We start from the raw sequence: 72,089 nt of genomic DNA on the forward strand, positions 1-72,089 counted from the left end.
AAAACTGTACAAAATGTAAAAAGGAGAAGAACAAGAAAGGCAGCTGAGATTGAACGCCTGGGTGAGAATTGCGTCAGTATAGCCTCAATTGCACTCACGAAAAAGGAGATAGAATATCTTAACACTACACGTGCCGATAATGGTTGACTGGGTGGTTGGCTATATGCTTTTTCATGCCGGTTTTTTATGTGTTTTTTATGTTTTGTTTTATTCAATTTTGTTTATATTTGGCGCCATTGGAGAAAATAAAATCCAGCTGTAAGTCAGCGCTTCGTGTGTCCTCTAGCTATCGTCCTTTGTCTCGTCGTTTGGGCTGTGCTCCAACATTCAACAAAATAGTACCATACGCTATACTTGACAACCTAGTTCGGCAAAAAGAACACATCCAGTATATTTCAGGCAAAAAATAAACGCACAACTAACAGTACAGCATTGTTCTTTTAAATAAAGACGGGGGTGTAATTTTCGCTGCAGCGAATAACGCGTTAATAACAATATTTTAAACACCAATACCAAAAGCGCTCGAGCTACAACACCGCCTGTAACAAAAAGTCCCATTTGATGGCGGGACAGCAGTGCTAATTCGAGGGAGAATTGACTTGAACCTCCAACTTCCGCAACAAGGGAGGTCTGATAGAGAAGGAGTACATCGTGAGAGGAGGACAGAAGCGAGGAGGGGAGGTTCCAAGGCAGGGGGCACAAGGCTATCGTATTTTCATAGCGTTGGCATGGAAGGAAGCAGATACGTTGAAATTTTTTATACTCGCTGTTTTAGCAATTTTCATGGTTATCTAACCTTTCTATTATTTATTACGCCCATACTCAAGCAGAAGGTTCTTTATTATTTGTGATGTTGCATATTCTCGCTTTACGCTGCTTGAAACTTCAACGTGTCGTGTTGTATTTTATTCCTGGCGGGTGGGGGCAGTAGCACGTCAAGGTGTTCGCGCAGCTTTTTTTCATTCCTTCCATCATCTCATAGTACAGGAAATAAAGTAATTACGGTTGTTGAGTCACATTGCCAGGCCATGCTGGGCAACGGAAAATTATGGTTCTCACCAGAAAGATGATGACGTAGAGATCGGATGTATTTCGCGTTTACCATAAGGACCATGGTGTTGTAGCGGTGTTTTTAAAGATGATAGTCTTTCGCGCGCTACTTAAATCTCAAAATTTGGGTCTGTGTGTCTGTCTGCCACTCGGCTAAAGCTTAACGGAATCCTGTAAAAAGAAGTTTCTATAGGCGCAACATTGTCAAACCACTAAAGTTGGAAGCGCACTGCGTACTTGTCAACATTGTAAAGCAAAAGAAAGCATTACAAATGGCATACCTGGGGGAAAATATCCATACATCAGTGACACTTGCGCTGTTTTAATTAAGAATACATGGCCGCTTCATTCTTGCGATAGAATAATGCACGCATTGAAGACATTGTTGTGACCAAAAATTCTAGCCTTCATAAAAATGAGCCTCCCTTTGCGTTTTCGTCGTGTTTACTTTGTGTTTTCTGTGTTTCCCTTCTGTTCACCTTCCACCCGCCGCGGTGGCTCAGTGGCTAAGGCGTTGCGCTGCTGAGCACGAGGTCGCGGGTTCGATTCCCGGCCGTGGCGGCCGCTTTTCTGATGGAGGCGAAAAGCGAAAACGCCCGTGTGTACGAGATTTCGGCGCACGATGAAGATCCCCAGGTGGTCAAAATTAATCCGGAGCCCTCCACTACGGCGCGCCTCATCGCCTGCGTTGCGTCGGCGCGTTAAGCCCCACAATCAATCAATCAATCTGTTCACCTTCCCTTTCAATTGACTACAGGAAATAAAATTGTATGTATAGACTGCGAGAAAAGGGAATGCAGAAATTACCTATTCCACTTCATTAGCAGGCGTGCTGTAAAAAGTTAAACTAGCACCAACATTCCGCCTGTTTTTTGTGAGATGCTGAACTTGAAATCCCTGTAAATTGAGAAAGGAAAAGGAGCTTTTCAATATTGTAAATAGATCATTATTCATTCTTAACCATGGCTCATCTCAACTCTTCTGCTAACACTTAACAGTATTTTAGAGCTTTTTCCCTTGGAATAAACTTTTCCAGGGTACAGTACTAATCACTTTTGTTCTGCTTTATTCAAGAGTCGTTTTCATTGAATAGAAAGGTTGCTCCAAGACGACGTAAAGCATATAAAATATTTCTAGGTGCAATTACAGACACCAGGGCCATTCAACCAACAACGGGCGACGTCTAATCGTGAAGCCTACATTCTGCACCGCAGAACATAGTTATAAAAAACGCCGTGAACAAATCTTCAAAAATATCGGATATAAAATGTCACTAAAATAATTCTTAAATACTTCAAACAATATCGGTGCCCAAAAATTATTGAATTTTCTATTATGCCTTCATAAAATGTGTGTAACCTACGTCGAATAGGTTTGAACTGTTTCGAATGTTCTTTTTTTTTACACATTGGTTTCTCATTGGCATGTTTCAATCCGTTTTTTACCGTTCAGTGTACGCACAAAACATTAGCATGTCGAAAACCCTGTGTACGAAAGCGGACGTGCCCAGAAAGGTCCGTGCGCCGAGAAGACGAGGCTATTTAGTCAGCGAAAAAAAAGCATTTCCGTGGCTGTTCTCTTTACCAGACTATTTAAATGATTTGAGCAGGGTTAGGATGACTTTGACTATAGAACTGGTTTCGGCACCAGAGCGGTAGACGTAGGACTTCGGAAGCGCAGAGGCTAAACAAAGGGAACACCCATAACAAGAGTTGCCACCCTGGATAACTTCACTTGCAAGTAGAAACATGCAAAAACATTAACCGAAAACTTTGAACCTGCATGAATATAACAGAGAGAAACCTCGATGAACGAACGTTTACGTAACGAGTTCCTGGATTGAACGAAGTTTTTCTATTCCCCATTACCAGCCCCATTGAAATCCATGTTTTTGCGACCTCTACGCAACGAAGGCGCTGCAAAGGTAAACCATGATGTAGCGAATTTTCCACGTTGATGCGCCATTGTTTTTTTTTACCCTGTATCTAAAAAATTGACCGGATGAATGCATTAATTTAGCGAACTTCGCCCGCACCGCAAACTCCCGAGCGTTTCCAGTGTAAGTGCGGTGTCAATTGAGTTCCAGTCCTGCCTGTCGGCGTGTAGTCGCGCCTCTCCAGTGCATTCTATGGTGTCAGTTCGTCGATGACGAGTTCTGCTGCCTGAAAACTAAAAGTTTTGTCTTTCCGAGACAAGCTCGCAAATTTGAATGCTGTCTACGCTGGCGAGAAAGAAGAACATCCCGCCCTCTAGAGTACCACAGATTGCACTTTGTCACCAATTTTAGTGCGGAAAAGAGCCCCACGTTCGCGAAGAGATGTCCTTTCAGCATACGTTTGGTTTTTTTAAGCGCGTTAAGGCACCGAAAAGTGTCAAAAGCAAAATTGCGGCTCAGTTGCGTTTGTGAATAGAGGTGTAAGTCACCTTAGTTACTACACGGAACTTTGGAGTGCGCCCAAGTGACTAACCTCGTGGGAAAGCAGCCGGCGGAAATCACGCAGTTTATCAAAGCGCAGAAAATCCTTGAATGGTGAATTCACCGCCACTGATACATGGCGTTTTGGTTTCGTTTCTTCTTAGTTCACGGGATCCTTAACTCGAAACCTGCATGTAACGAAAAAGTTTTAATTTTTCTCAACTTTGTTATATCCAGGTTTACTGTACTTCCCATTTTTTATTGTTCTCTGTAATAGGTGCCAACACCAATTTCCTGTCCCCCTTGTGTTTACAATCAACCTGAGCTCTGTAGCCGAATAGGTTAGTGCATTGGCCTGTGCTCCGCCTCCGTGGAGCGGCCATGCCGCCAGGTAGGAAAGCAAAGCAGAAACATTTGAATAACTGAACTATACGTAACCTCAAACGCAAAGCACCCCCGTCATTACTGCCGATTTCGAGAACTCCGCTACCAACCAATCCTATAACGGCTACGTGCAGTAGAAGTGTGGTATTCAATGATTCTAAGTTTGTGCAAAATAACAAACAAAATGTTGCTGTCTTCTTTTTTCTTTTACTGCAGTTGAAATTCCGTGCCATTGTTTTATTCATATTCCGCGTACGTGAGCCCGTCCGTCATCGCCAGCTGTGACGACAGCGCCCGCTATCCTGCCCTCGCCGAGTTACGTAATTAGGCGCCTGGGCGCCGCTCACACAGAGCGTTCAAGCTTGCTCTGAGCCTTCACACGGCGAGCGCAGGAAATTTAAGAATCCACGCGAAGGTTCCATTTAGTAGTTGAAACCGGTGCAGTGTGGCATTAAACGCAGTTACCTTGTTTTCCCTCGCAATCTTCAGTCCTTAAACAGTGTCCATGGCATACATGGCTTACACGTTCTCCTTTCCCGAGCTTTCTGCTAGTGCCCAGGAGCGGAAGACTAGAATAGTCGAGGCGGAGACAAGACGGGCGAAGGGCCGCTCCTGCTGCTTCTAAACCCGAAACAGGTCTGTCGCATCCGTTAAGCCCCGTATTATTAACTGCTCCCAAATGTCAGCGAAAAGGAAATGAGCACAAACAATGCCCTCGAGGGGAATCGCGACTGCATTGAGGAAATGGGCAAAAGTAAACAGGAGGTTGCCTGACAGGCGGGTGCATCGGCTTTTGTTGCTTTTACACTCTCTGTTGGCCTCTCGTGTTTAAAATCCTCTTGATCTCGAGAGAATGGCTAGCGCGTGAGTAGGTTGTCGCGCTCCCACACGTGAAGTACGAACAAATACGGATTTAAAAAAATGAAATCATCATAACGTAAAGAATGTACGTATTAACCAAAATGCAAGCGACTAGTTGAAGAGTGACTAGATTAAAGTAGTAGGGAAGACACCCATCAACATCGGTGGTGACTTTAGTACAATGCTCTGCTTTTAAAAGGGATTGTTTCATCTGTTTTATTTCACGAATTTTTCGGCGAATGATCCTAAAGCAAAGACCATGTAGAGTACTGCATTTCACAAAAAAAGCATATTCGGCGAAAAAAACACCATCAATATTATAACCGCGTACATGGAGATAGCGGCCGAACAAAATTTAGAACCAATACATTTTAAAAATATACAAAATTGATGTCCCAAAATAAAAAAATATGTTTTTATACAAATCTACCTAAAACAAAATAATGAACGGTAATTAGAAAAAACGACGTTCAAAATACGAATAAAAAGTAGCGAGAATGAGGGAACCGTGCAACATCCTGCATTTTTTTTAAATGCAGATTTGCGGAACTAACACATTTAATACTTACGATAGCGTAAATGAAGATAATTGGCTAGAACAGATTCCCGAGAAACAAAAATACAGGAATAAAAAAACTAAAATGTACCCCCCAAAAGTGGGGGGCACTGCTCGTCGACGAGGATCCGGAGAGCTAGAAGAATCTGGTGAATCGGGTGAAGACGGCAGCCACTTGTAGGGGTTTCATGAACTGAGGAGACATACCCTCGTCCAAAGGCGAGGACTAAGTCCTATGTAGTCGTTTGAGGACATAAACGTTTATTTCTATCGCACGCACCGAAATGATGTGAGAAAATAAAAATCGGCATCTAATACCTGTTTCCCAAAAAGCGATGACTAAACAAAAAAAGTCTGTCAAAGAACGTAGGAAATGCGAATAAAAATAGCGAAAACGGTTCAACTGTGCACTACGTCTTGCATCTTCGAAATAAACAAAATCAGTGAAGTAAAAATATTTCTCCGCTATTCTGGTATATATTTACATCATTACCGAAGAGAAACAAAAGAAAGCATAAAAGAATGATACAATCCAACGTCTTTCGCTTCTTATACCCATATTTTGCACTAATGACCTCACGCTCTGGACATGCGGCGCACGAATTTACCGTATTACTAGATAATTCCCTGAATTTCTGCAGATTTTTTCCGAGGGGGTCCACAAATCTTCAGAATATTATGCGGCCAGGGCAGAGGCATGAAGTACGGCGTATTTATTCGCCGACCGGCTACCAAGTTCGACAGGACATTTGTCGCAGGATTCGACGTAGGATTTGGTTGCATGCCATGGTGCTTGGCTTTCAAACGTCAGAAATGTGACTTAGTTAATTATCTGTATACACTGGTCAGGAGAGCATGGTGCCTTGCTGCATGAGTTGTTTCTATCTATTTCGGATGGCCGTGGCCACTTACGTCCTCCTACAAACGTTGTGATACACCAAAAACCACTAAACCTTTCTCCGCGTACATTCGGGGAATGCAGATTAGCTACATGCATAATATTGACAATTGCAGTTCGTGCTTCATTGTGCGTTTTATATGCGGAACGTAAGATCTCTAATAACAGAAGCATGAAATCTCTTGGCTCATATTTACTAGATTAAGGTGGAATTGTAGTGACCCTGCTTACAGGAATATTTGCCTGAAAAGTAATTCGTTCGCCTGAATGACGACTGCTGGCTACGTAGGGTGCACCGCAGTGAAAGATTTTGAGGCACCGGATTGTAAAATGCTTGCAGACGGTCATTTGCGGTGCTCTTTGCTTTTACGGAGATGCTGTAATGAATACTCTAAAAGTGCAAATGTGCACAGGCTCTTTACAGGACTTAAGCAACACGTAACCGGTAAAGGAATGGAAGTGTTATAAAACAAAAACAATTTGCAAAGACCACTCAATACCACCGCAAATATTGGGAAAAACTCTATGGGCAAAATAAATTTAGAGATACGAGGCTAAAACAGTATCAAGTAACGTGAAAGAAGCTATTATGCAAATTATTTAAAACATTCAAAATCTCAGGAACCACGCGTCGCTGTTCAAGCCTTAAGCCTCAATAAAAACCTCAAAATTCAAACCCATATACTTTTGTCCAACTAGTCATTAAGAACAAGTATGTAAAGCCAGCAGTTTTTTAGTGATTCCGTATTCGAGCAAATGCATAAAACGCGAGTGCTTTTTTATCCCTTCAAACTATTGTAGCTATAGTAGAGTTTAATTTATATTCCGCTTACGTCATATTGAACAAGACCACTTTTATCTCCAACTGGCCAACTTATGGCATTAAACACCCAGTGAAGGCTTCTTCACTGTGCGTTCGACCTTGCCGTGCGGGTTCAACCTTGAAAGTGAAGGAAACTCGAGGCGTCAAGCCAAGGTTTCCTGCACTTGTCGAAAACGTTGCAAAGTAGCATTTAGCGCAGTTATGTTGATTTCCCTCGCAATCTTTCGGCCCTAAACAGTATGGCCTCAATCTACGTGGGTTCACGCATTCTTCCCGAGCATAATGTGAACGCCCAGAAGCGGAACACCACAATTGTAAGGGCGGAGAAGAAGATGCCGACGGACCGGTCTTTCTTCCTCTAAAGCAAAAACAGGTCATTCGTTTCCGTATTTGGCTTGAAAGTTGCGCAATGAACCACGCCGATACGACTTGGGCAAAGTGTCCTTGGCCGGCTTCGTAAGCGAAAGCGAGCGCGGTTTCTTTGCTCGGCTTGAGGATAAGCGTATAATATCGGGTCATTATAGCACCGGCGACTTCTTGTTCGTGCAGTCACTTGACACACCGCACGGTTTCGTTTGTCTTAGATTCCTCACCATTATTTCAAAGACTATAGTCTCTCCTGAGTTACCTAAAATGCAAAAAGGTCTGTCTGTCTGTCTGTCTGTCTCTATGTCTGTCTGTCTGTCTGTCCGTCTCTCTGTGTCTGTCTACCCGTCCGTCTATTTGTGTCTGTCTGCCTATCCGTCTCTCTTTCGTTCTTTCTCTCTGTCCCTCCGTCTCTCTGGGTCTGTTTTTGTGCGCATCCGTGTTTTTCTGTCTGTCTGTCCGTCTGTTTGTCCGCCCGCCCTTCTCTGTGTCGGTCTCTTCCTGTACTTTAGTCCGTGCGGCCGTCTCTCTGTGTCTTTCGGTCTGCCCGTCCATTTCTCTCTGTCTGTCTGTCTGTCTGTCTGTCTGTCTGTCTGTCTGTCTGTCTGTCTGTCTGTCATTTGATATAAGCATTTTGATCCCTCCCCCGAAAATTGGCCGCCCATCTGTTTGTTTCTCTGCAAATCTACAAATTTACCGCGCTGCTGAGCACGAGGTCGCGGGTTCAATTCCCGGCCGCGGCGGCCGCTTTTCTGATTGAGACGAAAAGCAAAAACGCCCGTGTGTACGAGATTTCGGCGCACGTTAAAGATCCCCAGGTGGTCAAAATTAATCCGGAGTCCTCCACTACGGCGCGCCTCATCGCCTGCGTTGCGTCGGCGCGTTAAACCCTACAATCAATCAATCAACTGTTCATCACAAAGGAAACGTCACGGATATCTGAAATGAAATATTTGGTGCATAAATTAGAGTACCAGCATTAGTTCAATTTAAAATCACACCTTGGATTAGGTTTAACGATGTCTAAAAGAACATATTTGTTAAACCGGTGTCCATCAAAGGGAGATAAAGGCACTCTGTACAAACAGATGGCGCGTGTGCCGTGCGAAAGCGGGAAAACCTAATTATTGCAGAGAACCTTTTCTGCAATCATCAAGACAAGAGCGAGATGGGAGGAGAAAGGCCTGGGTGGTCCGATGTGAAGACAAGACACGGAATCGCCCATCCCAGGCGACCGGCATAAATGGTTTTTCATCGACATCCGCAGTGAATCTAGCATATATACGCGGTCATATACCAATATGGCCCCCTCCTTTTCCTCCTTGCAATACTTAGAGGCCTCACCGCCAGTCCATTTTTTTAGGTTACATCTATCTATATATGTGTTATTCAACGAGCTCCTGATCCTCAATAATAATTTGCTATGTGAAAAAAAGGGAATCTGTTCTGGAAGTCTTGTTCCCAAAGGGAACATAAGATGTGGTATTACCTGGAGTCGACCGTGCTTCACAATCGAAAGGCCTCATGCAACGGAGACGGGAAAGGTAGCACGCTACTTAATCTTGCATGTTAAGAGTTGCACTCGCGACCACTGGTGACTCTGAGTATAGGATAGGTTAGCATAAACTAAATACACTCGAGAGTGGATATTAGTACAGCCACCCTGTAGCTCATTTGGCGAAGCATAGGACTGCTATCCAGCTATAATAGCTTGAATACAACCCGCCACACTTGCTTTTCTCTAGTTTTTTTTTTAGTGGACGCATTGCACAATTTATATTTACACTTATTTATACCCAAAAGACAAGTCGCTTATTCATGCAATCTTTGGCGTTCTTGATTGTGGGCTTTCCGGTTTGCGATCATTGAACAAGTGCATCAACCCCAACTGTTATGCCGGGTGTATTGGGCAAGGCTAAGTAATTTTGAAAAGTCAGCCGTCAGAGGTAATGTTGTTTTTCTTCCGCGAAGTGATCACAGGCGGGGGAGGGGGGGGGGGGGAACAAACAATTTTCAATTGCTATTTAAGGTAACAATTAATTAGACCTTGTCGATAAATTATTTTTTATTCACCATAGTATCCACAGTGTTTTTCAAATAACTTACAGAGGGGTGGGGGGTGGAGTAGAATTTCGTACATAGAAAACAGTAACAGGAACTATAATTGAAAGCATAATGTCAAGACAAATCTTAGCAGTGTCGACGAAAATACATCACAAAGAAGACGAAAACCCATCATTAGACAAAATTGATACAACACCAGTCGGCAGCTTATTCCATTCGCTAATGGTTTTAGGAAAAAAAATTCCCCCGCATTTCCCCGAAGGGGAGTATCAGGAAGTGCGAGGCACGGGGTGATGCTATGAGTGGGAGTTTGTTGAAGTATGGTGGCATTTTGCTCGTTAGTTACATTAACACCCCCTCGTGATCACGTTCGGCTTAACACGCCTCGTTTGTCCCTCTGCGGAAATCTTGGTGAATTAACGTGTATGTTCGAGAGGAGGAGCGCACCGCACCGCAGCGCACCGCAGCTGCGAAGCGCCGACCGGAGTGAAGGGAGAGGAGGCGCAGTCACGTGAGAGAATGCAGAAGTAGCGGGTTTGTAGTATCACGTGCACGCCACGCAGTTATCAAGCCGCTATAACGCCGCTGAGTCGCCAACGCACGCCGCTGACGACGTAGTTTGAATGCGTTAAAGATATAAGCCGCGTTACTAACACTGATATCAGCGTCGCGTCCGTGAAAAAAAAAAAGTCGCGTCCGTGGCTTAGTCGGTAGAGCGTCGCGCTGCGGCCGCAAAGTCCTCGGATCGAAACCTGGCGCCGGATGCTGTTTTTTTTATATAGTGTAGTGGCCTGGCTGGCGCGCCGAGAGAGGGTGTTGCGAGCTGGAGAGTAGTAAAGGGGCTTTAGGATAGTAGGCGAGGGGGGAGAGGAGGCGCTATGCAAGCGCCCTCACGCGTCGGAAATCCGGCGTCGTTGCTAGGCACGGTAGCTAGCTCCGTTGCTAGGCTGCGCATGGAGGACGGCGGTGGAAGCAGGAGTAGGCCCGACTAAGAAGTGCTTCGCACTTAAAAGCATGTATAAGCTGTCGCGTATAGCGACGCAAGAAGGGAGCCCGACAGCCGGTCGCGCGTTCATTGGGCTGGTCACGAGGAACTGCCCGGAGCGTGAGGCGCGAGCTAGGCCCATGTCCCCAGTTCCCGTGCGAGCAGCCTGTTTAATACCGTCATCAACATACTCCTCCCACCGCCGAGTTGCGCAGGTTCAGCGAGAGGAACCAGCTGGTAGGCGGTAGCCGATCACAAGAAATGTACGCCACCCCGACCTGCGCAAGTGGATTGTCCAGTGAAGCTCTTGTGAACCACTACACCTGCTGATGGGGAGGGTATGCAATGTTCCTCGTCGTCTCGGAGGGCTTGTGGACTTCTCTGGCGGCAAGTGCTGGGCCCTGACGCATGCACTGGGCGTCTTAGGTGACAACTGCTTGCTTAGCCTCACGCACGCGCTAGCCGTCGAATGACGTCAAATCGCCTCCCCTTTCGAGAGAAGCTGCAAACGTAATCTTTACCACCACAAATTAGTGGGGCGGGGACTCCCATTCATCACTGGCACCTTATCATCCATCAGGCAGTTTTGATGCCTGCTTTGTTGTTGTTTTTCTTTACACAGATAGTAAGCGTTATTCTGCACGCCTGAGTAGCCTGACGCATGTGCTCGGCGTCTTGGGCAATAACTTCTGGGTGCTGCCCGGGTTTTTTTGTTTACGACCGGAAATTTTGCCACCAACGAGAGGCTAACAGCTTCGCTGTAAAATGAACTAGTGTGGAATATACAACGACGTTGTCAGAGGCAGCGGTTCGACTACAGTTTATGCTGAGCTCAGTGAAGAAAGTGCAGAAGCCCAAGACACAGAAAGGTACTTGTGGAGGTGGCTCCAGAGTGAACCTCTCGTTACACACACGAGGTCGATCACAGAATTGAGAACAACAAAGCAAAGTTTATCGCAGAGAATTTGGTTTGGTTTGTCGCCCGTGGTGCTTCGCTGGAGGGACGAGACGTTCATGTATGACATCCCATTGAACAGCAAGATGGCGGTTGTCTTATCGCCGCTATAAACAGCGGTTGCGACGTCTGGATGGCCGGCTTTGGCATCGAATGTGCCAGATGAACGATTTTCGAGTGAAGACCCGAGCGAATACAACGAAGGAAGTTCTCTGAGGCAGCAGCTGGGAAGAGGACTGGCGGGGCCACGCTACTGTTCGTGGGCGAATTGTTCTGCTTTGAAGGCGTGATGTGTCTCGTGCACCGCGCTGTCCGTGCCGGCGTTCGAGGCGTGATACCGCCGTCGGCCGTACCTGGTGCATACTCGTTTGGTTGATATTCCCGCAAGGGATCCTCGTGGCTGGGCAGCTTACTTGCTGACCTACTCGGCGCTTTCGGCGGTGAATTAGAAGGCGTGGGTACTTGAGCTTGGCGTGCAGCACTACTGAGAGCCGGTGAAAGGCACACGATGTCCTTTGCTTCTAAGGACCCCGGCATAACATTCGATGATGTCGCAAATTTGGGTGGGGTCAGACTTCTCGTATCTCAACTTTGTGCCGAAAGCTTCTGCCCACAACTCTCCGGAGTACCTTCTCCGGCTGGGCAACGGTTCGATTTCGGTTGCAGTCGCCGGATGGAACAGCCGAAGCTTGTTACAGAGTATCCGTGCTGTCTTCGGTCCCCGGCCACGACATCTGCAGTCGCCCTTGTGGGAGGCTTCGAGGTCCTGCAACCTTGCAGTGAAGTAGATCCGGCCTCAGTTGCCGTTAAGTTGCTGAAAACGCATGTGTTCCAACCGTCCAACAAATTATGTTTCGGAGGCAACAAGAAAGAAAGTCAAACGCCAGACTCTTCCGAACGAGGCCTTCCAATAGCAGTCAGCGCCAATCAAGACGCTAACTCGGTCCTTTTAGTAGATGTCAGAGGGGTAACAGTCGGCCGAGGCGAGACAGCGGGCTTCCAGTGATCGAAACACTCGTCGTTGTTGGGCGGACTTGTGACGATGCAGATTTCTGGCCCTTTTACAGCATCGATTGTTACGGCCTGGTCGTCACGCTGATTCTTCAGTGTCACTGAGACTAGATTGCACAGCATGGTTTCCGCTGGAGAGGTGTTGCAAAACGTGATAAGGGAGAGCCGCTCGGCTCCCTTAATGGGACAGGCCAAGGCGCGGGAAACATCGCGACGAATGAACGTGCGCTGGCTGCCGGTGTGCGTCGAGAAGAGCGCGCAGCAGCAACTGACCCGTGGGTCCCTTCCCCAGGCGCGTGCGGTCTGCAGTTATATTGGGGCGGGCAGGGTGACGCTGACTAACGTGGTAGTAATCACAGGCGCCGTCCTCAAAACTTGCCCCTCAAGACCGCCGTGTAAGGAAGAAACATGCCCTTCGCCTAATAGTCCTCTATGCGTAACACAGCAAACAAGCCTTATTGCTGTGCGGCACACATGGACAAAATGGTTCCGCTCGCCGCAGTGGAAGTAGAGCCTGGAAGCTTGAAGCTTTTTCCTTTTTGCGCCTGCTGTTAAAAGCGCTGCACACCCGGCAAGCTTGTGGTCGCATGAAGTGCAAAGCTGACATGACGACCGGTTCGAGTTCGAGGTGCTGTCTGTGAGAGCGGCTGCGCGAACGCCGCAGGCAAGGCCGTGGCAGGTGGTGGATGCGGGTCGGAATGCGGAGGCTCTTGTCTGTCAAGGTTGCTCCGCTGCGGAGCACTTGGAGGATCAAACTGCCCATCCTCGCAGACCTGTACCTGGATGCGTAGGAAGTCCAGTAATTCATTCCCTTCCTTGACCTTTTCCGTAGAGCTGGCTATCTCGTTCACTTGCCTCGCCCTTTCCAAAGAGCTTACTGTTCCGTACATTTCGCATTACGACGTAGGAAGCCGACAACACGACAAGTCGTCGCACATTCATAATTTACATGACGGCGCCAGACAGCTCAGAGGTAAGATACACACCGAGATATTTGAGTTGAAATATTTGGTTAAGAGATGTACCATAATTGGTATAGGAATAAATATGAGACGTTTTCTTTCTCCTGAAGCACATGTACAAATATTTTTGCATGTTTAAATTCATTCCCCAAGTTTCGCACCAATAAAATAGCCTGTTCAGATCATGTCGAAGCGCGGTGCAGTAATCCAGGTGTTTAATAACCCTATGCAATACACAATCATCTTCAAACAATTGTTATTGTAGACGAAATACCGGTAAAAATATAAATTGAAAAAATTAAAATAATAGTTGGCCCAGAACAGAGACCTGTGGTATTTACGCACTGATATCGACATCATCCGACTGCTGAGCATATACAACACGCTGTTTCCGGCAGTTCAAGCACTGTTGTATCAAACGGACAATTTCAGGGCTTATGCTATACCACAACAATTTGTCTAAGAGAAGTGAAGGAGAAAGAACGTCAAACGCTTTTTTTCCAAAATCCAGAAATATACAGTTCACTGCCGGCCGCGGCAGCCGCTTTTCTGATGGAGGCGAAAAGCGATGACGCCCGTGTGTTCGAGATTTCGGTGAGCGTTAAAGATCCCCAGGTGGTCAAAACTAATCCGTTTACGTTGCGCCTCATCGTATGTGTAGCGTCGGCGGGGTAATTAAACATCATAATCAATCAAAGAAACAGGCGGGTGATTAGTACGAAGCTATTTGGTTTCTACTTGTGTAATGGCGTAACGTTTGCAAATTTCTAGTCATCGGGTAGAGCGACCTTCTTTCAGGGACCGCGAACAATTATTTCGACAATAATTTGATAACGCGACCGTACGTGATTATAGCAGCGCTGCGGGTAATCCATCGAGCCACATGTACGTGGAAGGTTTCAAGCGTAAAAGAAGCTGCCTGATTCCGCGTACATCAAACTCAGTATCACCCTTGGGTTCAGCACAAACCAAACCAAACCTGTACCATGCCGCTGTTTAGTGGAAACAGAGGTAAAAACTCATTGAAGCATATATCTTTGTCGCGACTCTCAGGCACTAACTTGTCGTGACATTCCAGAGACGGGACTAACACATGGTCCTTTCAATTTGATTTGATAAAGCGCCCAGTTCCTTCGGGTGAGTTTTTGGCTTTCCTAACGCCTTTTTTAAACTCATTCGTCCCAGCCTCGAATTTTACTATAATACACGAGTGGGGATTTCTTTTGTAAGCCTCATAAATATTCTTTTGTTACTGACATGGCAGACTGTTTTAGAGAACCATGGTTTATTTTTATGATGATGTGATGTCAAAAGCGCACGATGGTACGTGCTGATCACATTCTAATCAAATTTTACACTTGAGAACTTACCACAGCTATTGCAAACTGAAACTGTCGGTAGATGTTTCCAAGACGTCGTAATACCTTTAAAGGAGAGCGAGATCTTAGCAGTGCGGGCTTTGTGATAGTTCGAGAGGATCATTTTTAATTATTTTTTTATTTTTAAATAGTTCAGTTAGGCATGTGATTATGATGTGGAAGTTGTAGAGGATCATCAGCCAACCTATCCAGCGTTAGCTTTGCGAACGTGTAATTTCGCGCATACCTATGGTCTTGGTACTTGTACTCCGGGCTCCAGCATCTGGAGCTCGGCGGCTTCAAAGTGTCGTCAAGCTATGTACCCATATTGACGTCACTGAGAGCTGTGCACGTAAACCTATGCCGTGCCACTTTCCGTTCGCGACATGATAAAGCAACGGCCGGGCTAGTCCGTTCCTCCGTTGAAGTCTTCCTGGGATTAAGGCCGGCGTACGCCTGACGTGTACGGCTGTGAGCGACGTCAACACAAGGCCATGGCTTTGCGTCGCTTTGCAGCCGCCGAGCTCCAGATGCTGTAGCCCGGAAGACTGAAGCACTCAGCCCATATATGCGCGCAATTACATTTTCGCAAATCTAGCGCAGGATATAGCGTAGACTGGTGGTCCTGTATAATTGTCACAATACAACCACACGCCTAACTGCCATAATTAGAGTTAGTTAACAAGTTAGTTAACAAGTAATAGTTAATTGTAACCCTAAATAGCAATTGACACTCTTTTTGCTGAACCCGCCACGAACCTTCAATTCACTTCGCGCAGCAAAAAAAGAAAAACAATTTTATCTTCGAATGTAGATTTTATAAAATTACGTAAATCTTCTCTGAAACACTATGTATGTCTCCAGCGGGATATGCCTGCACACGTGAATGCACGTGCTCCTATCCAGGACTGTGCCCACACACTCGCACACGTATCCAATTATTTAAAGCACGAATACCAAGCTTTTTGTAAATTTCCTATAAGCTATCTTGCCTAGTGGCTGAGAAGGAAAATAACGTTTCTTTCTTGCGAAAGGGGTATCAAGGCGTACTTCAGGCCGCATTCCACACCAAAGCGAGCGTAACAGTTTCGCCAGAGGAATTTATACAGTCGGATGACATATAGCTGCTATCAGTTAAACAAAAATGTCAATACAGGCTGGTTGATACTCTTTCGTAGGTTTTAGGTTATGTGCCCGAAAAATTCGGGTAAAAAAACGGAGGACCGACGACGTCTGTTCTGCCCAGTCTTCTTTGCGCCGGGTTGCGTCGGTTGTTTAATTCATAAGGCTACCTCTAACTAGAGCGTGCACGGGGCGGGGGCCAGGCGGTCAAATGTGGTTCTCAATACGGGAATTAGTATAAAGCACATATACTGTCAGTGCGCTTCGCATTTTGAACTAAGTCATTCAGACCTTGCTTTTTGCGCTAACCAACAACTTACTGCAGAAATATGTAATTTTCGGCCAGACTTTCGATTCGCTAAAATCTTGAAAGTAAATGCAGGTGTGGGAAAATAGAAAGTTCTCATTGGAGCCAGTACTTCTTGCTTGTGTCAAACCTGGGGCTGATGATTGGCGCGTTAGAAATGCAGTAACAACTCTACCATCCCCATTGCTGTCCTTTCAATCTGTTATAACTTGGTCTTCTGTTCTGTACACACCAATAGCGACGCGAGCCTCACCGCTAACGATCACGTTGGATTCTCACAAGCGCCTGTTTAATTTACCGACCATTTCACCCCTGCAATCCTTCTGCTGAACGCTATTATCAAAGTCTGGCTTCTAGGTGTGTCTTTAAATCGTTTAATTGGCGCCCATCTCATGGCTCAATTTTCACCACACCGTCAAGGATCTTTTCTGGAAATTTGATGCTCCTTGCTTTCCTGTTCTAACAATAATCAATCCGTTTTAAGCGATTGAGCTAAAGTCAAAATGGCCGAGTGGGCAGCAGGTTTTGCAGCCTTACGTAGGACGCCAAGTAGAATTCTCAGTTGCGGCCTTTTCAAAAACGTCAGTTTCGCTTCCACCCTAAGCAGAAGAGTAGTTTCGTTTGCTGGGCTTAAAGTAAAAACCAAACAACCAAGTTGGAATATCTAATCGTTACTATCTCAGAAGTGTGAGCTGTCGCTGTACCACTGCATCTTCGAGTCTTGTTGGATTTCTTACCGCGTTTATGGCCCTCAATTTTCATCAATTTCATCCCGCTGTTGGCCCCATTCCGACTTATCTCTTTCCTAGAGAACGTTTGCATACTTTTGCAGAAAGCTTTAGGCGTATGTGGCGTTGTCCGGTCGCCATCGAGTTGTCCGGCCTTTCACGAAGAGCGCCTTCAGGGAGTACATAATTTGCGTTACGCCTTCTTGTGGAGCTGGGCGCCTTTGTTTTTTCGTGTGGCAAGAAAATGGTTTCGCTCACTACTTCGCGCCTTTTCTTCTGACAATGGTCGGGTCCCCGGGTTTAGTCTCGTGCATCGGACACTCGTCGCAGCCACGCCTCTCGGACATACATCGTGACTCCGTATTTTCCGGTATAGTTTTCTTGACTCTTCCACGTGACCAACCATCATCCAGGGCCCTATTTTTGCCTTCGTCGAGGTAGTTTCGTAGGCCGTCTACAGGATGCTTCACGGCCATGAGGTGGCATGCGGAGTAGTGCTAAGTGCTTTCAGACACGCGGACCTCACCCGTGTCAACGGCTGAAGCTAACCAATAAGTTAAGAAATTGCAGCCCATGTAGACGGTGGGGATACTTCACGTCTTGCACTCTTTTGCTGATATGGTGGTCCAGTATCATGCGATTTGGAGCAGTGATCGCACAATATTAAAGTAGATTGTGTAACATCATCAAGGCGTAGACTTTATAGACGTACAGGTGCAGCTGGTGCACAAAATATAGCCATGTTTTTTTTAAGGAAGTCCTTGTGGCCGACGACTTAATACTTTGTCAAAGTGGGGAGGTGGGCAAGTTTGTACGGCGCCATTCTGGACAACAGCGCGAAAAAAAATGTGGATGAAGAGAATGGACAGGACGAGCGCTGACTCACAACTAATTTATTCACAGGAAGCGTGCGGATTATGAACAATTGCAACACGAATGAGAGAGAGAAAACAAAGCAATGAAATCGAAGAGACTTCGTCGTACGCCCTCCCCTACATAGTCAACGCTCAAAGCCTAACCGGAAACTCACGAAGAATAAACAAAGGGCCACTCCCGGGCTGATAACTGGGTTACAAAACGTAGGAACATCATTCTTGGCGGCACGTGCTAGTTCATATTCTCTGTCACAAAGCGCTTATCGACGCTTGGCTTACACAATCGCCTCCCAGTTTCCTGGTGTGAAACACTTCAATTTTTTCCCGGCCTGTCTGCCTGGTGCGGCTGGTATCCTGTGCTAAGAGACAACCGTTGTCGCCAGACATGCCAGGCAGACCGTCCGGGAAATTATTGAAGCGTTTCACACCAGGAAACTGGGACACGATTGTGTAAGTCAAACGTCGATAAGCGCTTGTGACAGAGAATATATAACTACCACGTGCCGCCAAGATTGATGTTCTTACGTTTTGTAACCAAGTCATCAGCCCGGGAGTGGCCCTTTGTTTATTCATCAGTTTCATTATGTGGGGAAAGGGTACCAGGGAGTGTGCTCGATTTTATCGCATTGTTTCCTCTCTATCTTTTATGTTGCAAACGTTCATATTCCGCACGCATCTCGTGAATAAACTAGTTGTGAGTCAGCGCCGGTCCTGTCCGCTCCCTTGACCAAGTCTTTTTTAGTGCTGTTGTCCAGAATGAAGTTAAGACTTTAATTTCTACCAACGTCGTTCAATTCATTGCTTATAACTGCCATACGCCCTCTTTTTTTAGTTCTTCAGTGCTACGTTTGTTTTGTTCTATTAGTAAATTCTTCCGTGTTGCTTTTTCGTTTTTTTTTGCGCCAAATCGATGCGGTAATACGACTTATTAGACGTCAGAAGTACCGCTGCGCACTTCTTTTAAAGACTCTACAACATAGTTGCGTTGGCCCCTGCATTTCCGCCGACGCTGTGCTTGAGCCTGTCTAACAAAAAATAGCCTCCCCAGATTTCTAAAGCCAATTTTTTTCTCCGTGGGACGGATGCTGTCCTGTAAAAAAAAACTTATCACTTCCCCACATACTGGTTTGTCTGCCGAAAAGCTCTGATACGATATCTACCCGCATTCCCCGTGCGTGAACCAGGCCTTCCACTATGTCAAAAGGATCACTTGAGAATCACGGAGAAGGAAGTGTTCTAGATACACGCATCTGTCATAAAGAAAGAGTCCAAGAGAATATCATTAGCTTGTAAACCAAATGTTGGTATGAATTTAGATAGTTCGAACATGCGTTTACTTAGTGTGCAAAAAGTCAAAAAGTCGTCGCCTAGGTTTCTTCCTCGTTTGCGATTTGGGTCTGTGAATGTTTGGAGATCCATTTGACGCGCTTTCAGCAAAGGTTAGACGTATTTTTAACAAATTTTTTGAAGTACTCTCAGCGCAGTTTTGATGTCAAAAATCTTTCGCGCTCCTCTCGAATGTTCAGGAAGGGATGGTAGCGTATCAACCGTTTTATTTGTCCCTTTATTCTGCAGTCGTCCCGTAAACTTCAGCGCTTTACGTCTCCTCATCTCTCAATACCAAATAGCCCAACACTAAGCGATGGTGATGGTAGCGGTTTTTTTTTTTTTTCGTCAGAGCGGGGATTTTGTCAGCGATAATCTTCCGACTAAATGCGAGGATGCGTTCTTCAACAAACTACAGCCGGTTGATTTGTTTCGAGAACTCCTCGTTTGGGGTGAGGAACTTGGTCGAAGAACTGGCTTTTTTGTTCATGGGTCTCCTCGTCGTGTGGCCGGACGTCCTTCATTTCGGCACCGAGTTTTGGAAATCTAGACTCTGGAACGATAACCTTCAGGAAGGCGGCGTTGAAGATGTAGATTTGCAACAAGCTGTATAGTAAGAAAGAATTAGCCCAAGCAGCTCGAACTTCTGCACCGCCTTGATGACCAGGCAAAGTAAAATGTCATCGGTGCTCTAATGATGATTACCCTTAACATGTAACCCTATGTTACCCCAACCTTCAATATCATACCCTCCAAAAAGCACGAGAAAACCGGATTAACTTTGGAAGATACACTTATGTGGGCACGTGCTACCCGTCGCGAGCAATGAGACGTTTAGGAGCCGTTCTGTTGCCACACAAGCCGGACGTCCAACGTTTCCATGCGATACCGGATGTCTGCTTTTTCATTCAGAATGCCATGTTTGGCTTTTTGAAATAAAGAGCTTAAAAGCGGCGTTACAATGACGCACCCCTTCAGGCTTTCTCCCGGGCCCTAATTCACTTCTTGTTCTGAAGGAATGTTTTTAATAAGAAAATCGCTAACGACGCCCAACTCCACTCTGATAATGTTCGGAAATCGTTTCTCCCTCGTCTTCCACAAATATGCTTATACCGTAACTGTGAATGCAAAGTGATCATCCCCATCTTGCTTCGAACTAATCGGGTTTCACCTATGTCGAGCCTCTTTCTCAGCCATTACGCTGCCACTACACTACTAGTTATACTTAATTAGAGAAAATTAGCAACTGTTACATTCTATTTGGCCTTGCCCGAACATTGTAACAGCATTCGGCAAATACCTTTTATCTCCTATGAATAAAGAACTGACATAACATCTTCCACCCACTGCCATCCTTTTTTCATCTCAACAAACACAGCCTCTGTCTTTCCTCATTCTCAAAAGATGTGAGAACAACAACGTTACTCAAAAGCCATAGGCCACATACCCACAATGCAAAAAAAAAACCTACCAGAGCACATGGAGAATGCGTTGGCATTTAGAAGCATGTGTTGCCGAACTTGCTGTTTTCATCCGAAGTTGTCGCGTGGATTTGAAGGTAAAAACGTATGGCAAACAGCAGCCTAAACAGCCAAATATAAAACAAAAAAAAAATCTTGCAACCGCAAACAATCAGCTTCAATGATGACGCACTTGGAAGATAGAACGGCACACAGCTCTTTCATGAACTGGAGATTAGGATAAGAACAAGCGCCCAGATCGTGTTTGGAACGTCTTCAAGAGCCCTCTCGGACAGAAGAACTCGCGAACGTGACACGAAAGTACGATAAGTGAGAAAATAGGAAGCATCGTGCGAAGAAAACAAGCTTATATGGGGGCAAGCGATAAACAGAGATAAGTAGATTGCGACGACCAAAATAATACTGCAGTCGGGACACAAAGACGGGAATACAAAACATTATCTCCCTCATGCCACCAGCGAGAGAGCACGTTTCTTCAAGACTTGGCACCAAGGCAACTTAATTTCTAATCAAAAAGAATCTGCGAAGTGCGTACCCTCCAAAAGCATCTCTACTACAACCCAAAACACGTAGAGAACATAAGGGCAAATGAAGGAAAGTGCGCATTTCGCTCACGCAAACAGAATCGTCCTGCCGCGAAAAACGGCGCCTCGGTAATCACAGCGGCAGGCGATGAAACTGCAAACGAAACAAAAGCAGCAAAACATGAAACCGGTAGTCGTCTTCGGCCCTCCGCCCAGTTCGCCGCCACGCAGATAATCAGTTCCTCAAGAGCGCGCTTGCTGTCCTCGTCTCCCGCGCTTCTTCCTCCTCTCCAAGGCGATTCCTCCTCCTCGCTTCGAGCTGCTGGGCAGTTCCGCCGTCCGTCAACGACAAGGTTAGCGCCGATCGCTTGCCGTGCGCATGCGCGTGTGTGGAGTAATCGTGACTGCGTTCGCGTGTGAAGCTCGCGTGCAGCTCAACCGATGCAGAAACTAAAAACTTTCTCATCGTAGCCCTTACAGCGGAAAAGCAGGAGCAGAAAACCAGTGCCTTTGTCGCCGGCATCATGCGGACATCATGGGTCCTTTTTGCCATCCTCCTCGTCGCCTTACAGTGTGTCTGGAACTGGCTGCCGTTCCTAACAGGCCCGGCCGAGTGGCTGGGAAAGACGTTGATACTGGTGATCGCCGCACACGTGTTGGCTCGGTTCTTGTGGAGACGGCTCTTCGTCACCATTGTCAGCGGCGAAGGAAAGGCCGTGCTTATCACTGGTGAGTCTTGACGCATCACTCGTTTCATCGCCTCGCTTGTCCTGTGCGCTCGCGAGTGAATACGACTGGAAGCATCAGCCAGGGATTATGCGATAAAGCGGACGACGAGTTATTGCAGCAATAGTTTGCAGTGGCTAGAGTCATGTGCTCGTGTTCGCTGTCGATAATGCAGACGTATCAGCTTCCAAGAGTGGCTGCGTTGTTGGAGTTCGTATGGTTCTGGAAAGTACGAACTGGTTTTCGTTTAGTATGGCTCTGGAATTTACGAAACCGCGAAGAACATCATGGTTCCGGAAAGTACGAAATACCTACATGGACAAGAAAAAACGAAAACGACACTCCGCTTGTCTTCTTCTTCCTCTGTACCTGTCGATAGTTGGTACTTTCCCGTACCACGGTGCGGCTTGTCCTTCGGCCTTGTGTTCCCTTTCAGTGGCGTTTATCATATGCCGGCCTGCTTTATTAGTTTTTTCGAAGCGCCTTATTACGTCCGTGCCAGTCACCCTTTCTAGCCAGTTTTTGAGGGTCTGCCATAAATATATGTGAAGCCATGACCATCGGCACAGTCTACTTTAAAAATCTGTTTGTGTCAACGTGGAATCGACGATGAACGACGCCTACACTAATGGTTGTGCGGATAGCTTTTCTGTTTGGCATGTTGTGAAGTTCTGTGGGATGGCAGAGAACACCTCCGCCTCACTAACGTTGGAGAAAAAGTAAGTTTGGAAAACGAACATTACAGAGTGCGGCCATTAGAGAATAAGGGAGTCGGCGGCGTAATCCTCACGTGTCAAGCGTCTTGAGTGGGCCGTCATCTCCGCACCGCAACGTCCCCACGTTGCCTCGTACTCACATCGCGGTTACCCACACAGCATATGATCCATACACGAATAGCAGCTGACTTCGGTGTACGACACATTTCCAGGGGGACTAATAGTGTTACGGCCCGCGCTCATATTTGTTACACCAGTGACCGTATATAAAATGCGCCGTATAGTATGGGTCCCGGGCATTCACTATTAGGCCTGATAAGGTGTCGGCACCCTTCGCCAGACAGTTTCGGGCCTTTTCCTCCTACCTCCCCCCCCCCCCCTCTCAAAGCCTCATCGCATCGCATCGCATTCACTATTCCTGACGGAAACGCCTCTTCCTTACACTGAGCAGTAAGCACAAGATATGAAAACCAAAAATAAAGTTATTTCCAAGCAAACGTAACGCGCAATCATTCTGTTGCAAACGAGCACTTACTGCGTTCTTTTTCTATTAGGTTGAAAAAGAAATTAGTTACTTCTCACACTAAAAACACACCAGGCTATTGTGTTACGCCACGACGACTTCTTGTAGCACGTAGGCTTAAAAACTCGCAGTGCCATTTACCCAGTTCAAACCTGCACATGGTAGAAAATTTTTTTGAACAAAGTAATGCTTAAATTCCTTAATTTCTTTCTAAATGCTCCCAGATGTCTGTGACGGGGTCTATTCACTGAGTCCAAAAGCACAAAACTTTTTGCTTTAAAAAACACTGCTTCTGATTAAGCTAGCGCCTGCACTTCTCCAAGCTAGCGCCCTTCATATCGTGTAGCACGACTGGAAAGGCAGGAAACACGTGTACATCGATCTAGGCTAAATCTCGGCGACCTTGCCTCCAACAGCCAGTGCGTTACCTTGTTCCCCTTTAAACACCCCTAGCACACCGCACTAGGGACTGAGCTTTACGTCAGTGCGCTACGCTGTGAGTCAGATTATGAAGAACGATTGACAGTGTTTTTGCGTTATTTTTTGGATTTGAAGGCCTACGAAGTTGTTAAATACACCTATTTCTTGATCAAAAACCACTGGAAATAAACATGATTGAACCGAAATATGAGCTTCAATCGCAGAATATATGTATAGCAACCCTTTGGACATGAACGACACGTGCGCATGCCTAGAAACGTTTTAACTCAAGTTAAGTACAACAGCGGTCCACTTAGCGAAGTTGACATGATATAGGTGTGAATACACCTTGCAGCCTCTAAGGCATTTTTTTAAATACTACTGCTTCCTCCGGAGGTCTAAAAGGGGACTTTATATTCGCTCCATAAGCCTTATATTACAAAATATTTTTTGTTGCCACTACTTCTAGAAGATGAATCTGGCGACTTGGCTCAGATTGATTTAGCAGTGCCATCTAGAGTACGTTCGTAACAACTTTACTCATTTCACCTCCGCGGCAGCTGCAGGCCTAAAGCCCTACTGAGCACTACGCCGCAGTTTGGAGTCCTACCCACGGAGGTCTTTGCACCGATAGATGAGATAAATAATTGTAATTTGAGACGCGATAAATCAGATCAAATTGAAGTATGGTGAACGCAGTCGCAGGCCGCTCCTATTTAGGACATGGTATTCTGTTGAGCAAAGGAAGCGAACGGGTTAGTAATATTAACACCGAAAATTGGTGTCACTACCCCTTTATTGAAAAGGCCGAAGAACAGAAAGATGAATACGGAGAAGCCATAGTTCCTGCTTTCGGGAGCAAAAAAAATATTGTTACAGCAGCATAATGGGCAAGCTAGTACTCTTGAGCATGATTATATAATAAAAATGTATGACGGTAAGAGAAATAGACACAAACCACGTGAAATACGTAGACTGCTACTGTACACTATGGCTTTACGGATGTGTATTATTCTTCCTTTCATACCTTTTTGCTCCGCAATCACGCTCTATCTAAATGATACACTCCTTAACAGCTTCAAGGTAGGTTCAGAATGCAGCTGTAGAAAACTGCTTACAAACCATTCCGGCTAATTTTCTTTTTTTTTCTCCTTCGTGCGCAATATTGAAGAAACTGCTACCGTAATAACTGCTACACCATCGATAAAAAACGCATGCGTCTTCCTGGTGAGCAGTTGAACAAACTTTCGCCTCTTGTTCTTTTCAGTCTGAAGTCACTGATCCTGTCACGTGTCGGAGGAAAAACATTCAACGTATACAAACAAGGCACCGGCCACCCATACTATTAAAGCTTCTCATTATTCCATTCACGGTCCGTGACCGTTACGCAAGACTCCTAGCCATTGTTCGCGCTTTTGTGTTACCGAATGGTCTTTCGTCTGCCGGTAAAAACAACGGGAAAATCACAGAACCCTTCTGCGTTCGGGATAAGTGCTGCGTTTTCTGGCAATTGCGAGCAGTACGTAAGGCGTTTTTTGTATTCTTCTCCAGATATCTAATGCGAGAAAATCTCAGTGCTAAAGTTGAGTGAAGTTTTCGCAATCATTTTGGAAGGAAAGCAAAAATTTGAATGTAGAGAAGTGTTTATACTTCAGAATAGTAAGCTACTAAGAATGTAGCAAGTATTCAACGATTCAAATCCTACAACGACAGCTCTAGCTCTTGCTCATACCGGGAGTCTCAATACAACAAACGTATAAATAAACGAATATTTCCTTTTTTTCACTACGAATTAGACGAAGAAGGTATTGGCGACATTTTGTTCATTTCCTTCCTCAGCCCCGTGAAGAAAAATCAAGGGCCTGGCCGTGCTATTGATTAGTTTTCATGCGGCAGGTTGTGATACAGGTTTCGGGAACATGCTTGCCAAGAGGTTGGCCCAGGATGGCTTCCTAGTTTTCGCCGGCTGCCTGGACTCTAACAGCGAAGGGGCCATGGTGCTCAAGAAGAGCCGAAACATCAGGGTGCTGCAGCTAGACATCACCAAGGACAACCAAGTTGACGAAGCTCTCGCATCGGTCAAGAGAGACCTTGGGTCCAAGGGTAAGCCCATGACATTCAACTAAGATAGCACTGTTTACAGTACTGACAACGCACGCACAAAATGATAGTGTACCAGCGGCCTCTTTTTTCCTAGCCAGCTAGAGAAAGCGCTTTTGTCCGTTGAATGTGGCTTTGTAGATAGTACTCGAAGAAAGAAATACAGGCAGTGCAATTTCTGCACATTTCTGTAAAGTATACAGAATTTCCGATTTTAGAAACGTTTACCATTGGCTTCCCCCTGAAGCCTGTGCTTATTCCCCTGCCCAAATATCCCGCCATAGGCCGCAAGAGGGAACGATCTACGTGTACTCGGAAATTCAAGTAATTAGTCCGGCGGAGTGCTTGACAGTCCGGCGGAGTGCTTGACGGGCGCTACAGCTCTGCTTTATCTTCTAGGCATCCACCACGTCAGAACGACCAGCGGAAGCTTTGCAGCGGGAGCGGCTACATTGCGGCGAGCAGCGCAAGTGGGACCCCCCCTCCCCCTACCCCGATAACGTCACCTGGCGCTGCAAATCACTGAACGTCGACAGGAGCACCGATGCCTTAAAAGACGTCGCGGAAGATCGGAGGGTTGCAGTCCGGCGGAGTGCTTGACGGGCGCTACAGCTCTGCTTTATCTTCTAGGCATCCACCACGTCAGAACGACCAGCGGAAGCTTTGCAGCGGGAGCGGCTACATTGCGGCGAGCAGCGCAAGTGGGACCCCCCCTCCCCCTACCCCGATGACGTCACCTGGCGCTGCAAATCACTGAACGTCGACAGGAGCACCGATGCCTTAAAAGACGTCGCGGAAGATCGGAGGGTTGCAGTCCGGCGGAGTGCTTGACGGGCGCTACAGCTCTGCTTTATCTTCTAGGTAAGACACAGCGACCGTTTTGTGGTCCTTTTTTCTGACAAGCACTTCGCTGGACTGCACCTTGTGTTAAGATGTCCGACGCATTATGTCTTTCATGCTTGAAGCCTCTGCCTCTTTCAGAAGGCATTAAGTGTCTTGCTTGCAAAAATGATTATCACAAGGGAAAGTGCTCCGGCTTAACGAAAGCGGCACTCAAGAATATGTCGAAAAGTGACGCGGATTCTTGGACGTGTCCCACGTGTGTAAGCGGCGCGTCGCGATCGTCGAGGAAAAAGCGCGATAGCCAGTCTAGGCGTAACCGAGATAGCCTATCTGACAAGAGCGATGACGAGGGTGCGACGAGTGAACCTTCGCTGAAAGATGTCATGAGTAGCATCACGGCGCTGTCGGCTAAGCTACACGAAGTGTTAGACCGGCTGGACAAGCTTGAAAGGAGCGGCGAAATGCAAAATGTGAAACACGATGACGCTCTTTTGAAGCTGACAGAACAACAAAAAAGTATTGAAGCCATGGGACAGGCTCTAGAGCATATGTCTGACAACTACGACGAAATTCTGAAAACGACTCAGGAAAATAAAACCAAACTAAAAGAACTGGAAGAAAAATCGGCATCGTTTGACGCCGCATTGTCAGAGCAGCAGTCAGAGATGGATAAGCTTAAGTCGAACTTAAACAGCCTTGAGGAATATTCTAGGCGGAAAAACATTGAAATTCATGGCATTGAAGAAACAGTGAACGAGAACCCCTTGAGCATCGTCTCCTCTTTGGCAGTAAAGCTAGGATTGAAAGCGCCTACCCCAGAGGAGATCGAAGCCATCCATAGAATTAAAGCCAAACCTGACATGACACCACCCTTGCTGGTGCGGTTTTCAACTACGACAATGCGGGACAGTTGGCTCAGCAAGCGACTTGCACTCAAGTCAGATGATATTTACATAAATGAAAATCTGACTGCGTACACTAAGAGGCTTCTTTGGATGGCGAAAAGCGTGGGAAAAGAAAAATCATACAAGTTTGTCTGGGCACGGAATGGTAAAGTGTTTATGAAGAAACAGGAAGGAATGGCTGCCATGAAAATTGTAAACGAAGGAAGTCTGCTCAAGCTCCTGTAAACATGGATCAGGAATTCAGCACCTTTGATGACTGGATTACACAAAGGCAAAGCTGCATCAATAAGCAAAACAAACACCAGTCATTAGATTTGCTTCATGTAAATATTAGAAGCACGCATAAAAATTGGGATCTTCTTGGATTTTACACAGCTAAATGTATCTCCTTCCTTGACGTCATTGTATTAACTGAGGTTAATGTTGACAGTAGCACTATAAAGCAATACCAATTAGACGATTTTTGTCAGTACTACTTATGTAGGGAAAAAAGAAAAGGTGGAGGATTGGCAATCTACGTGAGGAAAGAATGGCTATGTCAACAAACGCTACTCTCGTTCAGTGAGGCAGAGGTAACTTTGCTCACTATCGAGAAAGCGCAGGTTTCGTACGTTATTGTAGTCGTCTACAGGCCACCAGGGAAGAACGTGTTAATGTTTTTGCGTGAATTAGAGCAGCTATTAATCCAACTAAACAAACATGACAATCTCATCCTTGTTGGCGACTTTAATATAGATATATCCACACCTGGAAAAATGGGAGTCTCGGAATACCAAACTCTCATTTCAGGCTTTGGGCTCGAACACAAAATAGTTGGTATAACTAGAGAAGAGGTCCTCGGAGACAAATTAACTAGATCAAGCATTGACCATATTATAACCCGAATAGACGAAGGGCAGACATCAGCCAGTATTATAAAACAAAAAGTCGCTGACCATTACTTTGTGACGCTTACCGTGTGCATGGATTACGGAGATAATTCTGACGAAAAGAAAACTAAACAAGTTTCAATTGTGGACAATGTAAAGGTTGACAAGTTCATAGCTGAGGAGCACTGGGACAATTTGATAGGTCTGGACCATACGAAGGCGTACGATGAACTCGCTTCAAAATTGCAGCACATATATAAGTCAAGCCAAAGAACGGTAACGATTAAACAAAGAAAGAAAGACAAACCATGGTTAACTCAAGAAATAATGGAGTTAAGTTACCTTAAGGAACGTTTGTACCGCAGAAGTAAAGCTAATCCAGCTGATGAAATTTTAAAACATGAATCGAGGCAAATGAGAAATAAACTTACCGCCAAAATAAGGCTGGCCAAGAACAATTACTATAAAAACAAACTAAATAGCTGCCGGAAGGATATAAGAAAATCATGGCAATTGGTAAACTCGTTAACGGGCAGAAAGCCAAAAGATGGCATAGACGAGGTTATTACGATCAACTTCCCTGAAAGACAAGCTGAAGAATTAGCAAATGACTTCAACAATTGCTTTGCGGACGCCGCCAGAAAATTAAGAAGTCAAAGTGTCATAAAACAGTCACAGATATACAGTCCGAAAAGTAACATGCGTTCAGCATATCTACCTGATATAACCGAGCAAGAAATATGGGAGATAATTAGAACATTTCCTATTAACAGAATGCCAGGTTACGACGGAATCCGAATTAGAGACCTGGTTGTGCATTTCGAAAAGCTGAAAGCACTGCTTATGTACATTTTTTCAAAAATACTAGAAACAGGAAAAATTCCGAGAGGAATGAAAATTTCATTGATTAGACCTGTCTTCAAACAGGGCAAAAAAGACCAATGCGAAAATTATAGGCCCATTGCTATACTGTCCTGCATAGCCTGTATTCTGGAGAAAGCCATTTACAGGCGGATGATCTCTTTTTGCGAGGAGTTTCAGCTTCTGTCGGATGCACAACATGGCTTTCGTACTGGGAGAAGTACCATTACATTATTAGAGGATTTTGCAGATGGTGTAAACGAAGCAATTGATAGTAATAACATAGCCCTTGGATTATTTATAGACCTTAAAAAAGCATTCGATACCATTGACCACAGTATTATCATTAACAAATTATCATTGATCGGATTTCGCGGCATATATATAAATTTGTTTAAAGATTACTTTGAAGACCGTTATCAACTTGTTAGAATCAACAGTACTGATAGTAACCGCTTACATCTCCGATATGGCGTGCCTCAGGGCTCTATTCTGGGACCATTACTTTTTAACGTGTACGTTAACGATATCTCAGACGTTAAGCTGAATTCTAAGATCTATCAGTACGCTGACGATACAGCCCTTGTATTAGCGGGGAAAAACGTATCCGAGGGAGTGGCATTGCTGCAAGAAGATATTAATAAACTAATAGCCTGGTTTGAAGATAATCACATCTATATTAACAAAGACAAAACCCAGCTTATTTGTTTTCACAGTCCGCATAGAAAAGTTGAACTCCATGCCCCTTTGTATTTACATAATAATCTATGTATAAATTGCAAATGTGCTAGTGTGAATTTTTCGACAAAAGTAAAGTACCTGGGCCTAATATTTGATGAAACGTTTTCATGGACCAGCCATATCGAACACCTCGCAACTCGACTAAGACAGGTTTGTGCATCAATATATAAAATTAGATCGGTTTGTGACGTGAAATTGCGTAAAATTATATACAAAACTTTAGGGGAATCGATATTGCGGTACGGTGTCTCAATATATGGGTTAGCTTCTCCGTATAAACTAAGTGTATTGAACAAAATACTCCGCAGAATTACCAAAAATATAGCATATGGCACAAGGGAATTCTCAGATGATACAACGAAGCTTATGGCAGCACACTCAGTTTTCAGCGTGCAGCAGCTATTTTTGTCTGTAACACTTACAAAAAACTTTTTCTCGAATGACTTTAAAATAAAGAATGTGAAAATCCGAAACCTTCGCAAAACTGAACTGTATAAAATTCCAAAAGTGTACACCAACTATGGCAAAAGGACTAGAGCATTTTATTTGCCATTTTACTTTAATAAATTGCCGAATGACACTCAAGTAGTCTCTATGAAAGACGCTCGAACGTTAATCCATGCCTGGATTTCCGAGAATATTGCCTAAATAAACGCGACTCCAGAAGAAAATATCGAATCTATGTTTGTGTGTGTGCGCGTATATACATGTATATATGTGTGTACATTTGCATATGTATATGAGTATATGCATATGTGTGTATATGTATATATATATATATGTATATATATATATATATATATATATATATATGTGTGTGTGTGTATATATGTATGTGTATATATATATATATATATATGAGAAGGTCTGTTTCATGTGCTCTATTATCACTTTGGGGCTTCTGTGGGCTCAGCTACGCATATAGTGCAAGATGTGGAATTCTACCCTGCGGTTGATGTTTTTGCAATAGACGGGTGTTGTTATTGCATGGTACCTGTCTCCCTCTGAATATATATATGTGTGTATGTGTAGATATATATGTATGTATATATATGTATGTATATATATATATATATTGTTTATTATAACAGTACAAGTTTTGGACGTTATTTCGATTTGATAGCAGAATGTATTGTGCCTTTATTATCTTCTTTTTTCTCGAACCGACTGCCCTGCCCCGCATAAAAGCAGAGGTTGCTTACGCGGGCTGGCACTTGTATCTGTTTGTCATGAAGATGAAATAAACTGTATGTATGTATGTATGTATGTATGTAAAACTACCACACGGCAGCAAAACAAGACGACAAAAGGGATATTGTTCATAAAAGTATAAGATCGTCAAGATGGTCCAAGAAATGGGTAAAAATGGCATTGACATTAATATGTCTTTGGGAAGACTATCGCCAGCGCCAGAAACTGACCAGCATTCGGAGCCTTGCCAAAAATGCTATCCCGGGTATTATTATCCCGAAAAAAGTACTAACGCCGAATACTGTAATACGCGTCCTGGCCGCACCGTCGTCATGCGAGGATTGTTTTACGTCTTGTGGAACGTGTATGGATACATAGAATGATAATTCAATGTTTATAAAGTCTGTGAATATATTCTGATATTTTTCTTTCGGAACTAATGATCTTAGTTGAAAAGCCGGTGTTTTCATGTGGATTACGTCTCGTACAATAACACTGTTTAGAAGCTAACTGTTTTTGATAATGTTTGAACATCGTGCAGTGCTGTGGTCTGTGGTAGCGAACGCGGGCATCGCCAACAGCGCCCTCATGGAGTGGATGACCATGGAGAGCATCTTCAAGGTGTTCGACGTCAACGTCTTCGGCACTGTGCGTGTGGCCAAGAAGTCTCTGCCGCTGCTGAAGAAGAGCAGGGGCCGCATCGTCATTGTCACTAGCGTATACGGTAAGAGCATATTGGATACTTTTTCTTATTTATGCAGTGAACACGTTCTCGAAACGTAAGATACGATCCTCCATTCGTTTGATAAGTTCATCCGACTTATATAGCAATTCATTACACGACATGAATAACACAGGGAGAAAGTGTTACACACAAGAATAATTTACAAGACGCCATACACTGAGTACATGGTAAAAAGCTCAAATTAATAAAAATTCTCTACTAACAACGCTGCGTACCCAATAAAAAAATTGTTAACCAGAACTTGCAAGCAATGGGCCATGCTAGGTGAATCTAAAGTCAATGTTGTCATAAACCTGTCACCCGTGAAAGTGCGCTTCGACTCAAATCCGTTTAATTATTCGACGGTGAATCATTGGAACGATTGGTCTTCTGAGAGATACACAAGTCTGTTAAAAACAGGGAAGTGGACCTAATGTCATTTTATGTTGGAAAGGATAACGCGCCCTGTAAGACAATGGGAACAAATACTCTGAGGCATTCATGTGCGTAAGTTATAAAAATAATAAACAACGTAATACTCCCAGTTCTCTCGCACCATTATTCGCTTTATTTGCATCAAGGAGCCTTGCATTCGCCGTGCCGCAATTTTAGACTCAAAATAATGGCAGTCGAGTTCCGGTTCTTGATCGAGAAATGCTTCTTACGCTTCACCGTTCCGTAGAAAAATTCTTAAAGCGAAGCTTTCAGGCGCTCAACGGTGCCGTCTGCAGTCCGTTCAAAACGCACTTCAAGAAAGCCAACTTTCTGTGACGGTGATGATGATAGTAGGTTAAGAAAATAAACATTAAAATCATTCCGGTGGTCGCATTCGAACATGGTCCCTCGTGCTATGAAACCGACGTCCAGGCGATTGCACCGTGAAATCAAGGTCGAAGCAGTTTGGCCTTGATAATGGTTGCATGTACGTGCAACATTAGACAGAAAATGCCCCCCTCCTTCTAACGACGACGATGGTTAAGCGTTAAGGAAAACCATACAATTCCTGTATCAGTAACGCTCTAGAAAGCACAATCGCACTGTAGTGAACAGAACCGATAAGAAATGGTTCGTTCGTTTGGTGTTGGACTTAATTTTAGAAAGCTTCACGCTGCCCCATTGTTATCGCTTCGACAGAGGGGCTGTTGATTCTTGTTCAACGTAGGTTCTCAGTGGTGTAAATAAAAAAGAACGTTTAAAACTTGTCTTGGCTCTTTTGCGCTTGTTACATTGGATATATCAAAATTTCTGGGTCCATATGACCCAAAATTTGCTTGATCCAATGGAACACTCATTGAGGGACTATATTATTAAATATAATTGTGCTCTTTTATTTTTCTTGCTATTCAGGTTCCTACACATTCCCGCTTGGAACAGCGTACTGTATGTCAAAATATGCTACTGTGTCGCTGGTTGACGGCCTCCGGAGAGAGCTTCACGCAAAAGGAGTCGACGTCGTAGCCATCGAACCAACTCTCTACAAGTGAGTACTTCTCCGGAAGACATAATGTCGCCTAGTGGCTCTAAAATGTGCATCCGCAGAACCCGGAGGGCCCGTGACGGCATTTTCGGGGTCCGCGAAGCTCTCCCCAAGACTCTTACCTGCTCAACCTCCCACCTCCTTTCTTATCTCTGTTTTGCAAAACCTTGCTGATAACGGAAATAGGTGGCTTCGCTGCGTGACTTTTACGTTTAATTTTTTCAATTTCTCCGCATTGATGATGATGATGATGATTCCTATTTGTTTCCCCTTTGAAGCGGGCTGATGACATGTCATCTTACCAAAAAGGACTAATATAACCATGTTTTACACTCTTGGTTTAATACTAGCGCTGCTTAGGGCAGGCACTAACGCTTATTAGGCCCGAAATACTTTCTTTTCCCTGTTACAGGTGGTAACTGTCCTATGCAATATTCCCCTCTCTGCTTTTCGTCCACCAGCATTCTAATCAAACGATCCTATGTTCTAACGATGGCTTTTTTCAAAACGCAGCAGCGCTGCGGAAAAGCCTGCCATACAAAAGGCAGCATATACGTGTTTGGGTTGCATCAACCTGCAAGAGCAATTTTTCTCACAATATAAAACACTACAGCGCGAAATTCAGACGTAAATGCAGGAATTGAACAAAAATGACCACTGTACTCCTTCCTTGCCGTCTGTCTGGGCCAGCCTTTTCCCGCAGGACTAGAACTGAGGGACGTATTAGCTCCTTGGAGTTGTTTCAAACGTGCCTCTTGGGCCACAAAATACACGTTCGGCGTACCGAAAAAGCACAAGTCTTGACCAGAACTTTTAAATAGTTAAAATTGTATGTACAACGCATCATGATTATAATCCTCATCTCAACCGCAATCATGTGGCGCGACAAGCAAGGCAGATTTTCTCGGCTAGCTTCACCAGCTTCATGAAAAAACGTTATCTTTCTCTCTCTCTGGCCACTTTAGCTGCTACTGCAAAATTGTTTCACGTAAGACACCGATTACCATGGTTTGTCATGGGTTCCCCATCGCATTTGATAGTCGAAAGAGGTCCCTGGCACACTCATGGTTGATAATCATTCACGTAGAACATCGCACACGCTGACCTTAAAACCACATAGTCCTATTTTTTGAAAAAACAAAAGCCGTAATTTTGTAAGCGATACTTTTTATAAGAAAATGGGGGCTTTTAATCAGCAAACTGGATAGTTTTAATGATATCTACAAACAGATTATTATATTTTTAGAAGATTATTTTTGGGGTCGAGTGTTTATCATGGTGTTTGCTTTACTGCGTATCCGTCGCCATGTGTCCATCGTCGCTATCACGACGCATGCTTTGCCGAGGCTCGATTCAAGAACAAAGTTTTCTCGGTAGATAAAAAGATTTGAGGATCATTCCCCGGCCCGTTTGCTTTTCAAGCAAAAATAGTCACCCTCGAGAACGGGTCAATTTTTTTCTCGCATGAGACATTAGTGACTAATTGTGATTGCACTGGTGACAAGTTCTAATTCCGGGATTTTTATCCACGTTAATGGCTTGTTTAGAACGCTTGGACGCTGAAGGTAATTTTGTAACAAATACCTATATTTTAGTGACATCGGCAGCAAAAAAGCAGCCGCTCGAGACATTGGTCACATTACACATGGCCACAATACGCGTTGATATAAGCTGGTTTTATTCAAGCAAAATATTCAAGCAGATTACTGATAAAACCCGCTGGATTCAGCTAAGCTGGTTTTATCAGTATTTTGCTTGAATATTTTGCTTGAATAAAACCAGCTTGGATTGACGTGCATTGTCGGCAAGCGTCATGTGGCCAAGGTCAGAAATTTTCCCCAATCCATCGCCCACATATGAATACATGAAACAAGCTCCACTCTGGATTTTTGTCTGCTCCATAGCTACAAAGAACTTCCAGCAAATATTCTCTTCAGACAATCAGTGTAACCGCATAAATATATCTCAACGCGTCTTGTTGTATTTAGTATACGCATAAGATGACATTAGGTGAATTTTTCATGGGTTAGACATGGGTACGAATAGAAATTCCCACTCTGTTTACAAACAAGTCTTCGGATCCGCCCAAACGCGCGCTCACGCACTCACGGACATCCTTAACCCAGGCTTTTTCTTATGTTAAAACGCTAAGGTAATGTTTCACTAGAAGATACCGGACTGGCACCTGTCCGGTTTGTTGTTACATTTTGCATTTGTGCCTCAACCTCTCCAAAATGCATCCAAAGTAACTAGCCCAGCAACTCATCGTAGTCTTACCGCTCCTTTGTTTAGGGATGATCAACGACAATGCCTCAAGTGTCACCCAATGTCTGTCACGATGAACCCACTTCGCGATTGATGGTGCAGCCATCGAAGCTGCAGTCTACACGGGGGTATCGCCCATGTGTGTGACTGTTACTGAACAGCGCAGGCTTTATTTGAATGCCTCAAATTTTAAGTTTTCATACAACGTTAGGCGGCGTTTATCTGATAAGAGGTATTTTTATTTTTGATAAGAGAAAGGTTAAGGTTGACTGGTCTCTCGGCGTAATCGACGAGTTCGTGGAATGTGATGGCAAGTGATGTCTCTGTAACAGCGAGCAAACAGCTAACAATATTAGGAATTTCTTTTCGAAAAATAACGTTATATGGTTTCAGAGTCATCGTGTACACAAAGACGCGCCGCTATTCAAAAACGTTTACGGCGTTGACAATTAGATGGCGCCGCATTCCCCATTGTGAGGTTTGACATCGTGATGGTACCTGTACATTGACGAACGTCTGAAGCGAGACTGTATTTCTTTTTTGGTTTAGGACGGCACTCATAGTAGGACGAAGATTTTAATACAATTGTTGTGGCCTTTCATTTACGAGGAGAGGAGCGGAGCACGAAGGAAAAGAAAAGGAACGCGAAGACAAAAAGACAGAAATTATTTCAAGGAAAACATCACAACAAATCAATTCGTACTTAAGAGTAAAATACGGCGTACTTAAAGAGAGTAGTCACTTAACCTCGCCATTTTTTCTTGCATATTTTTTGTTGCCATCAGTGTTTTATGATAGCATACATTGAAGCGAATGAACTCTACAACGAGGAAGTAATTTTTGGAAGTTGGTATTTTCTTACAGGGAGAGTGCAGGCCCCGTCCATACCCCCCGCATCCCGTATCCGAAAATACGTTGTTCGGAATGGGGCTCTTTGAACCTCCCCCATTGTTATGCCATGCCTGCTATCATATTGTTTGTTGTTGGCTATCCATAGAAAGCAAAACTTAACATTTCATATCTTGGTTCTGTTACGTGCTTGTTGAGTTATTTTATCGGAGTGACAAGCGCACTGTACCAAACGTATGTTACTTCTTGCAAAGTCTAATTGTGCTTGTTGTGGCAGGCCTTCATACGTATCATATTGTACGTAAACCAAGACATCTATAAATTTATGCTTTTCGCACAAAAGCTGAAAAGTGAAAGCTGACGGGTTGTGTAGCTCAATCCTGAATTTCGGCTGGTATGTGGCACAAGTGTTTGCGTTGGAAGAAATTTTTCACGACGCCGAGCGCAAATTTTTTATTCATTGAAGGGCCTAACCCAATAGCTTACACACTGCATGTATGGATAACACACATTTTATGCGACGGAGCCATCAGTACAGGTTGATCGGTTTGAGGAAGGTACGTCTCAGAAACAATAGCTTTTTTTGCGTCAGCACTAAATCAGGGAAGTCGGTAAAATTTCCCCCTCGATCCATTTCCATGCACAGCGCTCTGTAACAGAGCGTGTGACACAGGAGCCCTGAACGATGGATTAGCGAAAGCGCGTAAAGAGAGGTGATTTCAACAGTAAAGCCTTCGCAGTGAATCCCCATAGCCAGGGAGAAAAGTCGAAGCACTGCTCGGCAGCATCCTTCGCCATTTCGGGTCCCGTGACTCCCACTTCTCTTTTTAGGCGCTGTAGAATTAATTCTGTATCCAGGACTAACCGCAAGAAATAAAAGAACAAGATTGAAGAGCGGCGGAATTCTGATACTAGTGGGTAACAGAAGCTGCGACATTCCAGCAAGGCCGATGTTAAAGGGAACTAGCACAACCCCTGATACGAGTAGAGCGCCAAGGAGAGTTGCTACGGTGGAAAATGGACATGCGAGAAACACGCCGTTACTCATACCTAAATGAAGCCACAGGCTCCCGATTCATAAGAAGAAGTACACGCACTTTAAAATATCCATGTATGAACGTTCAAATATTTTTTTTTCAAACACAGATGCATCAATACGTTGAACAGTTTTCTTTTGATCTCTGGTTTTAAAAATTACTATTCTTGTATTGTCTCTTCCAGGACTGCAATCAACGACAACGTCGGCTCGATTCACTTTGCCCAACAGGAGTTGAATAAGCAGGCGCCAGAAGTAATTGCTGACTACAGCGAACAAGAGATGAAGATGTGGATGAAAACGGCGACAAAATTCTACTCTCTTACAATGCGCGACCAAGTTCATGAAGTGGTCGATCAGATGGTGGCTGCTGTGACAGAAACGGACCCTAAAACATGTTACCCAGCCACAGGACCACTTGAGTACATAACCCTGTGCGTTCTCAGAACTTTGCCAAACGAAGCGGTCGACCATCTAGTACTTGGCACGCGAAAAATTATCAATTTTTTATTTTGACTGCCCTCCAAAAGCTCATACTTTTATAATTTCCAACTGAAACTCCGCACGGCGCTCCTGTGAAGGAAAACCCAGGGAATGCGAAGAATCGGTAGCAACGATTAGGAAAGCCACGCAAGTTTCAATATACATGTTGTAAGTGAAAATTCTAACCTCCTTTTATGTAGCAGTATGCACGTGGTCGGACGGTCTATACAATTTCAGGCCTCCAATGCAAAGCTCTGTTCAGGTAAACCACTTTTGCGCTTCCGCTCCAAAGCGAAAAATCTAGCCACATGCGAAAGTTTTGGGGCACAGTAACAACGATCTCATTTTTGCACCATTGTCAAAATAATTATTAGCTGTCCGTTGAATTTAGTACAGGTGTTTGTAACGTGGGGCAATTAACCCGCGCCATGAACTGCTGAGAAGTTCATACCTTTTCAAAAAATCCTCAACCAGAGTCGAACTTTTTTCGTTCACTAACTCTTTTTCCCAACATACTTGCATGTTTCACGTAGAAAAACCCTACGCGCGTTAAACCCTGCAGTGATGAATGAGAAAAGTTTTGTTTTGAATATCCCTAATGTCATGTAGTTCGTCCATCCTAGGTTTACCACATTGTTCTTGCGTACTTTTGTTGGAATAGAACTCAACTGGTTTATTGTGATGTATTTTAAAAAGATGGCGTCAGTGGGCTCGATAACAAATTTTCGGTGGTATCTACGCAATTTCAACCGCCGTACTCCTCAGCCATGCTCATTCGGCACCCGCGGAAACGACGTCATCGCAGCCGACCATAACCAAGGACAGCAGCAACGAGACGCGAGCCACCGTGCGCAGCCATAATTGGGTGCAGCACCAACTAGAATGCCGAAAGGAGGAGGCATGTCGGTGTGGTCGACGACAAAAATGCCGTGACAGAAAAGAATGACAGGATACGTGGCAGCAGCATGCATAGCGCCTGCGTTGTGGGTTTCGTGGTCAGTGATAGCGTGCCGTTTGTGCTAATCACCACCCCTCCCCGCTTGGAGGGCATAGTTTCTGAATGCAGCAGCTGTACCACGAAACTCATCCTCGACAACTAGATAATGATGTTGCGCTTCACGTCTTAAATCCGAAACTTGAATCTCCTGGGCAACTGTATGTTTGTGTCTTGTTATGTTTGCAGCAGCTGTACCACGAAACTCATCCTGGACAACTAGATAATGATGTTGCGCTTCACGTCTTAAAACCGAAACTTGAATCTCCTGGGCAACTGTATGTTTGCTGTGTTCTTATGGGTACTTTGGACGCGTTATTTGTGCACATGCCTAAACGTTGTTCATATTGCTGACGAGTACTCCGTGATAGTTTTGTTTGTTTTATTTCTTGTTTTCGTGCACACTTCAGAGTCACTCACGTCATTTTTTCCACTGTTATATTTGTTGCCTTCAATTTGTTGTTATATGTGTTATATTTGTTGCCTTTCATAACGTACTTAGAGGCAACTTACCTCTCTTTCACCCCTTTTTTTGGAAAATTCTTTCGCTTTTACCTGTCCTGGACAGAAAAACGACTGGCTTTAATACCATCCTCCATTTCGGTCCTGAAAAACTGTCAGGTAATCAAAATGGAAAGTTCAGCGAGCTGCTGGTCGTCTTAGTGAAGATTACAGAGAACGATGATGCAAACATTGGACTGCACAACATGGGCGCTAACTTGGAACTAGTATATTTTATTCGAAGAAACTGAATACATGATATACACGTGCACTCGGCTGGAGAAGAAACAAAAGTTGCAGATATAGGACCACTGGGTATCTGATACTAGCGAATAGCTAGAACTGCCCTGAAGCTAATCATCAATAAATTCAACTTTATCACGAATATCGATTTCGACAAGCTTATCCTGAGCTCCTAGTCCCACCAATATTTCAAAACACCGTCATTTAGTTTGCAATATGTCTTACAAGGCACCCCAAGTACACTTCAAATGACTTTATGATTAGGCAAACTCCTGCAGGAAGCAGGAAAAAGCAGGGTGTGCTTTCGGCACACTATAAGGCTACTCCCAACCTCGAGTAATAGCTCTTGCTATAGGTAACTCACAAAGATTCCTTTTACACCAAAATCGCACTTCCATGGACACCGTCGTACTACCTCGGAATCCCCAGCCCAGGTGGTGCACTGACCTCACGATTGCAAAATTAGAGGTGATTGTAGCTATCCAGCATGCACATGTCGGTGCACAAGTAAACTGTAGGTTTTGGGTTCCAGTATAGGCGAACAAGCCTGAAGTTTACGAGTTCTAACAGCTGGCTAAAAAAGATGCGAAATATTTAGCAGCGAAGAACGTGATTCTGCAATCAATGTAGTGCGCGCGACGTATCACCGACCGCTACAGCATTTTGTATGCAAGTGTCTTACATAATAAAGCACTTCAATTCGGGCTGCAGCAAAGCGAATAAAATTGCGACACCAGGACTTCTCCTTTATCCGGAGTTTCCCTTCATATATATCACCGCGCAATGTTTTCTTACTAGCACTTCACAACAGGGAAAGAGATAAAAAAGACGCATTTGGCCGAATTCTTTCAAAGTATACGCGTGGCATGAAAGAGAAATGCAAAGAAAAGTATTTACATTTTGTAACTGCTTATTCCTCAAGCGGGTAGCGTAATATAAATAGATGCTAGGGGCCGGTAGCTCTTTGTGCTATTCAAGGCGTATGAATGGCTGTGGCTTATGCCGTTTCTACTTAATTCAAATGTCTATCTATACAGTACGTGCCAAAACAGAAGCGGAACATTAAAATGGTCATCACGGCGACCGGTTACGGAGCCCGTTGTGGCGAAATGGTGATGTAATGCTTCCGAATAAAAGCAGTAACACCATCGTTTCTCACCGCCATATTCCACAAGTGAAGGAAGAAAAATTTCGCCCTGTCTTTTTGAACATAATCACACCTGGACTAAACACATCACTCCTTTATACAGCGAAGCGTGTAAATGTATTGGCGTAATGCTTTAGAGTTACCCTTTTAATACCGCTTTTGTTGAAGCAACAGTTATATAATGTATTTTGCAAATCAAAGCCCTGCTATGGCGCACTGGTGTGAGGCCTAACGAAAAAACAACTACGCCAAACTAACTCTTCTACAACAACGAATACTTCGCATACTTTGTACCATGGTCGCCGTGCAGATAGATCGTCGAACGGATCCAGTTTTTGAGCGCTTTTCTATGCTTCGAGCTGGTGGGATATGTTATTTAAACCTTCTGGGCACTATACATTGAGGTAAAATATAAAATACAATCACCACAAAGTTTCTCACTATTCTCTTGCACATTACATCCCACACCGATTAAAAACAACTGAAATTAGGGAAAACAAACTTTCTTATTTCAGTCGACAGAAGCCTTACACAAAGTTCACAAAGTTTGGAGTGTTAATGTTTCTCAAATTTAATTAAAAAGCACGTAAACAAATACTGCTCAACGAAAATGTGTGGTTTCCAAAATATACTTTTTGTGTCTGTTTGTTCTTTATTGTAGGCACCTCTGCGGGGAGATTGATGGGAATTTTACCTGTGCTTTCTTTATCACTGCGCATTTCTAAGTAGGAGATATGCTGAATCTAGTTTCGATTGGATTATGGCTATGTTCCAGGTGCCCACAAAGTCTTCCTGCTTCCATTCCTTGTCTTCTTGCAGTTAGTATTGCTCGAGCACTTTTTTTTGTTGAAGTATCCGTGTATGAGTGTGCGTATATGTATAACTAAACAAACATTTATTTTTGTTCCTGTTTCATCGATTACTCAGAGTGGTTTAACAAGTTTTGTGTAGTAATCCTTTGATTTATACTTCCTTTTGTTCCCCTCATTTCTGACATTTTCTTTATGGCTGCTTTGTCATTTTTACGTATCTCCTATTGGTGAGAGTGATCGCTGTGTTTGATCATATACATAGACAGCTGTACTGTGATATACATTCTGTGAAATAGTTGCTGAAGTTGCAACGCTGCTGATACATGAGTATGGAGCTGTTGACCTTTGCTTGGCCATCTGTGCCTTTAGTGCCTATCTGCTCTAGCTTTGACGAGAAAAAAAGGCTTTTCGCATTCAAATTTTAAAAAAATTCGGAAGTATTTTGTACCTTGCGAAAGAAATGTATCCCAGTTTTATTGTGAACGCTCATATTACCGGTTTGTTTTTTGCACTGAATACGCAGTCCCAGCCTTTGGAACACCGCATTCTTTGCAAGGAAACAACAAGCTGCCTCACAAAACGTCCTCATAGTCATGTTTCACCCGTTTCCAGATGGTATTGTCTCAATGACATGGAGTTACGATGACGCTGTTCATGATGCATGACGCACCGGCAGCACGCCAGAAATTCTTTGTTGTACTCGCTGAACTCAGAAGCGGTCGCTTCAGGTCCGAGACTGATTTTATCACCTGCAATAAACATAGCAAACAATAGCGCGGGCCTTTGCCTTCTTTAATGTGTTCTTTAAACAGCTTAACGTGCGTCATAGCCCCTGAAACTCATGCCTTTCAACAATGAATAAATTTACTCCTGTTGCCGGGTTTTTTTCCATGGAAATATAAACACCCAAAAGACTGCACGATTGTGTGTCTTTCAAATAAGATTATCCTGTCCAAGAGTATATCTACGCTTAATTGCTTTGAAATGCAAATCTACTTTTGCGCCGCTAAGGTAATGTAGTTCGAGCGAATAGCTTGATTTGGAAAAAAATGAGGATGTTTTCAAATGGCTCAGCAATTAAGCTTTCTTCGCTGTGCTCAATAAGAAGTCCGACGATATGCTTATGTTAAACGCTTTATTTCTTAAAAAAACGGCCGTGGACTCCGCACAAATGGTTAACAAGAGGAGCTAAAATGCGCATCGGTCGTTTTACCAGTTACGTGGTGCCTGCCCACTTCGGAGCAACGTGTGGCCGCTGTTTGCCATTGCGACGTTGACGCTGCCCAGCCCGCATCGCTACCGCTCCTACCCGCCGTTGTCGCTTGAGCTGAGCTTCACGCAGTAGTTCCGTCGCTGCGTGCGCACTCTGCTGGTAAAGGAATCCTCTTCGTTACATCCGATACGCCACTCTCACTTCCCAATGTCGGTATGTCATGTGTAAATCACGCCAAAATCTCTCACCTTGCCTCCAGCTCCTCTCCAACCGGAGTGGCGCCGGAGGGGTTTTCTGCGTACACGGGACCCGGCATCCTCTTCTCGCCCAGCCGTATAGGCGTCCCTTTGAATTGATAAGACGCTTTTATTTTACTGTTATTTCGCTTTGTGCAGCACCATAGTCTTAAGGTGGTATTAGTTACGGTGCCAAAATAAGTTTCTCAGTACTTGAACGTTTGAATAAGGTTGCAATGACCGCAGAGCTAGTGGCTAATTTCCCCCGTGTTCACAAAGGACCAGCACTAGATCCCGCGATCATAATATGAATATCGCGGTTCCCTTAACTGCAAAAATACGCGCTTTGTAAGCTAACCGCACTGAAAGTGTGCATGCGTATATGAATACGAGTGAGAGCTGATTCTACTACTATTTATCGCTGTTGGGACATGTTTCGGTTGGGATAGCTACGTCGTATTGCGCTAAGGTGGAGAAACATGGAGGCATCGTACGCTGGGTGTCGGCTCCGTCCCATTATCAATACTTCCGCGTGATTCTTTCCTTACAGCCTAGGTAATTTTTAGGTGATTAAATGTTTATTGGACTGTTGTTTTTTTTTTTCAGGGAAAGTTGCATAGAACAATTGCGCTATTACAAAAGTTTGTACATGCGTGACGTAGTACATTCCGCACACAGTAAATTAAGGGAAGCGTTAGCAGGCTGCCATCAAAACAGTGCAGTTGCCATGCAGGCAGTTTATGCAAGTGAATATGGTAAATTAAATATAAGACTTCTCTCTGGATTGGGTATTAAATGTTGAGTACATGGCAGAAAAAACATCACATGCAAGTGAATTAGTTGCGGGAAGTGGGGCGAGGGGCGAGGTTCAAGGCGATGGGAGCGTTCGGAGCTCGTTACGTTTCTTTTGTCTACATGTGCGGCAGTTAGCGCACTAGTCTTTCTTTTGGACAGAAGTAAGGGTCTTTTGGTGAAATTTTGAGAGCAAGGGAGTGCTTATTTTGTTAATTTTCGTCGAACTAATGCTGATAAACGCGGTCCACATGGACATTGGCCCGATTGTGTTAATGCGACAGCCGTCAGCCGATGTACCAGCATGTGCAGTTTCTTGTAGGCGGCTGCACCACCCGCGTGGGGTGCAGCCGCCTTGAATTACGTTTTAGGCGGTTTTCCTGCACGATGTTTGGCGGGATCTTTAGAGTGATAGAAATAGTGAGAAGGCAATCAGGGCAAGCAATGACAGCGTATTTTTTAGCGCAAGTATTCATTCATGACGAGGGATTGTTTTCCGTCGAACAAAAGCCAAAAAGGCTCTGAGTGATTTTTGACGTAAAACAAAACAAAGAAAGCTTTCACAGTTAAGTGTCTATTTAACCACTCGTTTCGACAACGTGAAGAGCCACTACCTCAGCCCCAGGTTGGAACCGGGGCGCAGGAATAGCCCTGTTCGCTGCCAGGCGTCAACCAGTCTACTACGCCCCACCAGCTCGGAATGACGCAGTTGGCCGCCACTGCGAGCCAGCGCTTACTCAAAGAAACTGCCCACCCTCCCAGCGCGACAATAGCCACGCGAATAGCCAAACAATAATGATGGTTGGATTTTGATGGCGCAAATCACACTGGGGCAGAGAGCGCCAAATCAGTGGTTATGTATGACGGTTGAAGAGGTACACAGTAAAATCGCTCAATAAGACCAAGAGTAAAAACAGTTGAATACAATGGTGCAGGCTGGTGTATAGGGCCAGTTTTAAATACACGTGATAAGAAATTCGGTTAGAAAATTTAGCGTCTGACAAGTACTTCAAAGCTCATTTTGCAGGAACCATGGCATCATCACCCAAAAACGCCAATGGTTGGAGTGGAATGTGTTGTCTTCAGAGTTGGGGAAAGTGTTTGTGTCTTGTTGTGTCAAGTGCCTTGCATTGAATGAGAAAGAATAGCCAAACGTCCCCTGTGCATAAGGTGTTACTACCATACCGGATATCGTAACACATAGAACAAGGGCTACTTCCCGAACAGTTCACTTCCTCTGCCCTGACGCCTCGTGCCCAATATGCGCGTTTGTGGTTTAGGTAGACACGGTATGCCGCGGTCACATTTTTCAAGTTCAGCGTGTGAAGTGCGTAGGGTTATTGCACGACGCAGCATGCGAAAATCGCTTTGCTTTGTTCGTAGCGTAAAGTGTCTGTGCATCTCCTCTAAGTACAAATCAACTGCAATTTAAAGTGACCCTGCAACACTTAAGATAAGCGCTTTCACTATTTCCTTCGCGTTTTGAACCACTGCGAAAGCTATAGTTCTCGCCAGCACGGAGCAGTACTGCGAGATTTTCTCGTCGCACCAGATACGCCTTCCATTTCTGCTTTGATTTTGTGGCTTTCTTTCTAGAGTTCCTATCGAAAAGCGTTCATTGCTGCAACTGAAGGAAAACCGGCCAACAGAAGCTGCATGGCCTCAACGACGTGATTCAAGTCGTCGAAGAACGTCAAGACAGGAAAAAGGAAAATCTTTTTGAGCGTGCTTACTAGTTATCTGATGGGCATAGAGCAGTAGTTTCTGGCTGCGGTACTTTTCGACCACCTAATCTAAGTACTGGGTGTGTTGGGTGACCACGTTGTGCACGCATTTAGATTTCAAAAAAATTGAGAAATGTGCTGCAGGGTTTCTTCTAGGCAGAAACCTTGAACGACTCCTTTAGCGAAAAAGCCGGAGTCCGGCATCGGCTTCCGAAATAAAAAGAAATAGGAAAAAGACTGCTTCGGAGGTGTTCCGTGCCACGAACCGTTGTATAGCGCGAACTTAACTTTGGCAGTCGGAAGATGTAGACGTCAACTCCAGTGTACCACGTATGATGTGAGCGGGAGAAGAAGCAACAAAATTCATCATCGTCGTCAACTCCCGCATAACAAGGTGGAGAGAATAGGCAGAGGCGCAACGCGTGGAGGCAGACCGAGCCCATTAGAAAGAACCCAAGCAGCTCACAAAGCAGGCCGTCTCAAGCGGTAAGACTACAAAGCTCTTCGACAGTGCGTGGCGGCAGCAAGGCGTCTCAGCCATTCAACCATACTTTTATGCTTGCGCCTTCCTAAGCCCATGTGAAGCACTGAAGTGTAACCAATATTTTTTTTAAAGCGAAAGCTTTTTTAGTGAGACCATTGGCATCCTGCCAAAAGTAATGCATGTATCCATAGACAAGTTGGTCGACCGAAAAGATCTGATAAGATCTCTGAACACACGTGGCGTGCGTGAAACAAGGCCGTTGTGCCAAATGGTTTCTTGAAAATGACTAGACAGGAACTGTTCCAGATAAGACAATACACGTATCGATCATGAATGAGGAGTACAATAGTATACCATTCGCTCATAAATAAGGTATGAACCATTCGTGTATGCGTTTTTCCAGTGCGCAAAAATGCGTTGCATGGGTTGGTTCTTCGTTTGCGATTCTCTCAGGGTTTAACAATCTACCATACGCTCTTTCAGCGAAGGTTGGACAGACTTTTAGGTTTCGCACTTCTCTCAACTTTCTGAGTAAATTCTCGTCATGTTTTGAAGACGTTCGCATTAGCGGCGGGATTAGAGTGGCAATCAAGCAAAATGAACGGTCGGTGCGGTGTTAATCAATAATGTTGCGTGGCACCCAGCGAGTTAGGCCACACATGTCGGCACTGACGACGGGCACACGCAATCCGTCGCGCTAGCACCGGAAGAGCAGGCCTGTTATCGCCGGCACGCTCCCGCAGTTCAGCCTTTTGTGTAGCAAAGAGGCGGACCGCACGAATGACTCCAGCTCACAATAGGCCGGAAAGCTCGTCAGTGGGGCAATTTGCATGACGCGAAACAAATGATCCCCTTCCGGGAAAGCGGCTTTCCCGTACTGTTTTGACGTCCCTTCGTTGTTTCGCTGTGCATTGTTTCCTTTTTTTTTAACTTTTGAAAGTTCTTTTTTATGCTTTTTGGCAAGCGCAGTCTCTTGTAGACGATGAGTTAGAATCTTTACGCAACTCTGATAATTTTGCTTTCATATTAGCTTAGAGGTTAGCCTTGGCCAGGTAATGTTTGCAAGAGAGAGAGAGAGAGAGAGAGAGAGAGAGAGAGAGAGAGAGAGAGAGAGAGAGAGAGAGAGAGAGAGAGAGAGAGAGAGAGAGAGAGGGAGAGAGAGAGAGGGAGAGAAAACGTTTATTGAAAAGCAGGGACGGGGTAGGGGAGAAAAAGAGTTAGGAGCTGTGGGCGGCCATCCTATTCCGGTAGGCCGCGTGCCGCGGCTGCCACCTTCGCCCGAGAGATCAGGGCCTCCTGGTCTTCGAGCTGGCAGCTCTGCAACGCGCACTCCCACTGCTTGCTCAAGGGTAGGGAATCTGCAAGAGACCGAGTCAAAAGGAGATCACTGAGGCAAAATGAGTTGTGGATGCAATGTTCGTTAGTGCACACACAGAAAATAAAGAAGCCACGTCGACTGGTGGTCAGGCCACGCATACGATAAACGCGGAGGTGCTGCGGCAAAGAAGGGCAGAATGAATCGTTTCGTAATGGGTACAGTTCATTATGCGAGCGTTACTGATACTCTCAATAAAAGGATTGCACGTAGAGACGGTGAGTTCCGAACCAGTTTGTCTACCTCGCCTCCACTGTTCTGTTTAATGTGTTTCGAGGTCCGCTTCCCTGCCGGATGACTTCAGGTTATCAAGTCCTACTAAAGCAATTTTGGATTGAACTACGGACGCTAAGTGTCCATAACGCCGCGTTGTGGCAAGCTAGAGGCTTCCGGTTCTCGTTTTTTTTATATAAAGCGAAGATTTGTTTGTTTTACTTGTTGCGGTATCTGAAAAAACACACTGCAGTAAAGCCAGCTTCACAGAATGGGGTCCAAAAAGGGCACATCAACCGCACACTTTATACACAATGGGATGCCTTTGCATTTATAACGAGTAATAATGTGATAGATGAATGCTGTTTGGCTGTGTATGATTGAACGATGATACTAATGAAAGCATTCTCTAACAGGCGCAGATATCACTCCACACGCTTAATCAATGAGACGCCAAAATGAACGAGAACGCTGAGGTAGCCTAATCAGTACATTGAGATGACCTGATCGCAAACCGGTTGATGCAAAATCATAAACTCACATTCCGTTAGCTATCCGTTGTCGTAGGTTTAGACTTTTATTGGATTGTAGACTTTGTATTTGATTCAGAGAAAGCTTCGCGGTTCTTCCAGAAAAGGGCGTTAGATTTGTTTTTTGCTTAAGCATAGGTGGCTCACGGGGTGAAATTCCTCGGGGCACTATATCCTGCTTACATGCTTTGAAGCGATAACGTGGATACTTATCAACGACTTCTTTACTTCTGCTCCGCACATACCTCTCTTTCTTTGCTTTCGTAGGTTTGCCGTTTGGGGTAAATTACTTCAACAGGCTTCTTTACTGCTGCCTCGTGTTTGTGCTTCTTTCTTTGAATGCTACTAGGGGTGAAGCCCCATAGGGGCTTGGGCTATTGGCGTCTCCTGTCGTCATCGTCACAATCGTCGTTCGCCTCATGTAGTTCCGGTAGTAAAATATCGGGAAACTTGTTTACGACCCGCGCTAGAACGAAGCGCGCACTAACAAAACACCGGGGCACTCGTTTACGCCTTGCGCTAGACAGCTTCGTGCTTTAAAACAAGAGACTTTTACAGCAAAACTGTATACCTGCAGCCCCCAATGCTTTCATCTCCGTTGGCAAAAACGCCAAAGCGCCAAGAATACACTTGTACACTGCATGCTTCGCCCCTCACCAGATTTGACGTTAGGGGAGGATTTGTTGCGTTACTGTTTCTCCTATTGTTGATTGACTTGGGGAACAACACAATGGGGATTCTAAAAAAGGTGTTGTTTTTATAGTCTTTTATGAGTAATATTACTCGGAACCGAAGATTATATCACGAGTTGAAAGTTTAGCACCCTAAAAAAGTTTATAGCGCGTTGTTGCGGAAGTTACAGGGAGGGATTTTCAAGGGAAGTTCCTCTGGCCTGATGGCGATACCAAAATGCCGCACTTATCACGCGTCTAAATTCAATTTTTTTGCAGCTATCAGTGTATCTGATATTTTAAAATAATACATTTTTTGGGAGTTTATTTTCCCGAGACAAACAAGCTTACAATAACAATATCGCTGTTTACCCAGTTGTTTTAAATGCAAATTAAAACAGTGGCGTTTAATGCCTGGAAGCTGCGCATGGGCTTTGAGGCGGACCGTTGTAGAGATCTGAAGAACGATTTGGTCATATGGTATAGCATTACCATGCCCCTCCATCCTTAACACACCGACGTTTTCACTGTGCGCATCCATCTGAAAGGCCTTGAAAAGTTATCATTGATAATCTGTCGTTGATGATCTAATCGTTGATTATCTAATATTCGAAAACCTATGCATCAAACGAGACGAATCCAAATTCGAGACACTGTTGTCTGGCACTCCTGTTAAAGGGGCTTCCATAGCCTATAACAGTCTCAATAAGGCTCTACACATGCTTCTTCTCTTACCCCATTGGTGGCATGGAGTCTGAGGCGTTCTGCTGGTCAGCTCGAGAACGCTGGTTCGATTCGAGGCCAATGCGCGCATTTTTTTCGGAGCTGAAAAGCGAACTGACACTTGTGTAGAACTTTCGGCGCTCCTTAAAGTTAGTCCACAGCCCTCCCGTACGGCACACCTGATAGCTTCAGCAGTAGCTTCGGCGCTTTAAACCCGCGCAATTTTCCTAATCCATCTGCTTCTCTTCTTGGCGGTTTTTGAAGTAAAGCGGCAATGAATGGCTTCCTTTTAACTACCAGAAATTGAACGCCTCAACCCTACCCAATTTGGAGTTGATGTAAGCCTCAGTTGCCGCGGTGCAATGGCAACCTGAGCCAGGGAGCCTGGACTTGAGTCTTACCAAGAACTCCCAAGGCCAGGTGAGTTTCGATGAATGCTCGCTAACATGCTGAAAGTGATCCCGACTCCAGTAACTCATGGTGCTTCGGTGAAAAAAGATTCCGCCTTTAAAAAACGATCGACAAAACTAGTTCAGCAAAGAACCTGCAAGTTACGTCTCTCGAGGCGATCATTCAATACTTGTTAAACTATTCTATTGACACCTTGTGACCGTGCCCAGAAACCCCTAAATATCCGCATACCATCGTCTCATTCAAGGCTTTTGTTGAAACGCGCCAGCATCTTACAGCGGTGCACTATTGTTTCTTGCATAGCCATCACTGAAATATTGGCTGCAAGGATCATATTTTCTTTCCCTTTGAACAGTGGCTGCTGAGGTGCGCGAACCCAACGCGCGAGCTCCCGCGAGAGGCAGTATTCGGGGCTAGGCTCGACGTGCGAAGGAATGATAAATTCTTTTTACTGACCTACAAAACTGAACAGTGGGGGCGAGACTTAAACGGGAAGCATTCGACTGGCCATCTAGGCATTCACGTCCTGATGAAAACTGCTGTATGCCAGCATAACTTCACAGAGTGCAAACGTTCTTGCAGGTCTCTCCCACTGTTGTTTAGTTTAATGTAGTTTAATGGGTACACTGCACGGCTAAAAGGCCGTGCTTACACCTGTTCATCAATTGAACAATTCATTGGCGGTACTCATTCCCGGTACATCGGTTCGTTTAATCAGTAATTGCAGTACATCATAATTACAGTGGCGACGCCTGAGTTAAAGAAGCTGCGCCTACATAGACGGAGGTACTTAATCTCATTAAGAGGATTTCCCGCCGCAATGGGTGTTCAGGTACCGAGGTCGCCGGCATGTTAGTATCAGCAGTCTTAACATCCCTCGCCTCGTTTGGGGACTCGTGTTTTGACCCCACTGAGGCCGAAAAGAAACTGGCAGGGTGTTGCACAGGGCATCCATGCGTTTCACTACGGACCTTCCTGAGAACATACATATACAAGAGCTCCATCGCTACTCTTCTAGCAAAAGATACAACTATAGAAGAGGAGAGGCCCCATCATTCAAGGCGCCGCACATGGAGTGCCTGTGGCCAAAAGATATTACTGCTGGACTATCCCATGAACCCCACCGACCTGCCCAATATTCTCAAAAGATTTCTCCATGGGAGGGTGAGAATGTCCGCCTGCAGGATCCTATTACCAGCAAGGCAAATGAGGTGTCCCATGCTGTTCATCGATCTGCTCGAAGTACCCCTACAGATGTCGTGCCTGGGGACATTTGTCAAGACGCCTCCTGGGATTTTTCCACGCACCGCACAGTCCCTGAAGGCCACTGCGTACTGTACACAGACGCAGCTCTTCTGCCGGGCGGAGGACGGACTGCTTTCGTCAGTGCCACGCACCCGGATATCAAAGGCTCGCGCTGTTACACTACCGACACTCCGGACCCGCTGCTACTGGAGCTCCAGGCTGTACATGATGCAGTCAATTCACAGCCTCCACACAACATCAGAGCTAACCATCTGTGTACATTGGGTACAAGGGCACGGTCAGAATATTCTTAATCAATTAGAGGACCATACTGCCCACTCTTCTTCCCCCCCCCTCCCCCTGAATCCTACCTTAGCCTCCTTCCTTCTGATCTGCGCTCCTGTTTTGTAGCCCGGAAATCTCTCCTGAGGAGGGACACATGTGCCCTAATTCTCCCGTGTGTCCGCTCCCTGCCCCTAATCTTTGCCGGGTGGAGGAAGTTTCTCTCAAGAGGCGTCAGGCTGGGGTGGCCCGCACACCTTCCGTCACTTCGACTTGGGGGCACTCACAAGAGGACCCACGATCGTGTCTCAAGTGTTCGTCCCCGGCGGTTGAAGCTGATAACAAGCATCTTTTGTGGACGTGCGCTTGAACAAGGACAGTTCGAGACGATGCGCTCAGAAAGGTTGGTCTCCGGTAGGATAAACCGGATGGCTACAACCACTGGGTGACGAAGATAAATACTGCAGGTCACTGGTGGAATTTCTGCACGCCATTGGACTGCATACATACCTGTAGACTCAAAAACTATCGGTTTCCTGACCATCTGTGCTCTCGACAGCCCCTCTCTCCTTACTTTCTTCTCTTTATCTTGCCTTCCTACTTTCTCCTCTCCTCTCATATGCCGCGCGGCAAAAACTCTAAACACCGTAGAGCGCAGTAGGCAAGACAAAGGACGAGGGGGACACGGACGAGCGCTAACTTAAACTGAATTTTATTAACAACACGAAAACATATAAATAGGAAAGATTATCACGCTCATGTGACCACGAAAGGTTGCGAAGCCACCTCGTCATGCAAGCATAATCAGCATCGTCCATCCAAGAAGGCCAGCTCCTTCGAGGTCAAAGATATGGACGTCGTGCTTACGCAATCACCAATCTTCTGCATTTACGCTGCTTCGATAATCTCCCGCGTGCGCTGATCAGTCTCGAAATAGCACAGTGCATGCATCGAACAAGGGTTCACACTCGCCGCACTCATGGCAATGAATTGCCAGATTGCCCTCCTTTCCTTTCTGCACTTTGTTGTGGTGCTCCCGCAGGCGCGTGTGGAGGCATCGACCCGTTTGACCAATGTACGCTCTTTTACAGGAGAGGGGTAACTTGTAGACAACACCTTCCGCGCAATGCACGTACTGGTTTTTGTGGTTGACGGAGCATTTAGTCTTTCCTATCCTCACGGGGCACGTTCTGCTGCAGAGACTGGACAGCTTGTCAGGGGCGGACATGACAACTTTCACGTCGGCCTTACCACCAATTCTTGTCAGGTTGTGTGATAAGCCGTGCATGTACGGGATGACCGCTACCTGTTGGTCCTTTCCAGCCACCTGATCACCGTCCTCTCTCAGATCAGTCTGCGCTCGTTTTTCTTTACTACGGATGGAGTCAGCCACTGCCACGATCAGATTCTCAGGGTAACCTGCTGAGGTGAGGCAACATACTTGCGCGTGAAAACTGCTGTCCGAGAGGTGATGGCAGGATTTCTTAAGCGCATTTGTCAGACATGTACTGGCAATGCCTCCCTTTACGAACTTCGTATGCGCAGACGCAAACGGTAATATCGGTTTTTTGCTTCGGGGTTCGTAACACCAACACACATGGGATGGTGAGAATTTCAGGCAGAACTCCAAAAACTTCAGGAGGTCCTGTTGAGGCACCTCGTGAGTAACCTCAAGTGGCCTGAGGCATTCTTTAAAAATCCCCAGAGTGCTTGCCACGTCCTGATGAAAGGCTCCCACATTACTCTTCAGTACCACCAAAAAATCGTCGACATAGCGAAACACTTTTATCACACATGTGCCTTTCAACTTGTCTGCAACAATCCTGTCCAAATGGGCCATGACGAGGTTACTTATTTGCCGGAGCAACGCAGGACCCAATACACACCCCTTTCTTGTGTATGTAAATACCCCCATTCCATTGCACATACGTTGACTTCAGGTACAAATCCAACAGCTCCAAAAACCCCTGAACAGAGGCACCACATTCATTGGAAAACCGCACTGGGCCAAACCCGAGGATCGCCTCTTCAACACTCGATAGCATCAGGTCATGGGGGAGAGAGTAATAGAGGTCTTTAACGTCTACTGAAAAAGCCTTGAAGCCCTCTCCTGAATTCTTCATAAGAAAATCTATTACTTGCTCAGAGTTTTTGTGTCAAAAGGGTCATCCATTTTCAACACCCCCAGGTTGCGCTGGAGGAACCTCGCCATGCATCTTTGCCAGGTGTGTCTTTCAGACACTATGACCCGTTAAGGCGTACCTATCTTATGGGTTTTGGCGCTAAAAAACATGTCGAGGCCTACCTTAGTGCTGCAATCAACCTGCTTCGCCAACTTGTGCAGGTTAAGGTTTTCCTAGAGTTGTTTGGCTACCTTTTTAACCTTGTTCAAGGACACATGAGGACAAGATCTAAAAACAGAATCGATCGCTTCTTCGGCTTTAGCGAGGAACCTGACGTGAGGGAACACCCAAAACCCCCTTCTTTGTCCGACTGCACAAAACACAAGTTGTTCTCTTTTAGGTATGAAGCAAACCGTTTTACAGGCAACCCTTCTTTCGGCTTCCCACACCTCATCAGTACATCAACACCTTCAGACACACACCTTTCTTTCTCGTTGCCCGGCGCCAGGCTTGATACTCGACGTACAAACGACAAGAGCTTTGCCGCAGAAGCCTTGGGCTGAACGGCGAACTTCGGACCGAAGCTGAGCGTGTGTTGCACGTAGTCTGGAAGGGTGACGCCGCTGTCAGTGAAGACGGGTTTATCCAGAGCGGGAGGTGCCTTGGGACGACGCAGCCGAAGTCCAAGGAGGGACGACTGCCACATACTCTCGGCTGCAGAGTCAATCTGTGCGTTGTATTCGCGCCATCTTCTTTTCTTGTCGAACGAAGACACTCGCTGACCTTGTACCAGGTTGTAGAGCGCATCACGGTAGAAGCGGCGTTGTTTTTCCCACTCCGAACGGAGAATTCGGCACATACTAGCCGCATGGCTAGCGGTAGGGCTGAACCCACCAAAGAGCGCGGCAGCGTCCGGTGGAAGCTGTCTCCGGCGAGGCAAAAGGCAAAGGTGCGGGACTTGCAAACAGTGATGGCGATGAGCGTAATGAGAATAGAAGGTTGAACAGAAGAGAACATAACGGGGCTCGTTGACTTAGAAATATAATTTAACAACGTATGGGTACGAGTTAGTTGGTACTCCATCTAAACACCGTAGAGCGCAGTAGGCGAGACAAAGGACGAAGGGGACACGGACGAGCGCTAACTTACAAACCTTAATTTACAACTGAGCTGTCCAGTCTCTGCAGCAGAACGTGCCCCGTGAGGAAGGGAAAGACTAAATTCTCCGTCAACCACAAAAACCAGTACGTGCATTGCGCGGAAGGTGTGTCTACAAGTTACCCCTCTCCTGTAAAAGAGCGTACATTGGCCAAACGGGTCGATGCCTCAACACGCGCCTGCGGGAGCACCACAACAAAGTGCAGAAAGGAAAGGAGGGCAATCTGGCAGTTCATTGCCATGAGTGCAGCGAGTGTGAACCTTTGTTCGATGCATGCACTGTGCTATTTCGAGACTCTGATCAGCGCACGCGGGAGATTATCGAAGCAGCGGAAATGCAGAAGATTGGTGACTGCGTAAGCACGACGTCCATATATTTGACCTCGAAGGAGCTGGCCTTCTTGGATGGACGCTGCTGATTATGCTTGCATGACGAGGTGGCTTCGCAACCTTTCGTGGTCACGTGAGCGTGATAATCTTTCCTATTTATATGTTTTCGTGTTGTTAATAAAATTCAGTTGTAAGTTAGCGCTCGTCCGTGTCCCCTTCGTCCTTTGTATTGCCTACTTCGCTCTACGGTGTTTAGATGGAGTACCAACTAGCTCGTACCCATACGTTGGCAAAAACTCAAAGTAAGGAAAAGGCATTATTTCTTGCCACCCCGAAACTGACATGCCCAAGCCCTGTTGCTCCAGTACGATGATCAAGATGACCCAATGTCTTGTGGAGGGAGCTGCGCGCTAGTCACATGGTCTTCGGCTTGACATCACAGTGAGCTTCACACGGTGCAATTCAGCCTGTGGAGTGCCTAACAATTCACACAGATTCCCTTGAAGCCCTCCAAAAATTATGGCAGATTCTACTGCAAGGCTCTCTAAGTCATGGAACTAAGAGCCCTTGCCTCACATTTCGCGTACGACCCAATGTGAACGTACATGTGACCAGGGTTAGCGGGCAAGCGGGCGGCTTCAGAAACGAAGCCGCTCACGCTATGGGGTGCCCGCTTGTTAACTCCCGCTCGCCGCCCCACGAACACGGGCTCACTACCGTCCGTCCACTCCGGGAGCCCGAAGAACAGGAAGACCTGCTGAAGCAACGATTCCGGCGTCGGAACCTCCTAACCAACCCCCCTTGGCGAGCGGACTACCCCGGGCTGCCGTGGTTTTCATACACAAGGCACAATGTGGAGCCACGCTGACTCACGATGTCATAGGCAAGGGTCGAGTTTACATCCCTCGTCGCGGACGCCGTCAACCTGATAGTTCAGTCAGCCGATCCTGAGGTCAACTGCCGAATATGTGACTTGGGGGCCCGCCCTAATATGAAGCACGTCGTATTGGGAGTCTCCGGACCTTGAGGGTGTACTCTTGAGTACTGGAGAACGACACCACAGCGCACGAATGTCTCCCAAATCCTGCGTTTCGTGTGCGATTTCGCATGCAAAGGTGACATCGTGAGCAGGGCTTAGTTTGACCCTTCCGCAGCGAACGCCTCAAGAAAAACTGTGGTTTATCCCTCTAATCGGTAAAACACGAAAGTGAAAGGTGCTTTCCCAGGAGCATTTGAATGTTAAAGGAACCTCCGCCATGTGCGAAGAGTTCGCGAGCCTGACCCCGACATACGAAGTGCGCCGACACGCAAGAAACAAAAAAATTGCAGCATCTTCACTCCGTGAATGATGGCGAGGGTGCGGAGTACGGGGACTTGAAATGATATCCAAGTTGCCGCCCGAGTGACATCCGATTTGCGCCCCGACCATCACTTGATTTGAACCGTGAGTTGCACATTGATTATTCCCCAAATGAAACTGCAACTCACGGCTGCAACTTATGGGAAGACGGCGTGTGATTTCCGGAACCCGCTTATATACGCGGTGCCCCGTGGCGCCATCTCGTGTTTACGCGTAGCGCCATCTAGTGTAGTTTGATGCAGTCACTGTGTATTACAACTTGATCACAGACAATACCGGTGCTTTTGTACATTTTCTCGTTACTAGGTTACGTTTGTGCCTGTTTTCGAGTATTTTGGAGTGTTTTTGTGGTAGTTTCCGCACAGATTTTCCTGGGATGGTGGTGTGTGCACGGATGGAGGCGGACGAACATTGGGAGGTCCTAATTTACTCCGCACCGTTACAGGCGAGGGAGTAACCCGTTTGATTCTTGGGCACTAACTCACGGTCGTAGCCCAGTGGGTAAGACAACTGACACTAACTCTGTCTGGTCTACCAGACACAGGCTTGAATCCTGCCGGTGCCTGTGTGAATTTTGAGATTGCGAATACTATGCGCACGGGCGCGGACGGCCATTGTTATGTCCTGCGGTACCCCGCACCTAAAAAAAAACAGGTTTATTCCGGAACAACAAAACCAAAATTGAAATGCACAGAAACAGAAGCTTGGAACACAACAATCACGCGAGCAACGCCACATCGGAGAGTGCCTCAATTCACGCGCGTCCCCCGTACACCAAGGCGCTTGAGGCGCTGGCATCGAGACGCCAACTGTCGGCGTTCATCAGCGTCATGTTGCGCTACTTCGCTTCGCGTCTCCTAGGCGGCAGCAGCATCTGAATGAGTCATAGGGAAGGACATAAGGCGCGTTCGTACAGTTGCTCACGTCACTGTTCGTAGCGCGGTCAGCAGAGCGCAAGGTACCTGCAGTTGCGGCGAGAGGGCCCGAGAGGGGATGGGCTCGAATCCGGGCGCCACAGCGTCAATTGCGCTTTTTCTGGCGACGTCCCTTCCGGGACGGATATGACGCCACTGAGATATTTGTGTACCCGGGCATACAACACTTTCGTGTTAAAAAGCGCTTTCCCTGGTCGGATTCGTACCTGGCTCCACCACGTTATAAATCCGACGTTTTTCCTATTGCTCCATTTCGACACAATTGAGGCAGCTTGGGTTTTGGGCCCTTACTTTGGCTCAGGTGGCATAGGAGACATTTTTACGTTTTGGCAATCTCTCGTTGAAAGGGGGTTTGATTTTTTGACAATATCGCACGCTGCAAGTCAGACAAAAGATGTGGTCACATATCAGGCGTGTGGGTCACCACAGCTGAAAGTGCGAAATGTTTAACATTATAACTAGGGGGGTGGGGGATTGATCAATTAACCGTGCTCCTAATCGATTAATTCTTTATGTGCAATTAATTTCTTAACACGAAAGATTTTATGCCCGGGAAGATCTCACCGGCGTCATATTCGTGACGAAAATTACGTCGCCCGAAAAAGTTCCATTGACGCGGTTGCGCCCGGCTTCGAGCCACGAACTTCCTCGCCGCAACGGGAGGTACACAGCGCTCTGCCCACTGCGCTAAGAATTCAAGCGCAAGTAGGTCTACGAACGCGCCTCATACCTTTCCCACTAAGTTCATTCAGATGACGTCTAGGAGAGAGAGAGAGAGAGAGAGAGAGAGAGAGAGAGAGAGAGAAAACGTTTATTATAAGAGCATCCACGGTGTTCTTATTGGATTGGCTCCCTCTTCAAAGGAATCCATGAGCTGTCTTAGCACCGACTGCCCCCTCGGTGAGCAGGAGCTGGTCCGAGAGGCAGGGGCTGGACAGCAGTGTCTCCCACTGCTCTTGAATATTAGAAATGCGAGGAAGGGGTGGTGGGTGCATGTTTTTTCGACACTCTAGGATAATATGTAGTAGTGTACTAGGTTCTTGGCAGTATTTGCATTCTGCTGGATACTGGGTGGGGGATATCCGGTTAATCGTACTTGGATGCGGGAAGGTATTGGTTTGTAGCAGTCGAATTGTTGTTTCTTGACATTTCGTGAGGTTTGGGTGAGGTAGCGGGGAAGTCCGGCGATTAAGCTTGTAATGCTGTATTATTTCGTGGTATGTTAGAAGAGGTACAGCTTTCTCCACACCCTCCGAGGCCTGGTCGGCAGGTTCCCGGGCCTATTGGTGTGCAAATTTGTTGCCTTTTTTGAAAGCATGTTCAGGGGGTCCATTCAATCCTTACTTTTCGGTGAGGGAATTTCGTTGAGAGCATGCGGTGTGTTGCTGGTGCCACCCAACCCGACGTGAACCCTCCTGCACGCTTGCTGGGAGTCTGTTACGACCACCGTGGCTTCCGTCTGCGTGAGGGCCAGTGCCACAGCTAGCTCCTCCGCTTCTTTGGTTGATGCGGTTATTATGTTGGCACTGACAAGGATCTCTCTCTTTGTGGTGACTACTACAGTCTTTGCTCTTCTACCACGAATTGTGGCTGCATCCGTGCAGACTGTTTCCGGGAGGGTACCGTATTTCTTGTCTAAGGCTTTCGCATGAGCTTCTCGTCGACCGGAGTGGTCAACTGTATGCATGTTCTTTGGCAGTGGCTTGGATAAGATATTATGCCCCCACCACTCAGGAAGCTGCTTGAGCTGCTTGTTCGGCTTCACTTTTGAGGAGCTCCATTTCATTTTGTTCAACAGTTTTTGGCCGGTTTTTGTCATTGCAAGCCGTGCTTTCTGGCTGGAGAGTGGCCCTCTATGAGCTCGTCCACCGTGTTATACAGACCCATTCGTAGGGCCCTATCGGTTGACGCGCTCATGGGTATCCCAAGGGCTTACTTCGTGGCTTTACGGATGAGGGTGTAAAGTTTGTCCGTATCTGTCTTGTTAGAGTTATGTAGGGCACTGCGTATGTTAGCCTCGATGGTAGATGCTGCCGTCTAGGAGAAGTGATGCGAAGTAGTTCATCATGACACTAATGAGCGCCTACATTTGGCGCCTTGATGCAAGCGTATTCTCTACGCGGGATGCGGGTGAATTGAGACACCCTCCGCCCCCTACTCCTTTCGGATTTGCTTTGGGTTCCGCTTCGTTCGCACGATTTTCAAGGGGCTGTGGTTTCAGTCGGATCTAAGCAATGTTCCGGCTCATGAAATCCAGTGTCTAACGTTGATACGTCTAACGGTGCCATACCGACTTAATATAAATAGCGATGTGTACAATATATGCTCCTGTGAAGGCACATTTCAATTTCGTGTTTTACCCATTCCTAAAAAAGAGGCATCAAACACATTTTTTTAACCGACTGATCGATTGAAGTGATGCGAGCAAAATTAATTGGGAGTTGCATGTTGAAATTGTGCGCAAGCGTCGGGAATCACATTCATGTTTAAAAAACTATCCTTACCTCAAAACAGAAAACGATGCAAGTATGCTCAGAGATGATAGTGGTTAGAACCGTAAGATGACAGGAAAGACTGACAGGAAAATGGCTAGTTTAAATAAACGTGTACGCGTGGAAACTCACACCGTTTTACTGCTATTAACTTTTGCGTAATTACACCTCTTTAATTGCCACTCTTGCCATGAAGGCGGGGGGCGATTTTCCTGATTCTATAAGTAGTGCGAGTGACAACGTCTGTTACCGGAAGTAACGTCTGTTACTTCGACGCAGCGGAATTCCCCAACCGTGCAACCTGAGTTTCGGTAGTCTTCACCTCTAGGGGAGACGCCGTTGCTCCGCGCTCGATCACCACCACTTGCCCTGATGATCGGGAAGGAAGTTGCCTGTTACCGGAACGTCTGTTACCGGGCCGAGGAGCATATTGATATTACTTTTAATATTATACAGCCGTGATTACTACTGAGATAAAATTTGTGCTTTTCTTCTCAAACCAAATCAACCGATTACACTCGGCCACAACGTAAGCACGGCAACGGTGCCGATGCTGATTGATAGTGGTATCCCCTTTGTAGCGGGGTGATGACGCGTCATATTAGCAAAAAAAATGAATTAATATACCTATGTTGTACATTCTCCGTTTAATACTGCCGCTGCTCTAAGGGCAGGCACAAAAAACATATTTGGCACAGCATACTTATTTTTTCTGTTCCAGTTGGTAGCTGTTTTAGGCAATATATTCCCCTCTCTGCTTTTCGTCCACCAGCATTTTAATGTTCTTTTCGTCGCCTCCGTAGCCTTGAGGTTAACTCCCTCTGTGCTGCCCCTAAATCCTAGGGCTTCTGGAACCCGAATATTTCGCTTTAGATTTAGATGGATTCCCTCACATTCTAACACTATGTGCCGCATAGTTTCTGTTTCTTTCCTGCGGAACACGCATACCCCAATATTATTATTTTGTGTATACTTCCCCACAAAGCTCATAGTTCGCAAGCAACCTCCTCTAGCCACAAAAATCAAAGCACTGCGTTTGGAATTATCCAAAAAATTTTCCTTTCTCGTGTCTAATTTCTCAGCCCTGTAGATCTCTAACGAAGTTTCAGCTTCGATTTTTTTCTCTCCATTTATTAGTTTCTATCTTCCTTGCCTCTTTTTGGTTACCTTGGCTGTCTTGAATTCTCCACGGTTGTTTCCGTATTTCATCGTTAGCCTTCTAGCCTTTCTTAGCCACTGCGTGTCCATGCTTTTCATGTGTAATTACCTAAAAGCTTTATTCATTGCCCAATTACTGAACCGCAACCATGGTCGTAAACAACGCAACCTGCAACTTTCTTCGCTAGGTGAAAGCATTCATCACAAAGCGCATCGCATTCGCCAACAATTTTCTCGTTGACGTTGACTTAAGTTTGACGGGTACAATGCAACATTTGCAAGCCAGTCAACCTGGCCGTTGTTGTCACTCATCACACCTTTACCGCCAAGGTTATCCAAAACCGTTGCACACAATAACTAAGAAAAACTGTTTGAAGCATGAACGAATCGGCCAACTCCATCAGCTGGCTTGTACACCGGTGTCGGTCCTTCCTGACAAAACTGCGCATTTTGTTCGCGTTCCTACTCAATTTAACAGGGAGATAATGCTAGTTTGAGTGGCCCCTCCCGCTTCCGCTATTACGTGGCCTGATTCCGCGGTAATCAATTCCATCTTCCATCAAGAGGGACGCCTTACCCGGGTAGACACTTTAGATATGAACTGCGTTTTGCAAACCTTTACCCGATACTTCGACGCAGCGAAATTCCCCAACCGTGCAATCTGAGTTTCGGTAGTCTTCACCTCTTGGGGAGACGCCGTTGCCCCGCGCTCGATCTCCACTCCTTACCCTGATGATCGGGAAGGAAGTTTCCCTTTCCCTCGCTTTGGCAGCTACCGCGGCCACTACAGTACTCTCCGACTCATTAACGGTTCCTTGGAAGTGTGCGACCGATAGTACATCCCCATCAAGGCCCTCATCTTGTAAACAGTCCCTCATCCGCTTGCACATCGCTCATGTCTCTTATAAACATCATATCCACAATACGGGGAAATAAACTGCCTTCGACTTGACTTTGACACAAGCCCATTCGTTCCTTCCGGGTAACGAGAATGCTCACCAGGTAGTGTGGGATTTCTGCGTCCTGAATAGATTAGATGCCACCTCTTCACGTCAGGTGTAAGGGTAGGGAAGGTAGAGTTCCCTGGGCGCATATTGTGAGTGAGCAGCCCATGCCTATGCAATTATGAGTGATCTACAACCGTTCACTTCAAACATTTAGGTCGAGTCGTAAAATAAAATCAATTTTCCGTGACCACGGGGTGAACAGATATGCTGATCCAAAATATCGAACTGCACCAGAGAGGTTAACATTCCAATGATGAAGAATCTGCACTGCCTCGTTGGAGCACTGCTTATAGCTTCGACATACTCAAAGTCAATGCTGTGGTAACTGGGAATTTGGCGCGGCCGCTAACGAAGTGGACCACACGCGTCGCAAACCGCAGCGCAGGCCATAGAGCCAGTTGCGTGTGATTACCGGAAAAGGCGTCTGTTTTCCCCGGCACGCTTCCCGGGTTCCGCCCTTTGTCTTGTAAACAGGCGTGACGGAAAGAGCGACTACGGTTGACAAAAGGCCGGAAAGGGCCGCCCTTCTGCAGCCGGCGCGACCAGAAACAAATGGCCACATTTTGGGTGGGCCTGGGGGTTCTGTTGCGTAGTCTTTTTTTTCTGTAAGCTCCCTCTGCTACCTAACACTCTCATATCTCCTCCTCTCTCTTTCACTCTTTCTCTGTATCTCATACTATTTGTTTCCTGCACTTTCGCGCTATGGATTTTGCGCCTCATTTCATTCATAAGGTCCTCCTTATAATATTCTTTTTCCGCGAAGTAAGTGTTGCAAGTGTGCGCGTTTTGACTATTTATTTTCTCTTTTTTTTTGTTCGATTTCAGCGCTCGCTCTACGTGGTGTCGGAGTCAGACACGATTGAAGGGTGCACAAACGACTCGACGGAACGAACACTCCGTTTCCATCGGCAGTATTTTTTCAGGGCTGTAGGGTGGCGAAAAGATGTACGCATGATGCTCTTCAAGATCTGAAGGAGAAGCAACACCCACTAAACTTCGCCCACGACGTTCGGACAGAGCAGGCTATATTGGCTTACCGAACTAGTTCGCGCTTTTTCCTTCTGTGATCATGCGTTGTCATATAAGGTAATATTCCTCAAGAAGCCATAGAGTATTACAGAATCAATGTATTTTTTTTCTGGTTTATCAGAGCGGCACCTGAAAACTTTGAATGTAGAACGACCTTCAGAGTGCAGCTTATTTTTGAGTGTTTTTTTAGGAATGAGCAAAATCCAGCTAAAGTGAATTCGAGAAAAAAACCGGCTATTAATTACCGGACCTAAATGCAACGCGGTCAAAGTTACTACGTGATATGTTTTGCATGTCAGCTACACACTAAACTTTTTTACACCCTTTTTGGCCGAAAAGGGTGTAAAAATCTTGTCCCATGGCTAACACCCTTAAAAGGTGTTTTGGAAAACAAAGGGAGTACGGATGAAAAAAAGGTGTTGAGCTCAACACCCCTAAAAAGGGTGTTGATGATGCTCAACACCCTAAAAAAGGGTGTTGAGTCTCACACCCTTTTTTTTGAGGTGATGGCATGCGCAGTGGCAATGTCAAACGGCGGAGCGCGCAGCATTCAACACAAACAGCCAATACGCAGAAGCTACAGTTGGAACACGGGATGCAAGCGGTACAGGGAGTGCATGCTTACTTAGCAATACATGTGCTGCTCTTGCTTTTATATCAAGCAGAGGAAAGCCCTCCGATAGAGTGAGAGGGCTTGTTGCAAAAAACTAATATTTTAGCGCTAATTTTGGAAGTGTGGATTTTACTATGGGAATATACAAATGAACACGCGGATTTGCAAAAACCTTTTAATTACGCGGTAGTTTTTCTCATCCATAACTAATAGAATTTTATTAAATACCATACAAATGTTCCCTGCCACCTCAACACCCTTTAGAAAGGGTGTTCATTATTTCAACACCCTTTTTCCCAGAAGGGTGTAAAGCTACAAATTAGGGTGTTCGAAACTAAGAAAAAGGGCATAAAGAAAAAAGGGTGTAAGAAAAAGGGTGTAAGAAAAGACCGCCAACTAGGAAAAAACTGAGGCACCTGTAAAGGGTGCACCAGCGCAGATAGGGTTTTATAACAGTGAAGTCTTCTTTCGAGCTTGTTAGAGTGTGAGCACAAGGGGCGTATGCGTATCCGCACCTATTACTGTACCATTTCAAAGGTACTAGTCTTTTTTATACTAAAAGGCAAAAAAAAATTGGCGATACAGCGTAGCTGGGGTCCGACCAAGCTTGTTTCTCCCTTGGATCCCTGGCAGTTGGGGGGGGGGAAGGGGAGGGGGGCACACTGGAACAGCTTTGTAAAATCCGGTTAAACTTGGCCTCACCCCTCAGCGGTCAGCCTAGCTTAGCAAGAATATTGTAAAGCTTAGCAAACATAACAAACTTAGCAACAGCGGAAGAAACTGGGTCGACCCCCGGCTCCGCTGTTGTTTTTTTGCAACTGCACACCTATTTCACACCGTTTCAAGAACCTACAGAAAACCGAGCGTGTTGCAGTCGGTAAATATCCTTTTCGCCACACGACTACAGTCTTTTTAATTTTGAAGGTTCAAATTGGTGTTTCACATGCCAAAGCTAAACTTGGGGCATGTGGTGCACCGAATAAGGAAGCGAGCGATCATTGCATATGAGCAATTATTTTTTTTGCATTTGGAAATTTTTTGCGAGTAGAGGAGTATTTAAGGGGATGTCTTATTCTTCATAGAATTATTAGGCATCCAAACACGGCCTTATTCAATGAACAGCTGAACGCCTTTTCCACACCCTTTCAACGCCCTAAGAAAAACCAAGGGTGTTGAAGTTGATCAACACCCTTTTTTTCATACAAAAAGGGTGTAGAGCTAGGAAAAGGGTGTTGAGACTCAAGAAAAAGGGTGTAAAGGACTCCCAACACCCTTTTTCCACTTATGCTACACCCTTTTTTGGCTAAAAGGGTGTAAAAAAGTTTAGTGTGTAGGACAAATTTATTGCCACAAGTAATGAAAAAATATAAGGTGAATTTGAGCGATATTGGAATGACAAGTTTGGATCTCGTATTGAATTGAAGTTCGCATTGAAGTTGATGCGGCATTCTTCTGATTCTGATTGTAGGGTTTAAGGCGCCGACGCAACGCAGGCGATGAGGCGCGCCGTAGTGGAGGACTCCGGATTAATTTCGACCACCTGGGGATCTTTAACGTGCGTCGAAATCTCGTACACACGGGCGTTTTTGCTTTTCGCCTCCATCAGAAAAGCGGCCGCCGCGGCCGGGAATCGAACCCGCGACCTCGTGCTCAGCAGCGCAACGCCTTAGCCACTGAGCCACCGCGGCGGGTTATGCGGCATTCTTAGTAAAACTGTATTTAAAGTGACTTTCAAAAACGATGCGATGAAGTTTTGGATAAGTTTGGATCTCGTATTGAATTGAAGTTCGCATTGAAGTTGATGCGGCATTCTTAGTAAAACTGTATTTAAAGTGACTTTCAAAAACGATGCGATGAAGTTTTGGCGGAGAAGGAATTAAACATATGCAACGTAGCTTCTAGAACATTAAAACTTTACATGGATTGCAGGTGAGTCCTCGTGGCAGCATTAGCAGCTTTTTTTCGAATTCTTCAGCAGGAAAAGTTTCTTGGACACGCCCGAAGAAACTCACGAGGTAGGCAGACCCTTCAATGCACTGCCATGAATTTCCAAAACGTTTCACAAGAAACTGCTCATACCTTCTTATGCACCTTAATGAATTGGCTCGTACCCTCAGAAGGAGGCGGGTAGGGGTGAATTCACCTGGACTTGTAAGCGGCGGCTATTTAGTTAAGTACCGTAATTGGAAATTTGGGAGTAAAAAATAACTATCACCAAATTTAATCCATAGAGACGCGGGAGACGAGATGAAATGCCTGTTTGACATTTCAGTTTCACTTCGTTCACTTCTTCCGTTCACTTTGTCGTCGGTGTCCGGGGACAGATCTTTCGCCGATCATTGAATTGACGTCTGAAATCATTTTAAAGCCGCTCCAAAAAAGCAATAAACAAAACTTCTGAAAACATCTACTTACAGTCCGAACAGTGCCGCAAAAATTAAACTCCCACTGGGCAACTGAATTTCAGTCATATCTACCCGCACCATAGTAAGATCTGGCTCGTTTTCTATATGAACTATGATCTGCGTACAAGTTTGCAGGGAGTTATCTCATCTTTTTTCTTGCCACCTTTTTTTAGCGGAAATTTGACGAGTTTTTCTTTTCACAGCTATTTTATCTTAGTTTTGTTTTTTCGATTTGGCCCATTAAAGAAACGCCTGAATTGTGCATTCCACCGGCCAATTTGGAGCTGCTGCAAAGTCCGCCGACGCCTATAAAATGGAAGTTGATACAGTGAAATCCCGTTATTGCAAACCTCAGATTAACGATTTCTTCAGATGAACGAACATTTTAAAAACACCCACAAATCCCCATTAATTGCTCTTTTAAAATATTTCACTACTACGAATTTCAGAATAACGTATCGAATTTTATCATCCTCATATAAAACAACACTTCGAAATAACGAATTCCGAGTTTACGAAATTACTCGTGTTGGTGTGAACGATGACTAATGGTGGGTACGTACAACTATTCTCATCAGGCTACTAAATACGCCTTAGCTCTATAGCCATCGCCTGCGATTGGTGGGTTTCGCCGCCATGCTAGCCTCTGGCGCCGCCTTTGTTCGCCGTGGATAAAACTAGCCGTTTTACGCAGCAGTTACCTTTGAAGATTACGTGTAGCGCGACGATGAAGCATGCACGTCTGCTGAACTGAGGACTAAAGGCATCGTCAACCCAGTTCGTTGCGATGATGGAACCAGCGACGAGGACGCCAAGAGCGACGACGACGACGCTGAGACAGGGCCCGCAAGCCAAGGCGAAAAAGCCGTGCCTAGCGTGAATGTTTCGCAGTGCGTAGCAAAAATGCGCACTTTTCTTAGCAGGTGCACCAATGCCACCTGCCACCGCGGCAGTGCACAAGAACGTGGACAGCTTTTAATCGTTCGTCGTGCAGCAGTTGAGTTGCACACGTCAGGCAAAGATTACTGATTTCTTCAAATAAAGGTGCTTCCGCACCCACGTTCGAAGTTAACGCAATTGTGCACGTGTCTCCAGTAAACCTAGATAGATGCTTCTGTTTCGTTCACAATTTTTACCATGCATATTTTATGTTTTTACTATAACGCTGATTAAAAATAACGAGCAATTTATAGCAGTCCCTTGAAATTCGATGTATCAATATTTGACTATATAGCTAACCCTAGCTGCCGAAATGAAGCAAAGCCGGTTACAGCTGCACCACGGGTTTATGACGGCCGCAAAGAAGACAGCCCTACAGTGGAGGAAGTTGAACTCAGTAAACCAGTGCAACACAGATCACCGACCGTGGATAAATAAGTCTTATCTAACTCGGCCATTTTGATTTGCTGTAAACTTGGCTTTTTATATTTTCCTGCATTATGGTAGTAGCAGTCTGTGTTTTTTTAAGAAACAATTTCTAGGTCATGGCTTGCGAAGAGTCAACGATAAAGGAATACAAAAACAACTAGCAGCGAACAAGTTTACAGCGTGTTCAAGTGATCCCAATTGTTTATTTGTTTTAGCTCCTGGTGTGTTTTTGAGAAAATAAGAAAACGCCGCTTGGTGTAACTAAGAAGATTGCTTCTTAAGTGGTTGCGCCGGCCTAGAGAACAAAAAGTAATTTTCGGTATTCGCCTAGACATTCAACCTTAACAGTCGGTACAAGCGTGTCGAAAACATTTTTCCTCATTTGAAAATTGAGGAAAATAATACAACAGTTGGTGGCACTCAGGTTAATTTGCTGTAATATACTTATTTGGGAAGTTGTGCGCGAGTGGTTAATAATCAGAAAGTATGAATACAGTTTATGCGACCGACCGAAAAAACTGCCTATTGAACGTGGCCGTGTATTTATTGTGGGCGAGGTCTCTTGCGAAGCAACACATAGTTTCCTGAAATCGAGGCTTCCACGGACGCCCGTCTGGCAAGCAGTTACAATAAAAGACATACTGAATCAGACACCGACAACAACAGAAAATAGAACAATGACGTTTCGGCTCCCGAACGGAAACCTTGTTCACCAAACGGGAGCCTTGTTCAGAGTGTGAACAAGGCTCCCGTTCGGGGGGCCGAAACGTCGTTGTTTTATTTTCTATTGGGCTCGGCGTCTTCTTCACAAAGTTTTCTGCTCCAACAGCAGAGTATGTGCGAGGGCAGCATGCACTCTTTTCTTAAAGCGTTTGCCAATACGTCATTGTGGGTATGTGTTCCTTCCTAGATATGCAACACTTTCTTAGGCTTCATAGTGTGCTCGCACATTTTGGTGTACGAGCACAGTGTTTTTGTGGGCAATCCTCGTAGCACTCGCACTCTAACTAATTTATTGATTCATTCATTAAATGCTTCCCGCAGGGACCAGCATCCACAGCTGGCGGCGGCCACACATGACACTGTAGCATGCGTTCATGTTTTTGAAGCATTGACCAATATACCACAATTGGTGTTCTACGTTTCTTCGATCGAACGGGGGGTTGAACGAGCGTTATACGAATTTACCTATATTTGTGGCGTAGACTGTAACTTATCTTTTAGGGTGCATAAGAGCACAACACTTATTGACAATAACATTTAATAAATCTCTTTAATCAGAAGTTGGGCTTTACTATTCGCAGTCTAAGTTAGTGTTTCGTTGTTCTGTTCCGCTATGAAATTACTGTTTTGATTTTAGATGGCCTCATTAATGATGGATTGCTTATGAAAAAACGAAAATTTGTAGAATTGCACTCCAAGTTGTTTTGTCTACTCTTTTTGCGCAATTGACAACACGTGTCTTCTTTTTCTCGTTCTCGTTTTTGTTTAGAAGAAGATTTAAATCTTATTACAAAAACGAAATGCGACTATTAAGCGTAAGCTTTCCCTGTAGCCTCCGACTTCTCCTCTGGCATATATTGTCATGAACAGTGGTGCAATGTATTTACAAGTGTTTTAAGTATATTTTTAATTACAACAACTACACGGGTTGCCAGGCTTAGCCATTTGTCGCCAAACTGGCGACTGTTAGAGGCTTGTGGCGGCTGAAGTTTTAGCGTGGCGACTTGGCGGTTTTGAGGCTCCATTGAGCGTTTCTGATGACTTATATGTTCCTGGGCTCTTCCAGCACTTTACAATAAAAAATGGCCGTATGTGTCATTCAGTACGTTGGAGGAGTCAAACTAAAACTGGAAAGCCAATCAGAACAAGGAGATGGGGAATATAGCAAAGTTGAGAATATGGCGTATGGAGTACGTGTCACTCAAAACACATTATCCTAGATCACTAGTTACCGGCACAATGCAAAACTTGTGTGCTTTTTTATAAAGCTGAAACAACAAACTGTCTAGGCCGTTAGGCACCATGGCGTATTTATAAAAAAACAAATAGAAAGAAGCCAAACGTGCACCATTGTTTGCTACGTTTACCGCAGGCGATAAAATCAGTCGCGGGCAGGACATCAAGAGAAGACGTCACGAGTTAAATAAACAAAAGAAAACCTATGTTCTTGAGACTGCCGGCTCGTCGTGCATCACGGACCCTGCCGCCTGCGCCATTGAGTCTGCTGCGCTACGTCATCCAGATTACACCGTCTGGCTGCTCACCTTATTAGACACTCAGGAATGCAGGTTTGAAAGCCCTCCTTTTCGTGTAACGAATAACAAAGTTTCGCGGTTCTTCTGCGTGCTGTCCATTTAAAAGGCAGTGATCGCACGTTGCAAAAAAGAACTTTTTTCGATTTATAGCATCGAGTGGTTTATAGCATCGATGTAGGCGTACTACAACCCGCATAAAATATTCTTACAAGAAATCCCCCGCAGTGTTCTCGGTTAAAAATACCACCTCTCACTTTCTGCCTTGATGGTTCAAAAACGTACTAACTAGCAAGTGCCCTTGAGCTACGGAATTCAAAATTTGTAGAATAAACAGGGCCCTAGAATCCAAATTCATATGACAAAAATTGAGGGTATCCCTTTCGCAATGACGGAACTATTTGGACTGTTGGAAAACGGTCAAATGTGACTTCACCCATATGCGGCAGCCTCAGCTGTCTTGAGTCCGAACAAAAACTCAAAGGCTGCCCCATGTTATCGTTTTGGAATGGCGCGTCGATGGCAGCCCATTTACAGACGCATAATACGTCTGTCTTTCGACTCCCATCGCGTCACAATGAGTTGCTTGGAACCGCACCGTGTCGTTTCAGGCGTGCTGACGTAGTAGTGTGTACCGGCCATTGATACGTAAGTGAACCGCCTTTTCAGATGTCTAGCAAATGCGGCCGCGCTGAAGCACCATGATGCCGTAACCGCACGGTCATAAAAAAGGTGGTAGCATTTACTAACATAACACTAACCACTTACATGTCGCAGCATCCACTAGATACTCAGTGACTGAAGGTAGCAAATGTAGCCATCGTAGGTTTACTAACTAAAACAGGTAGTGCGCACCACATCTTTAGAAGGAATAACCGAGTGAATAACGCTCCCATTAGGTACATGTTTTGACTAACTCGTTGATTGTAGGGTTTTACGCGCCGACACAACGCAGGCAATGAGGCGCGCCATAGTGGAGTGCTCCGGAGTAATTTTGACCACCTCGGGATCTTCAACGTGCACCGAAATCTCGTACACACGGGTCTTTTTGCTTTACGCCTCCATCAGAAAAGCGGCTGCCGCGGCCGGGAATCGAACCCGCGGGCTTGTGCTCAGTAGTGCAGCACCGTAGCTACTGAGCCACCGCGGCGGGTTTTTAACTAACTCGTCATTCATAACCTAGTAAACGCGTGACAGTTTGTACCGGCTGAGCGCGCTGCACGACACATTCAACACGCACAAACCACACTTAGACCAGGAGTAAATTGATCAAGAAAACCAACGGGATGGACGGGGAGAGCGAGAATAACTTCCTAGTTACCTTAAAATACATCTGCTCTCCTTGTTTTTACAACCAGCAGCGGAAAGTCATGTGATAGAGTCGGTGAGCTTGTCGCGAAAATCAAATACCTTAGCGATAATTTTGAATTATGCATTTGAATGCGCGCTTGTACGAGTCAGCATGTGGATTTGCAAAAACTTTTCAATCACGATTTGGAGTGGTGAAAGTGCTGTTTTTATTATGTGCAATCATTCACAGAATTTTATTACAATCAATGAATGTTTGTAATAAACAAGCAGCCGTTACTAAGTGCACGGTCTAGACTAGTAACGACCGCATTGAGCGTCCATACTTAGTGGTAGGATCTGCGTACCACTCTGCGGCGTGGCAAAGTTCATAAGGAGGTAGTTATACCCGTGGAATCGATTCCTCAGGAGCTCTTGTAGTGATACCCAATACCGACCGCAGGGGCGTCCACAACGGAGATGCGGAAGTTATTTGTGCGTTCGGCTCTGCGAATGGCTCATATGATCCACATAGTGATTGGCCGTAAACATACCTTAGTGGTATGAAAGTGTCTATGGAGGGAGTACCACGGTATCATGGCGACAGCTGGAGTAACGGCCACGCAGGAGATATCAAGGATGTGTTGCGCTAGTACCTAAGCGTTGAAAAGTTAATGCTCTGATGCCACCGCTGCACCTTTTCTGTAACAGCGCTAGAATTTGTTTCCAGCAAATTCCTAGCCGCTGCCGGATGTTGGGTGGGGACACGTGATTCCAGCTCGTGAGGCCAATGTGTAGCAGGTACCACCAGGGAAGCCATAAAGAAACAGATTCAGAACTCAATGCTGTTTTAAAGGAATGCTATGGTTCTGAAAAAAACAGTAAATTAACCCTCCTTTGGAAGGTATAGCCGGACTCTGGTCCAGCGTTCCGTAACTTCATTGCCGGAGAACTCTGCAATCCGCGTTGGGGAGTTCGATGCTGTTTCAGAGGGCACTTGGCAACTCCTCAAGGAACGCCTTGACCTCCTCCCCGAGAGATGCCGGCGACTCCCGGTTGCTGGGCACGGCTATGCTGTGGTAAGATGAGTAATCTGAGGCTCCAAAAAGGAATAATTAATGGGACAAGTAGTTGAGCTCCTTTAAAGGGTTACCCTGACTCTTTCACTTCTTATAGGGTATACCGCAAACTA

The 72,089-nt window shown here is 45.4% G+C and overlaps 1 protein-coding gene and 1 pseudogene across 1 annotated transcript; both read left to right on the plus strand.

Moving 5' to 3' along the window:
- Positions 1-21,288: 21,288 nt before the first annotated feature.
- On the plus strand, positions 21,289-42,251 carry LOC144141066 (retinol dehydrogenase 7-like). The gene is made up of 5 exons (XM_077672574.1): positions 21,289-21,781; positions 25,334-25,540; positions 31,489-31,671; positions 33,019-33,151; positions 37,484-42,251. Exons 1-5 carry the CDS (start codon positions 21,577-21,579, stop codon positions 37,812-37,814), a joined length of 1,059 nt encoding a protein of 352 aa, XP_077528700.1. The 5' UTR covers positions 21,289-21,576; the 3' UTR covers positions 37,815-42,251.
- Positions 42,252-66,528: 24,277 nt separating this feature from the next.
- LOC144143148 (lactosylceramide 4-alpha-galactosyltransferase-like) overlaps positions 66,529-72,089 on the plus strand; it is a 7,677-nt pseudogene continuing 2,116 nt past the window's right edge.

Source organism: Haemaphysalis longicornis, unplaced genomic scaffold (genome assembly GCF_048455015.1).
Source record: "Haemaphysalis longicornis isolate Haplotype H1 unplaced genomic scaffold, Haemaphysalis longicornis Haplotype H1 scaffold_6, whole genome shotgun sequence".
Taxonomy (NCBI): Eukaryota; Metazoa; Arthropoda; class Arachnida; order Ixodida; family Ixodidae; genus Haemaphysalis; species Haemaphysalis longicornis.

What these genes read in the sequence shown, in the direction of transcription:
- LOC144141066 (XM_077672574.1), top strand. Translation starts at nt 21,577, where the DNA reads ATGCGGACATCATGGGTCCTTTTTGCCATCCTCCTCGTCGCCTTACAG. An exon ending in AAAGGCCGTGCTTATCACTG is followed by an intron (nt 21,782 to 25,333) that starts GTGAGTCTTGAC and finishes TTCATGCGGCAG; the next exon opens with GTTGTGATACAGGTTTCGGG. An exon ending in CATTGTCACTAGCGTATACG is followed by an intron (nt 31,672 to 33,018) that starts GTAAGAGCATAT and finishes CTTGCTATTCAG; the next exon opens with GTTCCTACACATTCCCGCTT.